Here is a 70204-nt window from a genome sequence, read left to right on the forward strand (position 1 = left end):
GTCTACCGCAGCAACAAGAGCCTCCTCTTGTAGGCTTTGGAATCTCTTCAAGGGTGAGACTCGATACCCCCTCGTTGCTACCGTCTTCTAGATTGCATCTTGGCTTGGATTGCGTGTTCGCGGTAGGAAATTTTTTGTTTTCTATGCAACGTTATCCTACAGCTTTGGGGGACGCGGCTTGGAGATGCTCTTAGCCCCATATCATGAAAGTTGTCTTAATTGGTAAGAGCATCTCTAGCAGAGCCCGTAAAAGTGGCAGAAACTGAAAAACTCCAACGGTAATACGTGTTCGGGCCGAAACTGGGCCAGAACGGAGCTCGAACTCACGGTTTGGCCCATATAACGAGTTCGGGCCCACGAGAAACTAGGCGATCGCCCCATATTAAAAGGGGCCGCGGAGGGGAGTTCGGTTTTCAAACCCTACTCCCCTCCGCCGCTTCCACTCCCTCCGCTGCCATCTCACATGTATTGCGGCGAGCAATCGAGCAGGCCGCAACCACCCCTACCCTCCTAAGCGGCGCGATGGACTCTCGTGGCGGCTCAGCAGGCCGCGACGCTGGATTGGGCAGCGGGGACTCGCCGTCGCGTCCCCCCGTGTTCCGCACCGACGCGGAACGGTGGAAGTGGAACTGGTCGTAGGGCGGGCGCAAGCGCAGCGCCCGCTGGTGGACGAAGGCGAGGTACGCCAACCGCGCCCCCCCCATTGCCGATAGGTCCGACGACGACGAGCTTGTCCCTGCACGGTCGCCCACCTTCTCGGTGGGCGACTACGTCCACGGCTCCGACGAGGAGGACGCCGTGCTCGCGCAGACGAAGGCCATCTCCGCGTCGGAGGCCCGCGCTCGCTTCCGCCGGGAGGAGGCGACGCCGTCCGCCAAGTGTGCGAGTACGAGGCGGCCCGCCGGGAGGAGTGACAAGGGATTAACTTATCAATGCCTACAGATTGTAGACTAGGGTTTTAGTCGGAAGTAGAGGGCAAGTAGATCTCGAAAGTTTTAGCCGAAAAGTGCTCGACGATGTGAAAACTAGGGTTGCGTGAAACAATGAATCGATCTTCTCTTTGTCCCTCGACTCCCCCTTATATAGGAGGCGGAGCCGAGGGATTCGTAATACACAAGTTTACAGCTTCGATTTGTGGGCCTTCAGTAAACCCCGGGTACCATCTTCGGTAGGCCCATTGGGGATGCCTATGTCAAGGAGCGCGTCCGCCGCGTCAAGCTCGAAATAGTCGAGCTTGACACCGAGGAGGAGTGAAGCTCCTAGACGCCAGCGTCGACGCCGTCTGCCGCCGAGACGCTCCGCCACCACCGGCACCGCCGCGCGCATAGGCCATTATTTAGGCCGCATTTTGGTTCAATTAGTAGCGCCCGCCGGTGTACTAAGTAATTTAGGTTTAATTTAACGAATTATGTAACTTTTGATGGTCAATCGGAGCATCAAATCCATCTATATATATATGATCATCGACCAATTTTCCCGCGATATTTCAAATTCAGTTTTTCAGTTTTTGTTTTGTGGATTCTACTCTGTGATAAGGTTTTTCCGATCCGTAAACACAACTCCGAGTTTTCAGTTCACGTATTTACGGACTCTAATAGAGATGCTCTAAGCTGTACATTTATTGAGGTTGACCCACGGTCCAGAAAGTTTTGTCGAAAAAGCTCCAGCAGCTCAAAAACATTTGACACTTCACTCTTCGTAGGGTTTAGAAACAAAGCTGCATCATCAGCGTAGAAACTCACTCGCATTCTTTCCGCACGCCATGAGATGGCGGACAGAAGACCATTTGCAGTGGCACACATAAGGATTCTATGCAGGGGTTCAAGGGCAAGGATGAAGAGCATGGGTGCTCGGGGATCTCCATGTCGGATGGCTCGGCGATGAGAGAAAGCCTGGCGTGAACCACCATTGAGAAGGATGCGAAAAGTGGCAAAAGACAACATAAGGAGGATGATATTTCTCCGTTTTTTCTCCAAAACCAAAGGCACGAAGGGCTTCCATCAGATACTCCCAATGAATAGAATAAAAAGCTTTAGTGAAACCATGTTTGAGCAAGAGCAAAGGGAGATTTATTACAAGAAGCTTCCTTTATAAATCTTTTGACAAAGAAAAGCCGAAATTGTCATGGATCGATCTCTTCTTTATGAAAGCTGATCAGGTTGCTAAGCAACAGAGCAAGTTGGACAGTTGATGATATTGTATTTTCATGCTAGCCCTTTATACCCTCATGATTTGGAAGGTCTATTATAATACCTTTGTTTTGCTCACCGCCCAAAGAGTCACCAATTTGTACCGTCCAACATCAAATAGCTAGAGGCAAAATATAACTTTCTAAAAAAGAGAGGCTAGCTTGGTGAGCATCGCAAAGGTCGTCCGACCTCACACCACTTGTGTCACCAGTCACCACCCAACTCAAGAAAGAAGGGGCCGTCCAATGTACGCGTCCAATGAAAACCTCACGATTCAGGAAGGAACCAAGCTTTTTTTTTTTGATTAAAAAAAAAAAAAAAAAAAGCTGGCCCTTTGCCAAGTCGCCAAGTCTTGTTTTGCCAGCCGCATCGGCAAAGCTGGCTTTTCGCGTCGGCGGCGTGCTGGTCTAGAATCAGAATTTTCTTCGGCATGTGAAAAGTAGCGGATCGCCATCCTGGAATCGTGCCAGCCCAGCCAACCACATGCGCGTCTCCGCCTGATTAGAAAACTCTCCCCCCACTTTCAAACCCTACCCACCGTCAACCAGAACGCGCCGCCTACCCCCTCTTTCCAGCTCCTCGGTATAAAACCCCGCCGGCTTCGCCCAACAAGCAATCTTTGCGTTCTTTGCTAGTTCTCCCATCGCAGATCGCCGGACCCTGCCGTGTAGGAAGACACACACCGATCAAGCAATGGCGGCGGCTGCGTCCAGCGCCTGGAAGACAAGGTGGCTCCGGCCCGAGGTAATTAACCATACATCCTGCTTCTCTCTCTCGGATTGTTTCTCATCGACCTAGATCTAGTCATCCTTAATTTGTACATATACAGCACTCAGGAGATCGATGCAAAAAAATATGATGTGCTTTCCGTTGTTTTTAATTAATCATCTCCCCTCGGTTCGTATGTAGGCCTACCCGATCTTCGCCGCCACCGGCGTCGCCGTCGGGATCTGCGTCATGCAGCTCGTGCGTAACATCACCACCAACCCTGAAGTCAGGGTCACCAAGGAGAACAGGGCGGCCGGGATCCTCGACAACCACGACGAGGGCCGCCGCTACTCCCGCCACCCCTTCAGGAGGTTCATCGACGGCAAGTCTTCCGAGATCATGCCCGCCATCAACAACTTCTTCACCGACCCGTCAAAGTCGTAGATCGACGACTACATCTTCGATCTCAAGGAATGGAATTCTTTCACACCAAGTTTCCTTTCTTGAACCAAATTAATGCCCATTATTTTTCCCAGAATTCAAGTATCATTATTAGCCATGATTGTCTTGGCTGTACACTATTAATCTTTTTGATCATATACAAAAAGCATTGATCGGAATAATCTGCAAGGATTCTGCGCCTTTCTCGTTTACTCGGTGTTGAGTCGGCTCTAAATCTACTTATAATCATGGATTGAATTGTGTGCTTTCGCCTGGGACTTGAACTGTGTGCTGTTATTTTCGCACTTGGTTCCATTCTGCACTTTCCGGTACCTCTTTGAGGAAGAGGTGGCGATTCATTTGGCTGTCTTGTCATACAATACTTTGTATTGATCGATTTGAAATGGATCTGCTACATTAATTAAAAGTTGGCCACGACTTCTATTCTTTTATCATTTTGAGACGAGACAGTTTCTTACATGAGGCAGTTTCAAACGTGAAGCAAGAAACACAAGGCAACAGCTGTAAACAATTCACAATGCAACTTTTGTACTCCAGTAGAGAAAGAAAAACACTAGCCTCGAGGGAGAAAAAAAACGGTGGAAAGTGTGAGCTATAAATGCCAGTAGAGAAGGTGTGTCTACAATATAGCTTCTTCAGAACTACTAACTTAAAAAAAAAGATTTGAAACTGGGTTAGCCCCCCTTTCCATTCTATATAGACCTTTCGTGTGTTACAGAGGTAGGTGGAGAACCATTTGGACGCGCATTTTTTTTTCTTATAAAAAAGGGTTAATGTCATATATTATCTGAAATCAGCTCTTACAAGAAAAAGAAATAAGACACAATTATGTTCTCTAAAGTATCCAAGAATTTCTGCTTCGAAATGTAATTCTGTTCTAAGCAACTCAGTCTAAACTACAACTTTTAAACAACTGTAGTCCGGAATACGGGCCACTCCATTTGGCTACAAAAACTTAAAAGAATCGTAAGATGTGTGCGTCCCGACGTGCCTCGTCGGGTAGGGTTCTTCTCATTATATATGGGTACAATTACAAGAGTCCTATACGTATACGGTACGTATACAGTTTGTCTATTCTAACAAAATTGTCATACTCTGCCAAATTGGCACAATGTTCTTGATAAAAAAAAACAATGGCATCACTCGCAATAAATCAGCTAGGATGACACCGCATGCACCAGCGGTTAGCTAGGTCTCTTGGCCGTGTAAACAGTTTAGTTGAGAACTACTAAGGTTTTTCCCTCCGATTTCTCACTCGCCGTTACTACAAAGAAACGAGGTGGAGGCACACTGACCTAGGAGAAATCCAAAGGAAGGTGGTAGGGCGTCTAAGTAAGCACCCAATCGAACATGGATGCGGTGCGTCGCATGCGCGAGAAGCAACTGGTCGGTGTCTAAGCACCCGATCGACCATCGAGGCGGTGTGTGGCAGTCGCGAGAAGCAACGGGTCTTGCTACTGGCGCCTCACTAACTCGTACGGTTCATTTTAGGCTTTCCAGTCCGCAGTACATCTGGGCCTGTAAAACAAGCTATTGTTTACTCTCTCTCTTTTTTCCCCGAAGAGTAAGGCTGGCAATCGGGTCGGGTTTGACCGGGTCGACCTCTCCCAGACCCATGCCCATTTAACATACGGGCGAGGTCCGTGCCCACGACCCTGCCCATGGGTCTAAGCGCATACCCATGCCCACACCCATCGGGTCACCCGACCCAATCGGGTACCCATCGGGTCTGTAGACAACCCATCAAATAGCACCATCACTTCAGGAGCTAGTGAGGCACCGTGCTAGTGAAAGGCGTGGAAGCCATGTCGTATTTTACATGGGAGGGGACGGTAGGAACTAAGAACTAGCTTTGGCACAAAATAAACTTAATAGACGTTTAAGTCTAGTGTCTTGCTACCTAGCAACCAAGTGTTTGCTTTTGTGTGTGGTATCAAGTGTATTTACATCAAATAAAGACTAATCGGGCGACCCATCGGGTTACCCACGGGCACAAACTTATGCCCATGCTCTACCCATAGCTAATCGGGTTACCCATGGGCATGACCAATGGGCGAAATAGTCGATCCATACCCTACCCATTCGGGTCGGGTGCCCATGGGCGCCCGGACCCATGGGCAAGATTGCCGGCTTGACCGAAGAGCAATTATTGCTTACAAAAAAATAGTTTGAAAGAGAAAGGAAAATAAATAATGCGATTCTATGAATTTTCAATCACAAGTGTGAAATACTTTTTTTCTTAAAACTTGTATAGAACAATAATGGGCTAGAACATGCGAAACAGTTATTGCTAACGAAATGTCAGATTGAGAAAAAAAATACATGAAGCTATTATTATAAAAGAAATCATCACATGTTTGAAATAATATAGGAAAAAATGGGCTAGAACATGCAAAACAATTATTGCTAACGAAATGTCAGATTGAGAAAAAAAATACATGAAGCTATTATTATAAAAAAAAATTCATCACATGTTTGAAATAATATAGGAAAAAAACGCTAGAAGGAGGGCTCGAAGAAACGAGGTGGAGGCACACTGACCTAGGAGAAATCCAAAGGAAGGTGGTAGGGCATCTAAGTAAGCACCCAATCGAACATGGATGCGGTGCGGCGCAGGCGCGAGAAGCAACTGGTCGGTGTCTAAGCACCCGATCGACCATCGAGGCGGTGTGTGGCAGTCGCGAGAAGCAACGGGTCTTGCTACTGGCGCCTCACTAACTCGTACGGTTCATTTTAGGCTTTCCAGTCCGCAGTACATCTGGGCCTGTAAAACAAGCTATTGTTTACTCTCTCTTTTTTGTCCCGAAGAGTAATTATTGCTTACAAAAAAATAGTTTGAAAGAGAAAGGAAAATAAATAATGCGATTCTATGAATTTTCAATCACAAGTGTGAAATACTTTTTTTCTTAAAACTTGTATAGAACAACTAGTACAAATGCCCGTGCGTTGCCACGGGTTCTCAAATTTTATTTCCCAATGCACATATATAATTTGTAAAATTCAAAACAAATTCCGATATCATAATGTACTATAACATAATACTATAGAGCATCTACGTGGTTCCAAATTCTAGATCTTCTTGTTACTCTTCCGCGGCGAGTCCCACGCCTGCGTTCTGGGCCGTCATAACCGTCAACAACCTCTTTTCTTTTAGATGTATTATTGTCTCACAAATATAGATGTTGCAAACACAAGTACAAGGAATACTACTTTTCTAATTAATCCAAAAAAATACTTTGATATTCATAAATATCTAGAGACAACCCTAGATCGTAGCCTTCTGTCAAACATACAAAAGGGGCTCATCACTCTCCTAACACTTTGTTTCCAGAAACCCAAGGAACATGAACGATGTAAGCCAACCGCCTCCTTGCTCTCTCGATATCACCGACTTTACCGAGCTCCACCCCTCTCTCGAGAAGCCCCGAGCGGAGACCGGTCGCTCCCCTGCCTCTCCATCACCGATGCAAGGACCACTGCAATTCCGCGTTCGACGGCCTTCAGATACATCTAATAGGCCTGTGGCCATCCTCCATCCGAGACAATGGATCTGTTACTCGCTCCCGCCTCTATCCAGTATTTCACCAGGACCTAAAGAAGAATATGCAAAAATTAGTAGACACAACAAAGTGAATTGTATCTAGACTACTGTAAAGTTTAGAGTAGAGCTTGATGATTAAATAATGGTAACAAAAGATTTTGCATCGTGAACTGAACATCTGAACTTGTTTAAGAGTGGAGAGACCAGGTATTAACTTATAAATGACATAAAAATTGCAAGAATAGTGGGCTCTAGTAGGGTTACAATTCCACTGTATGAGCAATTCTTAACATAAGAATATATTTTACACATGGTTAGCCACTACAAGATCGACTATCCGTTTCATGGTGAAATAACATGTGTACTGCGGGTGCCTTTCAATACAAAATGGTTGAAAATTTCTAACAAACTATACATATTTGGCATTGAGAATGATAGGCGAAGCCTAATCTAGAAGAAAGCGGCACAGTAGAAAGGCATCCTTGTCATGATAATTTAACATGCTCAACCATATGAAGGAATCAACGCAAGCAAGGAAAATATCAGAGCTGATTTAAATAAAAAAAGTATGGCTCATATATATATATCTCTGCTTTAAACTATAAAAAGGTGGCAGGAAAACATTATCAAATGTATATTTTCCCCTAAGGCAAAAAAAACCCCATAAATAGTGAAGGGAAAAAGATTTATCTTCATGCACAAGAAAAGGCATGTGTAATTTAAGGATATCAAAAGGTAAATAATTTCAGAGGTTTCATCAAACTGCCAAGCAATTTTCACATTTTTAGAAAGGCAAACATCCGGAAGAAGATAAATGTTTTCTCCTGGAAGGTGGCCACACAATCTCTGGGAGTTCAGACTAACCTCTATAAGCGTAATATCACTGAAGATCCAATATGCACTTTATGTGGTAGTTCTCCGCAATGATTTTATTCAAAAGGATGTGAATCAATTTGGGAAACCTACCTTGCATATTAGCTCTTCCAGGGTGCTTCTGTAATAAGAGATCCATAAACAATTTAATGGTCCATGCAATCTGCAGTATTCTTGTTTAGAAGCAAGGTTCACATAAACAACCATGCCATGGGAACTATAGTAATACTCAAAAAGGTTGTGTAAAATACTGAGGTTAGCTGATTGGATTTGTTTGCAAATTCCAAATATGATTGAGACTTCGGATAAAGATACCATTCTGACATTCTAACTGTCTTGCTATATATTATTGCAGGCACTATTTGATTGAACTACACTAACCATATCACATATAAGTTATATCACGGTACGTAGAAAGTATTTATATCTGTAAGCTATGAAACAAGTTTTGTGCTAAATATTGTTCGGGTAATGCATTGGAAAGGAAATGGTAGCACCAAGTGAATTAAGTATCTAGCTTAGAAGCATATTCAGATATTTAGATAAAATAATGAAGCTATTCACAGGAGTAAGTTGTACATCATTGTCTATCTAAGGTCACTTTAAACAACCATATAACAGGCTCTATGATTCAGCTTAGAAGTCAGACACGAAATCCTGATATGAGTTCTTCAGATGTGAACACTAACATGCAAGACATACTTACATGTGCTGCATATCCTAGGAAGTTGTTGACCTCTAATGATCCTAGTGACTTCAGCTCTCATGCTTGTTTTATGTGAAAAGCTTTTTTTTTGAGAAAACGCAAAGGACCTTTGCGTTTCATTTCATTGAAAAGGTAGAATATGATTTACAACCTCCTAGGAGGCGAGATACAACGAGGTGTAGGCTAACTTAGTGCACATCCCAGGTGGATGGCAAGACTACTCTAAGCCCTTTTGCGCCTGCTCTAGCCCACAGGTTGGCCTCGTCCTTGATCATGGAGACAAGGGTTTGGACAGAGGGCTGGCTTCCTTGGAAGATGCAGTCATTGCGGTGTTTCCAAAGCATCCAGGGGGTGAGTAGCGCTGCAGAGGCGAGTCCCTTGCGCATCAGCTTGGGGGTTTGCTGTTTGGCTTGCACCCACCAATCCATGAGGGTGTCCTCGCCATTGGGTGCTCTTGCTGTCATCCTGAGCCAGGCGAGAACTTCATGCCAGGTGGTTTTGGCGAAAGGGCACTCTAGCATGAGGTGGTGCATGGTTTCTGGCGCCTGGTCACATAGAGGGCAGCGTGTGTGGTGTTGCAAGCCGTGTCTTGCAAGGCGGTCCGCTGTCCAGCACCTATCCAGGTTGGCGAGCCAATGGAAGAATTTCACGCGCGGCGGTGCCCAAGTCTTCCAAATCAGCTTCCAAGAGTGGCAAGCTACCGATCCATGGAAGGTTGCCAGATATGCGGAACGGGCAGAGTAGCTTCCATCGTTAGTCCACCTCCAAATAAGCTGGTCCGGCTCGTCAGAAAGAGCGGTGCTCTGAATGTTCAGCCATAGCTGTAGATATTGCCCAATCTCGGTGATGCCAAGGACACCCTGAATGTCTCTAGCCCAGCTGTTGCCGTTTAGGCCAGCAGCGACGGTGGTGGTCTTGCGTCGTCGCTTGGGGACGCAGCTGTATAACTGAGGCGCCAGCTCGCGGACCGCTTTACCTTGGATCCAGCGATCCTCCCAAAAGAGGGCTTTGCTGCCATTCCCGACCTCCATGTAGGTCGAGGCAAAGAAGAGGGCCTGTTCGTCGAGCGAGAACTGTAAGTCTAGACCACTCCAAGCCCTGCTACTGTCCGTCCTGGTGTACCAGAGCCACCTTAGGCGAAGTGCCAAGCCAGCCCGTTCAAGATCTTGGACTCCCAAGCCTCCGAGGGAGATAGGGCGGCATACGCGGTTCCAATTAACATGGCAATGCCCTCCGTTGACTTCTGCACGTCCAGCCCACATGAAGCCTCTCTGAATTTTGGCGATCTGTTTGAGGGACTTCTTTGGTGGTGCATAGACCAAGAGCTGGTGTAGGGGGATGGCACCAAGAACTGCCTTAACAAAGACGAGGCGGCCGGCTTTGTTCATGAGTTTGGCCTTCCAAGCCGGCAGCTGCCCCGCGATGCGATCGACGACAGGTTGGAGTTGTGCAGCAGTTGGCCTTCTGATTGTAAGGGGAATGCCAAGGTATTTGATAGGCAGGTCGACGATCGGGCAGCCGAGCTATGCAATGATGGGTGCAGCAGTCTCGCTGTCGCACCGGATCAAAGTGGCCGAGCTTTTTGTATAGTTGACCCGTAGACCTGATGCGATGCTGAACACCCGTAGGATCCCTTTGATGGCCTCTACATCACTGGGAGTTAGATGGCAGAAAATCATCACGTCGTCGGCGTAGAGGGAGATGGCCGGGATTACCCTTGAGTGGTGCAGCTGCTGTAGGACTCCCAGGTTGGTGGCGCGTGTAATCAAACGTCCAAGCACATCCACGGCGAGCACAAATAACTGCGGAGACAGGGGGTCGCCTTGGCGCAGCCCACGCCTATGCCAGATTGGAGGTCCAGGCTCGCCGTTGATGAGGACTCGGGTGCTAGCTGAGGAAAGCAGGATGGCGATCCATTCCAGGAACCTCTGGCCGAACCCATATTGGCGAAGGACCTCAAACAGAAATGGCCAAGATATGGAATTGAACGCCTTGGCCAGGTCAAGTTTCAGCAGAACCCTCGGTTTGCCCAACTGGTGGAGAAGTCTCGCGGTTTGCTTGACCAAGACAAAATTGTCGTGGAGGCTTCTCCCGGCGATGAAAGCATTCTGGCTTCGGCTCACCATGTCAGTTAGCTTTGGGGCGAGCCGCAGGGAGAGCACCTTAGCGAATAACTTGGCCACCAAGTGAATGAGGCTAATGGGGCGGTAGTCTCCCAGTTGGCTTGCGTCCGCGTGCTTCGGCAGCAGTGTGAGCAGCGCCTGGTTGAGGCAGGCGAAGCCACGACCACGCATCTCGTAGAGCTGCTGGAAAGCATCCACCAGGTCTTGTTTGACCGTGCTCCAGCATGCACGAACAAACTCAGCGGTGAACCCATCGGGTCCAGGCGCTTTCCGCGCCGGTAGCCTCTTGACGGCGCCCCAGATCTCGTCGGCGCTGAATGGCCCGTCCAGGTCCTGCAGGTCACATGGCTGTATGAGCTGCGAGAGGTCCAGGGTGTGCTCGCGCTCGACGGCAGTGCCAAGCAGCGCGTCAAAGTGGGAGAAGGCAGCCTCCGCCATATCAGCGTGGTCCGTCAGCACGCGGTCACCGTTGGTCAGGCTAAAGATCCGGTTTTTTTGCCGCCTATAAGTGCATTGCCTGTGGAAGAAGGAGGTATTCGCATCTCCATCTTTGAGATTGGCGATGCGGGCTCTTTGCCGAGCGATGGTGCGCTCAAGGGATGCCAAACCAAGGTAGGTTAGCTTTAGTTGCTTGCGGAACCATGCTTCCTGGGGTGTTAGGAGCCTATCCTCCTGGGCCTTGTCGAATCTCGAGATGAGCTCGCGGGAGATGGCCATCTTGTCCCTTACGCTGCCAACGGAACGGGCACTCCAGCTCGTAAGCTTCCGTGCCGTGGCCTGCATGCGCAACAGGATGCGGCGGAAAGGGTCGGCGTCGTGCACAGAGTTCCAGGCCTCCGTGACCGTTTCGTGGAATCCGTCCAACCGTAGCCAGTACTCTTCAAAGTTGAACCGCTGGTGTGCTGCAGGCATGGGAGAGCAATCGAGCAGAAGAGGGCTGTGATCCGAAACGACAGACGCCAAGCAACGCAGATGACACTCGCCATGGGCTTCTTCCCAGTCTGTCGTGCATAGGACGCGATCGAGGTGCACCAGCGTGGGAGGCGATTGCTCATTAGACCACATGTACCGTCGCCCGATGAGGTAAACCTCCTTCAAAGCCAGATCATTGAGAAGGCGCCGAAACTTTCCCATCATCCGGCGATTTAGGTTGCCATTATTCTTGTCTTCCTCGCGGTATATGAGGTTGAAGTCCCCGCAAATCATCCATGGACCGGCGCAGTCCGCACGGATGTCGCGTAGCTCCTGGAGAAAGGCAAGTTTGTCCAAGTCGTCCTGGGGCCCATAAACTACCGAGAGCCACCACGGTGTGCCAGCGGCGGTGGAGACCTTCGCAGTGATGGTGTTGGTGGTAAAGTTGGGGTCCGTGATAGTCACGGCCCTGCTCTTCCAAGCCAGAAGGATGCATCCACGAGTGCCGATCGCGGGCAAGTAGGTATAATCATCAAATTCTGATCCTAGAATATCAAGAATGTCAGGAGTACGGATCAAGTTCAGTTTGGTTTCCTGGAAGCAGATGATAGATGCGCCAGTGGTGTCTATCAACGACCGGATGGCTAAGCGGCGCGTGCGCGCATTGAGACCCCGCACGTTCCATACAACAATCTTAAGGCCGTGATCCATGTACAGAGAGATCGACGGAGGGGAGCTGAGGCGCTCGGCTAGACCCCACGGGTCGCGGCAACTCTTCAGACTATGTGAAAAGCTTGTACGTATTTGATAAACAGAGTAGGTATTACTAATACTTAAGTATATATGCACTGTTAAAATACAAGGTTTTAGAAACCTGTATGAAATCATGCAAGGCTCCAATAAACTATTACTTAAGTATATATGCACTGTTAAAATACACATACTACTAATCAAGTTGATGGCTGCAACTCTTCAGACTATAAACATAGGCAAGAAAGTATTCATGGTCATATAACCATAAATATGTAGAAAAATTAAAATGGTTTTACGAGTCTGCTGGCACACACTAAAAGCTCTTTATAGTTACTAAACAAAATGAAGATATCCATTGCCACATAACTCTATAAGATACCTGTAAGGCAAATGATCCGGCCTTCACTTGTCTATGGAAAGAAACACTGATTGTGGCATCTCCAGACTCCAGGCGTGTCACTCAAGTATAGCTCTGTCAATAACTGAAGAGTTTTCATCCTCTAAATATAGGACATAAATGTAATGTCCTAAATAGTAAGAATCTGCACTCCTAACCAAGAAATCTGGAACAAAAAAGATACATGATTATATGTTGATGCACATAATCTCAACTTCGGAATCTTCAGGTAGTGACTTAGTTCACAAAGATCAAAGAGGTGAGACTATTGCCATGAGATGCTGAATGAAGTGTGCAACACATATCAGAGACTTTCATACTTTCTAGCTGCTGAATAAACTGTGCAGCACAGATCCGACTTTCATATTTTGTGAATGAATCAAGTAATTGAAAATGCAATACATGCACTTCAGTTTACAGTGCAATAAAATGGAGATATTGTATGTGAGGGCTAAAATGCGCAGTTCAGGTACGCAAGAATATAAGTCACAGAGTGAGTTGGTACTCTGTAATCAAATCATTTTTCTACAAAAAGAAAACGTCATTTACAAGTGAAATAAGTATACTTGCAGAGTAGATGACTGAATGTTGTTCCAGAAAAAACAAGTATCTCATGGCCAAATACTTTTAAAGCCAACACTCGACATGTATTCTGTCACATCAAGAAAAAAGAAGCAGTTTCGACAATACTAAATCTGTGTCCTATCTAAACACTGAAGTTCATAATTATTAGTAATTGGCATCTCACATCTGATATGATTTAGTGGATCAACCATGACTGGGCGCAAGCTTGTTGGAACCAAAATATAAAAAGTAGCTTAACACATGACCTGAGAAGCAAAAAAGGAAGACTTAACACATGACCTCCAGAAGGATACAAAATTTATAATACATCAACAGTTGGGTGTGTGTTGCAAGCAGCTTCAATCTACAAAAGATAAATGAATAGATAAGTTTTTCACGCATGAAAGTTGTTCTAGCAATATGTTTGTGATCTAAATACAAAATTACCTTTCATATAACCAACATATAATGTAGCAGTGCTATTGACCGTAAACATATATCCCACTGAAACATTATCTAACACCAGTTGAGCATCCTTAGTAGTCCATATGGCCAACTGTGATCTTTGAAACTCCAAAAAAATCTAGATGGAACATTGGCAAATGAGAAAATGTATCCGCCATTCGCAAAGACGAATTTCAGTTTAACAAATAAATACAGACGTTTCTTGTTATAGTAAATCTAGTTATTTTAGGACAACGAAATTGGTTTAGATTTTTTTTTCTAGGAATAATAGATGCATTAGAAGTGAATAGAACTGCAATGCAATATTCATTGGCGTGAACTACTGCATCCACAATTCAGAAAAGGCATATTAATTCAGCTATTACACCCATGTACACATACATCTATGTGTAAATGATTGGTCCTAACTGGTACTCCTTCTATTGTCATTCAATCCAAGTCAAGACAAGGCTACACTGGCCTAGATAGTAAATAATGAGAATCTAATAATCAACAGATAGCGGCATATAATCAATACCTCATATTGTTTCCTTGAGGCGAGTGATTCCACCCACTTTGTTATGGGCAGCTCCATGTTCCCAAAGGAAATATCCACATCAATCTTGCCTGCACGAAACAACTTGCATGATGGTTCTTGGGACAATAAAAGATAACAGGGAACAACACCATAGCGCTGGAAGCAATTAGCCATTGAAGTATTAAAAGAATATATCTTATCACCACACGAGAAAAATTAGTGGCATAGCACAACAAGAAGCACACACCTTCGATTGCGAGGTCAGCTTCTTTATCGCAGCAGCTTGCTTCGTATAACACCTGCTAGCATTTTGAAGCCCCGTGAGACAAAGAAAAATACATGGTTGTGTCAAACATAAACTTCATCATGATGCTGATGACATAGTAGTCCATAGCTTCACATAGTAGTCCATAGCTTCACATGATTACTGTCCTTTGTCTCCCTTACGATGCTGATGACAATGACGAAGCTGCACTCTGCAGCATATTGTTCAAACATAAACTTCATCAATCAACTGCCGATCAATAAATAATACTCCAGGTTCAAGGAATAACGAAAGCCATAAAAAGGGAAATTAACGTCTTGAAAATAAGATCGGAAAAGAAGGTGGCACCTCCAAATTGGAGCCCAAGCAGTAAATTCATAGTATTGAGCCGGCTGCCAAGGCTCTCACCAGGGCCACCACCACAGAGCCATCTCCATCTCCACAACCGTCCCTCTGCCCATGTCGATAGCCTCAATCGCGGAGCGACGTTGCCGACTCGCCCCCTCCTCTACTCACCTTGAGGAGGTCGGCGCGGGATGGGTGATCCATGAAGGAGAGATGGTGGGCAGGGGGCACGGCGACGGAGGGCGACCGCGTGCGGTACGCCGGCGAAGGCCGGCAACACACTGGCCAAGCGCGGCGAGATCGTGGCAAGGTGGAGGCGGCGGCCTTCGTCATCACTCATCACAGATCGGCCGGATGAAGAAAGAGAGCGCGAGAAGAGAGTACGCCGACCTGCGGCAGCCCATGTTCCAGCGCGATGATGGCGGAGGAAACAATGATGGTGATTGATTTGGTGTTGGAGCCGAAGGCATAGAGGGTTGCGTGGGATATGGGCTTGGCCCATTTCCAAGCGTGCGGGGCGACGACGAGGACGACGAAAACGTTTGACGTATTGACATGCTGGCCAGAATAAGGAACACCTTCGTTCTTTTTAAGTAGTGTAGATAATGGGCTAGAACATGCGAAACAGTTATCTTTACTATTAAATGGGAGTTGGTCGTTTGACACTCAGCGCACTTTGGTGGTCGTCATTGGAGCCATCTTGTCCATCCAATCTTCTTCGACGAAAATCCACCGTACGATTGTGTGCCCACCCCCGCTCGCGGAAATCTCTCCCTCGACCCACCAAACCCCTCCATATCGTACTCCACCCATATCAATTGCTCCCCCTCACGATCCAATCTCGCCGGCGCCGCCTCTGACAGCCACTTCCCCGGCCATCGGCCATCCCCTCCCACCGCCAGCCAGGCCTGCGAATCCGAGGCGTCTCTCTCCGCTTCCCCTCCTCCTGATTACCTTCCCACCTCGCCCCTGATTTTGACCCTGACAACCTCCCCCTCGCAGGGTGCAGTAGCCACCTTCTTCGGCCACCGCCGGTGCCACGGGTAGAGCCCTCGCCTCCCACGCCCGACAGGTTCATGCATGCCTTCCTGAGTTCATGTTCTTCTGCGGTTCTGCCCTGTCGAGATTTTTGGCGCCGTGAACTCTGTCTGATTTGCAGGTGTAATTAAGGCTAGCCAGGCCCCGGAGGGTACTCATGGATCCGCCCAGCAGGTGTTTCTGAATTCTAATACATTTTAGACGTCCCAAACTTGCAGATTCCCCTGGGTCTTGGGGTTGGTTTAGAGCCACATATCTTGTTACGCTTCTTTGTTTGATTTCTTGGGTTTGCCAGCATCCATGAATTCACTTAGCTTTGAAAAACATTATTACTCTGAAGTTTGTCAATTGAGGCCACCATAGGATTTCCCCAATTCTCGTAGACCTACACCATTTGTCGGCTTAGTTTCATCCATAGTTTTGTGTCACAATCTAAGCCTGCTAGGACATCGACACCTTCGTTGTTATAGATTTTGAGAGGCGAGTATTTATTTGTATGGAGGGAGGAAATAGTTCCTGACGTTATGTATGATGTATTGTGATACTATACCCAGATTATCTTGCCCTGCTTATCTTGCAAACCATTTCCATGCAACTGATTTGATTATTTCTGCACGAACCTTGTTTTATCACCTTATAGTGTTCTGTGTGTGTGCTTACTAAAATTGGTGTCATACTATATTGTCTATCACCAAGTTGAGCCGTCCAATGATCTGCTCTTGTAAACTGTAAATGTGCCAATATCTTCCCTATGAAGCAATGGTATTGAATTTGCTTAGCAACAAATTAAATTGCTTATTTACTTTAGGATTATGCTTGTCGTATTGCAGGGTGGGGTTATCAAGAGGTGTGCAATTTAATCCTAGCGATAGTGATCTTCTATGGCAAAAATTGGGAATGGCCTGGCTAATTGCCATCCATTCATCAGCGAGTTTATTAAATCTGGTGATGAATATGGAGGATTCTTCTGCACCCACCCTCAAGATATGCCAGGTATTTTACTCTTTATGGAATGCAAGCTCTCTATTGTTTGATTGTACATGTCATTACTAACTAGCAATTGTACATCTGGCTGTAATTGTACATGTACGAAGACCCTCTAGATCAATAATCTTGGATTGGAGTCGAAGTATTTGTCCTGTTCACCTTCAAGAATAGTGATAGCAGCCCTTACAGAACTGACTGGGAATTACATCAATATCATATAAAAACACAATGGAGTCTATCAAAGTGGCAAAGGAAATCTCTCCACAAGCACGTCTTATTGATGCCCACACTACTTGAATCGTTGGATTCTTTTTGACCATGTAATCCACGCACGGCCTAGCCCTTTTTGTTCGACACCAACAGGCTGCAGCGCCTCTGCGACCTGCGCACTGGACCTCACACAGGATCAGCAGTGTGATCGATGCTTGCGCATGAACGTGGCTGGGCAGTCCAGGTTAGGGCGGGACGTATCACACAAGAGCACTATGTGCTTTCTTCTCTCTTCCCTCCAATCCGAGTACAGGTGTGTGCTTCCTCCAGCGACATGTTTGTTTCAGTTAGAACCTCTGTTAACCTCGGGTGCGTCCAACCTCTATAAATTCGTGTTCAATTTTGATTGTGAATTGTGTTAGGATTTTCACCTGGTTGGTATGCATCTCTAGAACTTCCGATGAAGAAGAGGAGGAGCATCCTATCTTGGGCATTCTATTTTAGTGTACGGACATTTGGCAGAAAAATTAATCACCAGGGTTATGATTACATTTCTGAATTTCTTATATTTATGTAGCTTTGGAATTTTCCTGCTGGTTGACAATATCTCAGCCACCATAGGATGTACACAATATCAAGTCTAATAGTCAGTGATGAAGAATTCAGGATTGTGTTATTATCTCTTGCTGTTCACGATAACATCCTCTACTGCAAGTAGTCCAGTCTATGTGCGTGTCCACCATGGTTGGTTACTACTAATTGCCTGATGATCAACCTTGATTTGGTAGTATATAACAGTAGATTTCTGGATTGTTTGGTATGGTGGGGAATGATGATCTAGACATTGTGTTCTGTCACTGGAGTTTTCTCCAGTGTACGTGCTGAAACTGTCCATGGAAAAGGGCATATCAAGTGTAAGATAATGTGGACACGACCCCTTTTTGTTGATCTCTCTTCAGATGACAACCGTTTTGTCTTCTCTGTCAGGTTACACAATGGTTACTTTTTACACCTTACCTTTGGATTAGGTAGAGCAATGGTAAGATAATGTGGCCATTTGGGTTATCCACTTGTTGGTGGTAAAACCAGGTGTGGTGTGACCTGCAGTGTTACTGGAATTAAGGTGCCCCTCCAAAGTGTTTTTCTTAACACTCACGACTTTTGACATGTATGTACGGAGGACTTTTGAACTGCAGTGTTTTGCTTAACACAGTTTGTCTGTGTAGGTTTCATCCATACTGTTAACCATAAAGATTACTCTTTAAATTTGTCTAGAGTCCTTTCTATCTTTACAAATATTTATTCTAATGATGCAATTCTTTTACTCTCACTAGGGTGTCGATCTACTTGCACGGAGGTGGTAAAATTCGTATCTTTGGTGGTGCAGCTGTGGGCAAAGCTATCCTTATCATGGAGTTGATCAACAACATTGCCAAGGATCATGGTTAGTATCATACAGAGCTTATTGGTCATGCAAAGTTATTTGTTGTGATTTATTTAGCCTATTTCTTTGTATTGTTTATGCCCTGTACTTTCTCTGTCTTTGCTGGTGTTGGAGAACATATTCGTGAGGGCAATGACTTATACAGTGAAATGATGATGGCAAGCAGGTAAATGATATATTTTATGGCAATTCTTATGTACTAGCACAAAGGCCCGTGCGTTGCCACGGGATAATGAAAAAAATTACCCACCGGCATAAATGTGTGCGGAACATAAGTAATATGGTTCCGTTTATATATGGATGAATATAAACTCTCTCCTTCTCAGATGTCAGGTCCCGCGGCCTCTTCTTCCACTCCACCCCCTTCATTTGCCCTTGGTTTAGCATTGTTATCTCCACCCCCTTCATTTTCCTTTGGTGTAGCATTGCCATCGCTTTAAAAGTTTGCCATCTCACGTAACCTGATAGAACATCGAATAGTGATGTCAAATTTTGTGATGTACTAACCAAATTTACGTAGGTTTAGTCCAGGGGCAAACCAATAGGAAGTATGCAGTCAAATTTGCACTGCTCCACCTTAGTACATCATTAATAAAAGTGGGGGAAAAAGAACGACATTAACTATGTTGCATTGGACAAATTTCTTGAAACATCAACAGATTTAAAATATCTGAGAGTTTCTGCAGAATCTTTCATAACAACGAACTAAACAATACTACCCCTCCGTCATGTTTTAGGTGTCCGAAGTGTAGTTGAAAACATTTTTTTATTTCCATCCTTCCTATTTCAAAAACGCGCCATCGGATCCCCGACTGATCGATCTTAGCCTCGCATTGATGGAGTCCTGCGCTTGCGCTAGCAGCCTCCCTCCGGTGGACTCCCACGGTGCAGCCTCGTGCCAGCGGGCGGCCTCCTGCCCTTGGAGCCGGCGACCGCTCGCGGGATATATCTAACCAAAATGAAAGTGCCATTTGTTTCCTCATAGGTTTTTTTAGGTATTGTTTCCTCATAGGTTTGTTGCAAGTTATATCCAACCAAAATGAAAGTGCCATTTTTACCACCTTAGGTTTGTCAGCTAGATATTGCATATCACCTGAGCGGTTGGACGCCGGCGACTGTACCATTTCACACTCCGTTTCTCCACGAGTTGCTGGCATGGGAAGGACAACGCGATCACAACCGATGTGCCACGGCCTCCACCATTCTCTACCCCTCTTGATTGGATGTCATTGTATTAAGCCCCTCGGTTTCTTGATTGATTCCTAGTGAGGGTAGGGTACATAATGCATTAGGATTAAGATTGAACTGAGAGGAGATATACTATATCTCTACATCTAATGTGTGAAAGGCAATGAAGAATTACATATACATACATCCGTACAATAGCCAAAATTATCAGTACAACTTGGTTTGGACAATCTTCATAACTGACCTGCAGGTCGAATCTGCCGACTGAATTTATTTTCAGATTAGCATTACACGATGAAGCACCAAACCAAATTAATGGGGGTGAATTCCTGAACTGATCTAGCGTCAGTACAATCAATCAATCTCAATAAACCAAGTGCATGGCTACCGAATGCTACTTTCACTATATAGGTCCAGACCAATTGGCACAAAGATGTAGACAAAGAAGTGCAGAAAAAATGGATCTGCGCATCACCTTCTTGCTTCCCAGGGCCTTTTAGAATTTGCTTTTGTTCCTAGACAAATTCTGAACCAATAAAGCATTACCGCGGTATTCCGTCCTCGCCGCTCGCTGTAGAACGCACGAGAGCGGCCACCAACACCACCCCTTGGCGTCCCCCGCCAACTCCCGTCCGGCCACACATAGGCATGCGCCGTCCCCTCGTGACCTAATCAGCAAAGGGAATCGACGCACAGACGCGTGAATAGACTGGGAATGGAGAGGCCCGCGTCGGGAACGACATGGCCTCGCCGCGGCGGTTCCTTGGCCGGCTCATGCCGAAGCTGCCATCGTCCCTGAAGCTGCCGCCAAAAACACACGACCCCCATGAAGCTGAAAAGAAGTAGAGAAGGAAGAGATATCATTCTGCAGTTACGTTCTTAACCTTCCCCGCAAATCTCCGCGCAATTAATGTCTGATATTCCTAACTTTTTGGAGAAATTGCATGGTGAGAGTTTACCTTTCCACGTAATATAATTTCCTTTCTTGTAATTCATGTTTCCCTGATGGCGTGTAATGGTGTGTAATTCCTGAAATTATGGTGATTGTATTCTTGTAGTTCTTATTTCCTGAAATTCATGGTAGACAACATTTATGATGCGGTAATTGCTTGATGCATTATTTGATGGTGCGGTGGGAGGGTAAAATGGTCAGATGAAAATTATGTAGGACGAAGGCTTCGACCGGAGGAAACAGAACCAGTTCCTCCTTTTTATATAGTAGAGATTAAGGGAATTTTCCTCGCATGGCAGTTTTTTTTGCAGAGTGAGAGCAAGTGTGCTCTTGTTACGGGCAAATGAATGTGCCCCCTGGTGCCCGTGCTCATGTTGGACTCGCTGGTTTGACTATCGCTGAGCATTTCCATGATGCCCAAGGACAGGAAAGGATGTGCTTCTCTTCATTCATAACATTTTCCATTTCGATCAGTTAAGCTCTCAAGCCCCTTATGCCATCTCATGCATGGAATTTACTAGCACTGATACATTTGGTAGTTGCCGCACAATTGACACATGCCAAAAATATGCTCAGCTTTCTGCTCTAAATGTTTTATAATTAGCAGAAAATATGGGCATTGCGTAATTTATGCCTAAAAAGCTGCATGTCTGATTCTTCTATTTCAGGCAAACTCTGAGTTGTCCGCTCTGCTTGGACATGTATCCATCTGTGTGGAACCTATGCAATCATGCATCTTTAAAGTGCAAAAGAGTAACAACCCCTAATGAAATAATCATTTATGTTAGTCAAAATTTAAAATCTTGGGTGAGATTGCAGCTAAGTGTTGCAAATAGGATGGTGCTTAGTAATTTGAGTTGTGACTCATTATATCCTTGCTACTGTCAACATATAAACAAATGCATGGTTGTTTCATAACAGTGAGGAGGTAATTGTTTCGATCCATTAATGCACAGATGCCACTTTTCTTCCATGTTTATTAGGAATATATCTTTCTCAAGAGAAGTTTTTTTTTCCACGGATAGAAAGGATACTAATTTCAGTAATATACTTTTAGCTAATCTCAGTGTTTTTTTTTGGGTCATAGGGAAGATGTCACATGTCAAAGGTAGTGCACAACAAGGATGAAGGAGTAAGGCTACATTTTATTTTACTCCATGGTGTAATAGAGAAGACACACCAAACAGAGTGAAGAAAATAAAGGGCATGTCTGATTGATAAAGAGAGTACTACATTGACAAAATAGAAAATTTCAAAGATGCACATTTTCCATAGCAAAGCAAGGGCGTTACCAAGATCCCAGTAGATCCAATTCTAATGGCATATTTAATCTGCTTCTACTACTGCTTTGTGATATGTTGGTCATTTCACTTTAGAAGATGATTTTGAAAGGAATGCATGTCTCTTGAGTTTTCATGTTTTATCTTCGCAAACGGGGGAAGGAAAAAAATTGTTGGGACCGTAGCAACGCACGGGCATTCAACTAGTTGCTAACGAAATGTCAGATTGAGAAAAAAAATACATGAAGCTATTATTATAAAAGAAATCATCACATGTTTGAAATAATATAGGAAAAAATGGGCTAGAACATGCAAAACAATTATTGCTAACGAAATGTCAGATTGAGAAAAAAAATACATGAAGCTATTATTATAAAAAAATTCATCACATGTTTGAAATAATATAGGAAAAAAACGCTAGAAGGAGGGCTCGAACCTCCGACCTTGTGGTTAACAGCCACACGCTCTAGCCAACTGAGCTATTCCAGCTGTGTTGACTGAATATCTCAAACAGCCTAATTGATGTAGAGCCGACAAGCTCCACGTCTTCCTATTTTCCCAGTGTTTGGATGGATGCATGCCCCCAATCCCAACCAACGATGTAACTTTGTGACGACTAATAAAGGTTCCGTTTCAGTGTTCCACTGTGACCAAGGCAGATTTTCGCAGTCCATGGTCATGAGTGAGTTTTAACGTGACGCTTTAGGCGGTCGATATCCATTATGCGGCATAGGTGTTACATCCCGTATACAACTTAATCGCACACCGCTTTTAGCAATGGCTCGTAACGCGGCATCTCTTCCACTACCAGCACCTTTTACCATAACTTCTACTCATTGCAAACCTACTGTAAGTTTCTGATCATTCTTTCAATTTTTCATTACCTAAACCCCACACTCAGCACTCCGTTGTTCTTTCGAATTTTTTTTGTGGGTAAAACCAGATATTTATTAGGCAACATGGATTACAGTAGGTTCAGACAACAGTTCCTGCATAACAACATCAGGTCCTGAGCTTAACCAGCACATAGTTCTCTTCTCTGTTCTTACCCAATTGGCAAGACAGCGGCTAAGCCTTACTTGCTTTCGATCTACTTTTATAATTTTGCACTCACAATTACCAAAAAACAGTAGTAACTTAATCTCAGAGATAATAATATGGATATATGAGGACCGATCCTGAGCTCTGTCACAAACCGCCGCAACCAGTTGACCACAGTCTGATTCAATAACGACAGGGAGCTGACTGTTGTTCTTTCGAATTTTGGCTAGCAAAATTTCATGCGTATTCAGAATATTCTTTCGAACCGATGGTATAGAATCAGGGTTGCAGCTACTCAACTGACGTTCGAGGCAACAGATTCCTGTAAAGCACAGCCTACAAATTCAAATTATGATCATACGAGTAGCAACAAGAATTTCTACATCAGCAACCTGGCTTTTATGTGTACTACTACAGTCTACAGACCACAAAGAACTCTCTCGGTCTCACATCTCCATGGCGTCCCGACCCATGTCCTGCAAGTCCTCCTCGGTCAGGAGGGTCTTCTGCCCGCCGCTCCCAGCCTTGTCGTATGGCTGGGCCATCCTGCGGAGGAACTGTTACAAAACAGTTGCAAGTTTGTTTTTTTAGAACCAAACAGATGTCGAAAAAAAAAAGTTAGAACATTCTATAGAAACTCCGGCACTGAAGAAAAGGAATGGCTAGATGCTGACAAAAGGCTACATTCATGACAAGTTGCATCGCAAGCACGCCAGAACCAAGATCGCTACCTCTTTTAAAAGAATTCGCATTGCAGTGTACCAAAACAGTTGCAAGTAGAGTAACACTATGGGGAAATACCTCACGGGCAGTATGCAGAGCCATATCGGTGCTCAGATTTAGGTGCGCATCGTGCAGGTGTGACAGTATCCACCCCGGCAGTTTGGACCGTTTGTCATGCCGACTGTATCTATGAGTCACAAATTTCATGAAACTAAGCAGCGGAGTAAGGTGACAAACAAGGCAAGGAAATAGGCAGAACAACTTCTATTGCGTGTTGCCAGAATTAAAATTGTAAACCAGATATACAGAACTTATTTAAGTTTCATGAGGATTATATGTTTGATATATGGTGCACCCAAGCCCAGAGCACCTACACAACCAGTTCTATTTGCCACACTACACTAGACTGAAACTACATTTCTCCCTCAAAAAAAAAAAAAAAACTACATTTCTTAGTTGGAAAGCCTAATTTTATGCAGCATGTATAACTCCAAGCGCATTTCATTAAATCAAAGTAATAAACTAAGCAGCTTATTGCTAGTTGATCACCAGTGCATCACATGTTCCATGCGACAAACATTGAACATGTTATTTCATCAATATGCAGATCAAAAATTTATTTGGCCCATCTAAAGGGAACAAGGTTTGAGTTTCCTTCTCAAGCATGCAACAGTTATCAACCACATCACATCCAACTATATATCAGGATTTCCTGATGATCCTCTAAGCCCTCTAACAATCTTACTTTCACGTCAAGGTAGTATCAAATACCTTTTGTCAGCAAATATCATCATTCCATAATCTGCTTTTGAGCGGATCACACGACCAACACATTGAGCAGCTTGCCTCTGACATTAACAGAATTTCAAAATGTCAAAAAACTTTGTTACGAGATCTTTAGGATACATAAAATCTATTGATCAATGGGCTCTTCTCCCTTGTGAGCGAAGTAGAATTAGTACCAATGCGTCAAATGTCAGGAAATCACCCTCCTGTATCTGAAAAGTTTCTCTTAGATACTCCAACCTAGCACGCAATATCCTGCCCAGACATACGACACGTATAAAACAAAACTATTAGAAAGTAGTCATCACAGGCCAGAACATATGATGAATCACTCATGGGCAAAAAAAAAAAAACTACAAAAATAATGCCATCTTTTAGGCCAAGGGCGAGGGTGCACAAAATTAAATATAAATGTATAAAAGTACAGTGGGTCCTTACTTGCTGAGTGTGTACTGGAACGGAACACCGAACATAATCACAAGTCTGCCGTAGTGTCGATCAAAATCAATACCTTCAGCAACTTTGCCCCTGAACATATCATTATTGTTAGCCAGAGTGAACCATTGTTACGATAATTTATTATTATGCATGTACATCGTATGTAGTCATGACCACTCATTAGGGCATGTACAATGGTGATATCTTAGCAGTGCCACGTAGGATAAACGATGATGTGGAGGAAAGAGAAAGATGAAAAAAGACTTTTCCTTCTCTTAGCTAAGAGATGATCTCTTAGCACAATTTCTCTCACCACAAATTTAGGATGTCTCGTTACTAAAGATAAGACTAAAAAATAACTCATTGTACATCATATTTTATTGTTATATCTAGATTACGTGGCAGGGTTAAGATAAGACAACCTTATCAACCATTGCACATGCCCTTATTTAGCACTCCCTCCATTCCGTATTAGTCATCGCTGATTGTACTAAATCAGTGACAACTAATATGAAACGGAGAGATATTAAATAAAAGTAGCCAATCTGCAATAACTACATTTCAGCATCTGTAACATGATATGGTAGATCATAGTGCCAAATGAATATTACTTACCATATCCTATTGATCACAAGAAAGCAAGCTAATAATGAAAGACTTTTTGATTCACAGATTCCAAGAACACAGGAATAGGAAAGATTACAGGATTGTAAAGGACTAAAGGCATGCACACTTGAATATTATGTGATTGATTTGCACCTAAGTTTGTTTGATTGCACTACAGAAAAAAAAAACGAAAGATTCTTTCTAAGATGTTTAGTTAATTGAAATTTTCCTAGAAATGTAGTGCAATGGAATCTCTAGGAAAAGTCCCCATGAGATACAATCCTACAAATCAAGCAACAGCTGAAGGAAAAAAATCCTTAAGAATTCCAACCCTCTAAAATTCCAATGAAAATCCTTTGAATCAAAGACTCGCAGTCGCAGCGAAAAGTGTTTCACATGCAAGAGACCATCCTTTTTACACATGAACACAGATGTTGGTGTATGTTTGGCTAAATGGTGACAGTTTGATTGATCTGGAATCTGGCAGATGGCAGCTGACTTGGTAACAAACTGAAAGTGAGCTACCATCCCTACTAAATTCTCTAGGCAGTTTTTGCTATAGTTGGTACAGAAACTACCATTGATCAAACTATAATATTAAACCATCACTAATATAGTGATAATCACTTTGATCGATGTCAAAAAACAAAAGTGGATTATATGCTGTAACAGTTTCAAGAGATCATATCATCTGTTCAGCAGTATACTGATAGTGTATTTTGAAGTTTGGTCTTAGACAATTAAGAGAACAAACCTGGCAACTGAGAAGAAGACTGCACCTCTTCCACAATCACAGGCTTTTCTGTAATTATCCAGGGCCAATGTTGTCTCAACAACATCTGGTGTTTCAATGAATACCAGCTTGTGTTGCATAATGTCCTGCACAATAACACCATGAGATGTTCATTCTTATGGGACTAATGCATTATACTTGTCCTGACAACATGAGGCAACTACAGAATCATACAAGAGGAAGAAGAAATGGATGCTGAAGAAATGCATGCACACCTGAATACAAGAGGAAGGGGATAATATTTTACTAAAGTTTCATCTCTTCTACTAGAAGTTTAGAAGACACACAGCCAAATTGCATATATGACTGTCTGGTGGGTAGTTGGGTACTACCTATCCAACTTCATATACATGTTAGTGACCGTAAAAACACATATAGTATCTATATAAGTAGTCGATACTCTTTAATATATACAGGTGCATGGAGGACCCTGCATGGCATATCACGAAAATATGACACTAGAAGGATTAGACGGTAGACAATATTTAATTTAATATCTTATTATTATAACTGATACTGTTCCAGAAGATCCAGTCTAGTTGTCTAATTGAAATGGTTGATTTAAAAATTTGGTTAACTCATGAACGCTTATACGACTAGATTTATTGCAAGAATTTGGTAAGATATTTTTACATGTAATGAAACTCTAGACATATCTATACCAGAATATAATGTACTGGTGAGGGAAATAACCTGTAAAATTCCCATGTCGTTCCAACTGTTGACAATGCCATCCATATAGGAGTAACTGACAAAGAAACAGACTATGCCATCTGGAACAGCAGAAGCCATTTCCAGCAAGAGGCGGCCATAATTCCTCACGACACCAGGATCACTGCGCATGTCAAACTTCGTACTCACGGGTAGCTGATCACTGAAAATGATGGAATGGTTGAAGTTATACAACAAGATTCACAACAGCACCAGTAAAACAGGAATTTTCAGAACTAAACCTGTCACATAAACTTAGCACTAGCCTCCTGTTCTTTTACTAGGATAAAAAGCATCTAATATGTATGTTTCCAATTATTCAAATTTGAAATATGAAGATCGAATGGATCCAGATCATACCTTCCTCGTGTCAATACCATGGGGCATATGCAATCCCTTGTTAAGGACATTGTGAAGCTCCTGCTTATAACAGGATTAAAATTTAAAAGGCGAGGGTAGAGATCGATTGGGCTGAGAGTTCCTGAAGTGATGACGACAGTTTGGAAACGATCGAAAACGGGCTGTATTGCGAGTGAAGCGTCATGGCAACTGAGCTGCAACACATACAACCTCATTAGCACATCACCAATGCAGTTTCGTAGCAATCGCATTACAATCTTATAGGGTTGGCTGGATACCTGAATCACAGGATCGCGAACGTTAGGCATTCTATCATCATAGGGTTCAATTATTATAGAAAATCCCCGTGTATAAGTTCCGATCAATGTGGCGAAGTCACAGATGGTCTGGATGTGCATGAATTCATCTGTATCGGTTATCTCCAAGGTAAGCAAGAGAGACTGTAAGCGGTCATAACAAAACCTCAGCATTCTCTGGTCAATTCCAGCCTGGGAATGTATTGAAGCAACAAAGGAAACAGGCATCTCGTTCTCAACATTCTCCGTTTCCAGGCGGCCATCTAAGAACCTCACAAGTCTCCGCAGGACAGCGAGAAAATGCTCAGCCCTCCTGATGTTTCCAGGCACAGCCTCCTTCAGGATGTCATCAGGCAAGGATGGGTTTGCAAGCCAAGCATCCGATACTTCATCACAAGAAACAAAATTTTATAAGCTCTCCCGGTAAGGCCATAATTAACAACGCAATCAGAGGGGGAGGTGAGGGAAAGAAAACTCACTTGGCAGATTTCCCCTCTGTGCCAATCCATCCACAAGTCGATTGTATTCAGCACGGAGCCTATTGGCATCGGTGGCCTTGAACCTTCCTACCAAACAGAGCAATTAGTGGGCAACCTTTACCTATCCATCTAAACATTTGACGAATTTAATTCTTAAAGGAAAATAGCCTGAAAAGATCCAGTTTTTCACTTCTTCGATGCTCAGTACCTATCAATCTCTTGATTGATGCGCCGCAGGTTTCGCTCGGCGCCTTCGAGCGTCTGCTTGCGGATGCTGACGCTGAGCGCCTCGATGCAGACGTTGTCGATGTTGTGCGCCTCATCGAACACGACCACGCACTCCTTCTGCATCTCCCTGGACACGATGCTGGCCACCTTGGGGTCGAGCAGATATTGGTAGCTGTAGACCACCACATTGGCGTACTTGACCATCTGCCTGGCGAGGTAGTAGGGGCATATCCGGCGCTCGCGGCCGAGCGAGCGGAGGTCGGCGAGGGTGTAGACCCCGGGCGGCATGAAGGAGGCGAGGTCGCCGGCGGCAGCGGCGCGGTCGAATGTCTCGAAGTACTCGCAGAGCGGGGTGGACTCCGGGTCGGATGCGGCCTTCTCCCGGACCCAGGACGCGGTGAGGCGGCGGCAGGCGGTGTCGACGGAGTCGCGCGCGGCGGAGGCGGACGCCTGCGGGTGGACGCAGAGGTTCTTGCGGGAGGAGAGGCCGAGCGCGAGGAGGGAGCGCGCGGCGGCGGGCGGGAGGTGGGAGAAGAGGAGGCGGAGCTCGGAGAGGGTCTTCTCCATCTCGTGGACGGTGCGGGTGCAGTAGAGGAGGCGGAGCGGGCGGGAGGGGTTGGCGAGGGAGTAGGAGGTGATGAGGGAGATGAGCGCCGCCGTCTTGCCCGTGCCCGTCGGCATCTCCAGCAGCGCGTGGCCGCGCGCGTCCAGGGCGCGCTTCAGCTCCCCCATGTACGCGTGCTGCTCCGGGTAGATCGCCGCGTACGGGAAGTGCACCGTCAGGCCATCCAGATCGAACCGCATCGCGGCGGCAACGATCGGGCGGCGAGGGATTGGGAGTCGCCGGTGCCGGTGACGGTGCTGCCGCCGCCGCTTCCGCCGGGAGTAGTGAGCTCGGGAGGTGTTCGGTGGAATTCCTCAGGGCTGCTTGGAGCTAAGTAGGCCGAGAAACTCCACGGGCCAGCCTGGACTGGGCTGACAATGGGCCCATATCCGAGTGGCAATCTCTATACACCTGATACGCTGTCACAGTCTGCTAATAAAAAATGTTAGGCTGTCACACAGACCAGGCCTAAAACCCTCCAATTCTCCTAAAATAAAATCTAAAACCATCAATGAAACAGAAAAAAGTATATGTTACTCCCTCCGATCCGTGTCGCTGATTTAGTATGGATATAAGGAAGTAGGTATATCTTTTGGGGTAAGCATACCTAAATGGAGTAGTTGCTTTTTATGATCTTTTTCTTTTAGGGAACAACAAAGCTCTGCTGGTTTTTTTGAAATGGATTTTTAGGTTTTATGATATTACAAAGGTAAGCTGCTACTTATAGAGAAAATTATAAGATGGAATCAACCCATGTCTTGCAAATGCACATATCTCTTAGCCTTATGGAACCACCCCATGTTATGATCATCTCACTGTCGTTTATTGAAAACATTCTAGAGTGTCGTTATTTTCGAGTGTTTATTGTTTAGGGAGCGTTCTAAGGTGAAAGGTTGATATGTTGAATTTTCAGCGGTATAGTGGTGAAAGGCCATGAGCGCATAGTGGTGCTTCCAGATATAGTGTGTCTCATCAGCATTTGGTACAATTCATCTACGTACCTAAATATATATACTTAGTGCTCACTAAGACAATGCATTTGCCTGAACATAGTGAGCTCACTAAGGCAATGCATTCTACCTAAACTGGCTAAACATACTAAGTTGTCTAAGATAACGACCTGAAGTCCTGAACATACTGAGCTATATATGAGACAGAGCATTTACCTGAAAATACTAGCTCGCTGTTACAATATATCTCCGAGAAAAACTTGCGCGACATGGCACAATATATGTGGAAGTATACTATATACTAGCTTCAACATGTGTACCGTGTTGCATTGTTTGGGCCATCCCGTCCAAGACACAAATAAAAGTTCCTTGTCATTGTCACTTGCATGTCTATAAAAAGAAAAATTACACTGGTGCGCTACAAGAAAATCAGACAAGTCTTCATAAGGCAATATCTTGCACAGGTGAAGCCGGGAAGATTTAGTCCAATTCTGCTGGATATCTCACAATACCCTTCTATAACCTTCAGTTGCTTATTTTGAAATGAACAGAGGTCGACCAAACTTTCATGACTGCGACGTCTAGTGTTCTGTGTTTAAGTCTGTGACACAAAGCCACGCATTTGCAAAAACTCATAAGACTCTATTAATCATTTTAGTATCAAGTACATAAGACCCTATTATGTTGTGTATTGGCCATATAGGAAACGTAATGAATTGCACAAATTGTTTTGAGAGTCATGACAAATATACTATGTATGCAAACAAGGTTAAAACTAAGGAGAGAAATTAAACACAATGAAATATCATATATTAGTCGCAGGAGATGCAATCAGACCCACCCGGCTGATTTTGAATTTTCATTAATTTCCATTTACCATGTGACTCATCAGCAAACATTCATTTCTATTAGAGAAATCTTAATTACCTAGTGAAGATATTACAAAGATCAAACGTAGTGGATCATTCCTCTTGATCATGTCCGACAATCCATGCCGGGAAGATAGGTGGCCATGGCATCATGATGGGGTCTACTCGTACCCGGCTAGCACGGACACCTCTAGTTCTTTGATGGACTTTCTCAACTACCCTTTTCTTGAGATGAACATAGAAGACAATGCCCCCCGCTACATGATCCAAGAATACAAACTCGGCATTATCCCCAACTGCAACAAGCCAAATAAAATCATCATCTCCTAACACCCAGCTTTCACCCGCAACGCGTGCACATGCCTCTCGTATGCAAAATGTGTCCAACAGCAGCCAGCCACTGTTGTCGCCCGTCATCTGATGGAGCCACACACTAAGTTGAAATCCATCTGCGTAGATAAGATGGAGCCCAGAATTCTTTACACATGATAGAATGTAGTTGTACCGCACCCCGGTCGGGAGCTCGAGGGTGAAGAAGCTCGGAGCAGCCAAATCTAGACCCAGTGTGTACCCAAGGGTGGTCACCATGAAGACCTTGCCATGGACGGGCGGTAGCATATCTATGACAAAGGTTGTGGCATATTGTGGCGCTAAAACAGTCTCGGTGATGGCAGAGACGCTCCATCCGCCCGTACCGAGGACATACACCTCCGCGTAGACTTTTCGGCCGACCTTACAAAGGTGCACCAAGGTGATATCATCGCGGCTACCATCCTCAGGTAGGAAAATCTCAGTGAACATCGTGTCACCGTAAAGGCTTGGCAGCGGAGCCGGTGGGAGGGCAACAATAGACTCCTCTGCATGCAGAGGCGCTACGAGGGAGTACTTGTATGCGCCGCCTTCGTGGATCCCGGAGATGAGGCGGCCGTTCCAACAATGGTAGATCTGCGTGCATCCGGGAAAGAAGGCGTTGTCGCTATCGAATGAGACCGCACGCTGCAAGAGGGCAGCGAGCTCTGGAGGCTGCAGCAGCGGCACGAACTCGTACCAACCATACTGGCTGATATAAAAGCCGAGGAGGCGGGGCGTGTGGCGGCTGTGGAAACGACGGAGGAAGGCCGAGTTGGAGGCCTGGAGGAGCCACCGCTTGGAGACGAGGGCGGCGCGGAGGAGGCTGACCCGAGACGAAGGAGGATCTCGCAGAGGAGGTCGTCGTTGCCCAGCACCGATGCCGCTGTTGCGGCCGCGGCCGCCGGAGCCGGTCGATCTGCTTCCATGGTTTTGGCCAATCGAAACTGGACTAGGACACGAGATGGTATATGGCGGCGGTGAGTGGGCGGTCCAAGTCAGAGTCAGAGAGATGGTTTAGGTTTGGTATTTCTAAAAATTCCCAGTATATTTCAAAATTGTTACTCCTCCACGCCGCAGGCCGCGCACGGTTACCGACCTAACCCGCACGCCGCCCGACGCCGTCGCCGGCCACCGACCTTGCGCGGGCGTGTGGAGGAAGGATGACGTACACAGCGATCGACACGTTCTACCCGCCGGCGGAGCAGCTCCGGGATTCGCCGTCCCGCCGCGACGGCGTCGACGAGCCCGCCGAGGCCTCCCTCCGCGCCTACGGCTGCCAGCTCGTCCAGGAGGCCGGGATCCTGCTCCGAGTGTATCCTCCCCTGAATCCCTAAACCCGTACTGTAGCATCCCTTCTCCCCCTCGTCCTCTTCCTCTCTTGGATTCTGTTAAATTGCTGGTGGGAGAACCTTCGATTTTCATTGCGCCCTTTAACACGGCGCAGGTCCTCCTCCACCGCTTCTCCTGCAAGCAGTCGCTCGCCCGGATCAGCGTCAAGGTGAGATTAAGCACCCCCCCCCCCCCCAAACTCATTCCGATTTCACTGAACCTGCATAATAATAATGTTCCAATGGCGACAACCAACTGAAATTTCATCCGACCATTGCTTCCCATCATGCCTGCTTGCAGAGAGTCGCGGCGACGTGCGTCTGGCTATCGTCGAAGCTGGAGGAGAGCCCCAGGGGATTGGAGAGCGTCATCCGCGTGTTCCATAGGATCGAATGCAGGAGGCACGGCGTAGGATTTTAGTTACCGGCAAAGTGAAATAACAAATCCTTGTTTGTTGTCCTGCAGGAAGAACTGGTCACGGATCTCTCGAGGCTGGAGAGACGCGTGCTCAAGGAATTGGGGTACGTCTGCCATGTTGAGCACCCTCACAAGTATCCAGTTACTTAGTGAGATTCTTTGGTGAAATTGGTTGATGATGTTTTTTTTTTTTTATCTCAAGCTATTCTTGTGCTGCTGTTATGCTTGTGAAACGTCAAACTCAGACATCTCGAGTTATTGGCATTGCCAGTAGTTGCATCCCAGATCCCTTCTTGTCAATTTGTCATCACGAATTATTTCCTCATCTTGAGACAGCGGATAAGATCAACATCATATACCTCCAAATTGCATGAATTGCTCTTGTCCTATTACAGTTGTCTTCATTAGACCACTTTTTATCTGTACTAGTACTAGGTAGAAACTAACCTTTCTTTGTTCATTTTGCTTACCAGCTTGCGCACAACTCTCTGTGTGAGATTCAAGAGCGAGGTAGTAGCATGCGGGGTTATGTACGCTGCGGCCAGGAGATCCGGAGTTCCCCTTCCAGAAGACCCACCGTGGTGGACGCTATTTGATGCTGACGAGGCAGGGATTCAGGAGGTCTGCAGAGTCATCGCTCACCTCTACAGCCTTCCTAGCCCACAGTACTTACCAGTTTGATAGAAGTTCAGCCATAGCTAGAATTTTCTGAATTTTGTAGTTGCTAGATTGAACACTTGATATACCAATGTCTGAAGCTATCTTCACGATAACGAAATCAGGATGTGTCACTGCATCACTCTTCATGTTGTGTGCCCCAAACAAGTGAATTTTCAGGAGCAATGTGTGGGAGAATGTCAAACCCGTTTTACAGTGGCAGATATATGTTCGTTGAACTGTCTTCAGGGTGATGAAACCAGGATGTGTCAGTTCATCGCTCTTCATGTGGTATATGGCCGCAGACGACTAGTTTTTTTTTTTCCCTGTGGTTTATCTTCTGCAGCATGTGCTGGAGAATGTAAGACCCCTTGTACTCCAGATGTATGTCAATTGACTCGTGTCGTGGTGTAACGTTAGTTTCTACAAAATGCATGCCCCGTTCCAGGTATGTCTTGCTTTTTGGGCATTGAGCCATGTACCATTTATACCGTCCTCTGAATCATGTCATTTTGCTTCTTTATATTGTCTAATTTTACGCTTGTGCTGGTGAGCAGGCGATCTACCATGTTCAGTTCACAGTCAAGTCACTCTAATTGTATGGAGAGGCTCACGCCTAGTGGCCAGCACTCGGCCAAGTTGGCATACGAGGTGCAATTTTTGAGGTCCACATCTTCTAGCATGAATAAGACGATTTGGAAGGCTTGTGCGCCTTCTAAGATGAAGTTTTTGTATGGCTTGTCTCAATCAAAATAGAATAACGGTGGACTGGTTGGAGAAAAAAAGGTGGCTAAATTGTGGGCTTTGTCCTCTTTGTAAGCAATGTAGAGTCCGTCAACCATTCATTTGTCCATTGCCATTTCATCCTAAAATAGAATTTGAACGGTGAATTGCTTGGAGAAGCGAGAGTGGCCAAATTATGGGCTTTGTCCTCTTTGTAAGCAACGTGTGGAGTTCGTCAACCCTTTATTTGTCCATTGCTGTTTCACCCTACGCCTTTGAGGGCTCGCAAAGGAAAGGATGGGCATCCCGGAGATCAATACTAGTCAATGGGCGGGCCTCGATATTTCAGAATGGTGTAAGACGATGTCGGGGAGCTCTATCCCGGTCGCAAGGCTATGTCATCACTCACTTTGCTCATTGATTGGAAAGTCTGAAATGAAGGCAATGCTAGGGTCTTCCACAACAAGCATGCACCCTCTCACGTAGTCTTTGATAAGCAAGAAAGAATCATGTTTGTGGGTCTTAGCGGGTGCTAAGCGCTTGAGCCAAATGATGACGGGAGAGTGATCGTTGTAATAAATATTTTTCTATAGTCTTGTAAAACTTCTACTTAATCAATACATGGGGGCAAAGTTTTTACCTCCGTTTAAAAAAAAACTTTAATTGTAAACCAAGCAACAACTTACCGCAACCAATGTGGAATAAATCAAGAAAGCTATGGCCATCTACTAGCTAGTATAGAAGGCTAGTCCAGTCTCACATCATTGACTAGCAGCCATCCATGACTTCATGTCCCTTTTACTTTCTCCTGAACATACTTTTGTATCACAGTAATAGAATATGTTTACAGCAAGAAAAAATCCTGCTGTTTTCGTCCAATAGCAATTTTTATCTTTGTTGTCATTTTTTTATTGTTGTTCTTGAGAAAAACAGTAGAAAATATGGAGCATTTCTAAAATTGTTTTGTGACTTTTTTTTATTCTTTGTTCTTGAGAAAAGGGGGTTCCCTCCGCACTCACCGGTTTCATCAGTGGAAGCCGACGAAGTCATAAACAAGTGCTCCAACGGAAGGTTCCTCGTAGCTGCATTTCCACTCGCGCACTCGCTCCCGGTCAGTCTTCGTCGCGGTCCCGCATCGCTCTCTCCTCCCACGCTGCCCGTCCTCCGCATCTTCCTCCTCCGGGCCGTTGCCGCCGCCGTCCGCCACGCAGCTGAGGTAGGAGCGACCCGCGCCCCACTTCGTCTTCTCTTCCGTCTTCCCCTCAAAATCATCATGCATTCAAGGTGTTCGACGGTTTGGGCTGCGCTAGCATGGTTCTGTTGATTACGATGTACATTTCCTTGCCACAAATCGATGCTTGCCTTTCCTTCTTACACGAAATGATAAGCGCGCTTTCGAGAGAAAAAAAATCGTGGTGGATACTTGGTTGGACTCCCTGTCGGCATCGATTTCGCCTGGAAGATAAACTAATAGATTAGTGAAGTCGCACGCTCTCTTCAAGTTCTTGCTTATTTCTTTTTGCTGTACGGATAAGCATGGATGGTTCAGTTTGCTGTCTTACTCTTACCTGCTCTGCTACAGCAGTTTCTTGGTTAGTATAGTTGTTTAATCTATCTGAAGCCATTGTTTTGTTTGCCGAAATAAAAGACCTTATTAGCAGCCGATGGCTGAAGAATAGTCTCAAACAAGGACAAGTGCTCGTCCAGCTTGTTTTCACAGAGCTAACCAATATATGATTGAACAATACTTTATAAGAAGGAGAAATACTTGTCCTGCTTGTTTCAGACAAGTGTACAGGATGCAGAACCATCAAACGTTTTCAGCAGTCTCTGCAGGTCCGTCGTTCTCGGCTGCGCCGCGACGAAGAATGGACAGGCTCGACGGTTCTGCCCGTCTTATGATCGTTTCGGATCTTGACCAGACGATGGTGCGTACCTCGATTGGATCCTTTCGTTTATCCCGAAAGAACCTGCCCAACCATTTCTGTGTCTGGCCACTGTTTTGACTTTTGGGTTGTGCACCTGACATGCAGGTCGATCACCATGATCCGGAGAACTTGGCCTTGCTTCGCTTCCAGGCGCTCTGGGAGTCGGAGTACTCCCAGGATTCTCTGCTGGTGTTCTCCACCGGAAGAACACCGGTCAGTTACAGGGGTCTGAGGAAGATAAAGCCTTTGCTCACTCCGGACATCACCATCATGTCGGTGGGCACCGTGATAGCGTATGGTGAGGAGATGACTCCTGATGTTGGCTGGGAGGAATTGCTGAATAACAGGTGGGATAAGGATATTGTTGTTCAGGAGACAGCTAAGTTCCCTCAGCTAAAACCTCAGGCATGTCCAATGGGTTGCACGGCTACTTTTCGATAGGTTGTTTCAAATTTTACTAGCTGAACTAAGATATCTGTTTTTCACTTTGTCTTTTGTGGATGCAGCCAGAGAGGAATCAAGGTCCTCACAAGGTCAGCTTTTTTGTTGACAAGCAGGGTGCTCAGGAAGTGATTAATTCTCTTCCCCAGAAACTGCAGGAATGTGGGGTAAGGCAAGACAGGCCTTGGTGATCTTCTTTTTCTCTCTTGCTTTGAATTTTTGACTGAGTTTTGTTAGGACCAGAGCATTATTTAGCGGTATTTTATTTGGACTTTACTGCTTTCTTTCTGTGATTAGCTAGATGTGAAGATAATCTATAGTAGCGGGGAGGCCCTAGATGTATTGCCACGAGGTGCGGGGAAAGGGCAGGCTCTTGTATATTTACTTGAGAAGTTCAATTTGTGTGGGAAACCACCAAGCAATGTTCTTGTGTGTGGTGACTCTGGAAATGATGCGGATTTATTCAGCGTTCCATCTGCCTATGGTGTCATGGTCAGTGTAAAAGCAGTTGTTTGAAGGTGTTTCAGTGAAGTTCATTGGTGACAATGATTACCCATATAAGCTTAATACAGAGTTTCTAAACCATATTCAGGTCAGCAATGCCCAAGAGGAGCTTCTTCAGTGGTATGAAGATAAAGGAAGGGATAACTTTAAGATGATTCATTCAACTGAGAGATGCGCTTCTGGTATCATGCAAGCTATTGCACACTTCAAACTAGGACCTAGTGTGTCTGTAAGAGATCTTGAATTCCCATACCTGAAGGTAGACACCATCAAGCCTGCGGATATAGTGGTGAAGTTTTATGTTCTCTATGAGAAGTGGCGGAGGGGCGAGGTTCAGAATTCTCCATCAGTTATGCAGTACTTGAAAAGCATTACTGTAAGTACATTCCCTTGTTTCTTAGACTAACCCGGTTTATGTTTCTTCATATGTTTTCTGCATTACCATGTCGTTTCTTTTGTACATGTCAGAAGAGAAACTGGATGTAATTTTTGCGAAGCAATTTTTGATCTTTTTTGTAGCTTACTTTAGACTGATAGCTTATTTTGTATAGCATCAAAATGGCACACTGATACAACCTTGTGGAACTGAGCGGTCACTTCATGCATGCATTGATGCACTGAGTTCATGCTATGGTGACCAACAAGGAAAAAAGTTCCGAGCATGGGTGGACCGCCTTGTTTCATCACCGATTGGTACAAGTAACTGGTTGGTGAGGTTTGACAATTGGGAGATGGAAGGTATAGATCCTAAGAACTCTTCACATAATTAAGTTATTGCACGCCGTCAGTTATCCATAATCCTTGGATTCACCGTAATTACTTGTCTTGTGTTTCCTCATTGTATCGCGTGTCCATACTAATGCTTGTGCCACACTCAGGTGATGCGCAATATTGCTGTCGGACAACTCTTCTGGTGAATATGAAGGTAAATTATCAGATTTCCGCAGAAATCCTTGCATATGCCCTGCAGTAGTTATGTGCGCACACTGCATGCTGAACTACCGATCTGCTTGAACTTGCAGCCCAAGACTCCAGAGGGCTTGGAACTGACACACATCCACAAGACTTGGCTTGAAGGATATTCTGCAGGGAGTGACCATGCGTTCATCTTATAGATCATCTAACCACTTGCAGTATATGCACCACTTGCAGTATATGCACGGGATCTCTGAAAGTCAAGATAGAATGACAAATGTACTGGTACTTGTGTAAGTGGACCTCACGGCTGATTCGAACTACTGTACCGTTGTGGTGCTCCCAGAGAGGGCCTATCCTCATATCGATTTCGTGTGCAACAAAGAATTGTTCAACGATTCTATCTCATGAAGTTGTGAAGAGATACCTAAATTAGGGGAATCATCTCATTGCACTAGAATGTTGTAGTTACACAGAATCATTTGGCGATGTACTTGATGCTCGCGAGCTGGTGCAAGTGGGCACCAATCCTTGCCCGGGACAGTTAAAGTTGGTAATCCGTTCCTCCGAACTTTCGTATTGCTGTTATCTTTGTTTCCTGGCCCTGGTTGGCAAGGTCCAATGAGATTTAGCGTTGTTGTTTCAGGTTTCTGCCAGTCACTGATCTCTTAGTCGTAGCCAATGAGGTTGTGTCAAACATATTATCAGCCAATGAGATTGCGACTATGGTCGCATGTGACAAATGGAAGAAGATGTATCTCGAGAATGTCAGTTCAAGATCGTAAGCTCTTGCAATCTATGGCTAGTTCTAACACATGAGAAGATGCACCGTTTAACTGGCAAGCTGGTTAACATGGCCTGATCCATTCGGCCACACGCCCACACCAGTTATGTTCAACTGTACTGCAACTGTTACAACCTTTAATCCCACTGAAAAGATACACCAAGATCTTGGTAGTATTTTGCCTGGACAAATATAACTTTTTTTAGGGGAAAATAAAAATAAAAATAACTCTGTTAAGGAAAATATTTTCTATCATTCTACTCACCAAAGAAGTGTCTAATCTACTCCCTATTAAAACACATAAGATAAGATGGTTTGGATTTAAAGTAAAACAAAAAATGAAGAATGTAGATAACCCAAAACTGCAAATGGAGGTGAGCTACATGTAGCCCTTTATTTTCAAAAATTTAGAAATCATACTTTTAAGTTTAAAAAGAAGTCTGAAACAAAATTCTGGACGTAACCAATGATGAAATCAACAAACCTGCAAAATCTCAATGTGAAATTCTTAGTTTTCTTTTTTCTTTTAAAACTCAAACTTGAAATGCAAATAACTTGAGATTGAAAAATCCAAACGATGAAACCAATTTTGTTGGAAAGAGGACGACAAGAGCTACCACCATAAAAATTAAAATTGTGAAAACAAGTGGGGGAGTATATGATTTTTAGACTGAAACCTCTAAACGGGGAGAACCGAGAAAACTCCAATATAAAAAACGCAACAAGTGATCTACGCGAAATCCGTTTTTCGATGAACTAGAGCTTGTCATGGAAATAACCACAAGCTCTAAAACACCACATGAATAGGATTGAAATAACAACCAAGAAAGATGATGCAAGGATGCAAAGGTTTGACCGCACTCCGAACGATACGATTGAGTTACTCACTCGAGAGCCCCTTGATAGTACGACGTCTAGCCTACAAACCGGTCTCCCAACTAAACCACGAAATCGGTAAGAAAGAAACTCTATCAAGAGAAAACCTTAACCTTGCGTATTCCATTTGAGCTAGATGATGCCGATCTTGACCGCGACAAGATGGAATACCATTTTTGATTGTCCTTGCACTATGAAGTCTTACGGATTGCTCCCCCTCACTCCACGATGGGAGAGAACCTTCTTCGATACATCTTCACATATACATGAACACCATATGAATGGTAAGTTTTAAGCATATGATCTCTTCGAGCTGACTTATCTTGAACTTGCACCTCATTTCTTCTTATTGCAACCTTGAAGCCAACATATGGTTCAAGCGGGGCCTATAGACAACTCCTACACATATGATTCAATGTAAACATTAGTCCATAAAGATTGTCATTAATTACCAAAATCACACATGGAGGCTCCATGCACTTTCAAAGATGCCTTAAGGCAACCGCTGGATGGAGGACATATCGGGCAGGATGGACACTGAAGTTGTAAGCCATTGTGTTAAACTATGGCTTTCCATCACCGGTGTGAGTCGGGACCCGGCCCATGAGGACATCTTCTCATGGCCAAAATCGCCGCCTGGACTGTATACTACCAAGCCAACCTACACTGTGCTATGCCAAGGTTTGATGTTGCTATTTGCATATATAGAATTCAAGGGCCACACTCAAATGCAAAATATTTGTGTGGTTGACGGTCCAATAAAGGTTTTGGACTTCGAACATGAGGATGCAACATAGGCTGCAAGAATAGATCATTGCTTTACTTGCCTGCAAGAGGAGGACATGGCCAACCACATCAAGATCCAATGCTTGTATGCTCACGAGGTATGGTTTAGAGTCTTCTACTTTGCCCATCTAGTGATACCACCACCAGGACTGAATCCATCCTTGTTCCGTGGTTGCTGGATATCTGACAAACACAAAGAAAGAAAGAAGGCTTTCTAGAGATCCTGGTGATTCTTACATGTTGGTCACTATGGAAGCAGTGTAGCGTCAGAACTTTCAGCAATATACGGCTGCAATGCTCTGTGGAGGCCTTGGCCTGCATGGGTTAGGGATGAACTCAGTACTTGGGTCATGGTATGTGTGGGTGGGTGCAAACTGATAGTGAGAGGCGTGGATGTGCGTGCTTGTGCTGCTCGCATCGTTTAGCATGTTCTTGTAAATTGTTGCGCTCTTCTATAAATCTATGGTACATCTTTGACATATCCTCGAAAAAAACAGAATCAACAATTATTCAAGTGATATGGTGGGTTAGCAATGAATTGAGTATTTGCCACGTTTGTGTAGTCATATAAGTTAGAAAGTTACCAGTTGCAACACTTCTTTTTACGCTTTACATATTTGTCAAGTTATGTGTCAGCAACATGTGGCGATTATAAGGCAAATATGCAATAAAAATATATAGTGTGGCAAAATATGCAAATACTCATATCTTAGCAACTTAACCAAATTGTGCACTACAAATATACTACCCTCGTTCCTAATATAAAACCTTTTAAATTAGCTTTTAAAAAGGATTATAGTCCCTCCGCTTTTGTTTTATAAGATGTTTGGTTTTTGAAAGATTCACTCACTTTTATATCTAGTCTATTTTTAGTATGTAGAGGGAGTATTTTAGAAGGGGGATGGATAAATACGGAGGCAAAGGATCAAAGGTGGAAGTAATCATCTACGACGAAATAAAGGAGGGCGTTTCTGGAAAGTCCATGTAACTTGGGCAAAGATCAAATTCCCCAAGGAGTCCTTGGCAAGGACCCGTGGGTTTGATCAGGTAAACTGGTAAAGGGTTTGCTCACCCAAATTTCAGTTCCCCAACCTTTCCGACGCAGCGGCGCGCGAGCGTCCCGGCGATCGTGAGCGGTCGACGGCTTGCTTCCGGCCCCGACCCGCTCCTCCCTAGGTCAACAATGCCGCTCGCCGCCACTCAAGAGGGAGAGGCGTCGGGGTCCAGAGCCCCTAAGCCCCGACGCGGCCGCAGCTCCACCGGCGCCGCCGCTCAAGAGGGAGTGGCGTCGGGGTCCAGAGCCTCTGCGCCCCGCCGTGGCCGCAGCTCCACCGGCGCCGCCATGCCCACGACGACGGCTCGGTCCATGGCGCTTGTGCGTACGCGGCCCCAATCCTCGGGCTCCCAATCGCCACAAAGAAGGAATAGGAAGGGGAGGGCGGCTGGGAACCAGAGATCGAACAAACGCAAGAGGACCAGGGAGGAGAAGGAGGAGGATGAGGAAAGGGAGGAGGAGGAGGAGGAGAATGATGAGGAAAGGGAGGAGGAGGAGGTCTCGTCAGCAGGAAGCTCCCCCCTTCGCGAGCTCCACGTACCGGATGAGATGTATGATCTTGACGAAAGTGTATGGGAAACAATTAAGAAAGCGCGAGGCGATATCAAGGCAAAGCTAGGTTTGTTCTTCAAGCCCTCTCGCTTCCTTTATTATCGTGCACACCATTTAGTACCAAGGATACAAGAACCAGAACTTCTGTCCTAGGAACAATAGCATCTCCAATTATAGCGGTGTAAAATATATCTGTTGTAATCATCCTCATTGTGTATGAGACAAATTTATGCATTCCTATTTGGGTCATATTCTATGGTTGTGATCCCACCAGATGTCTTTTTGATTCCATCCAAAATCGAATTTTACGGTATATGCGCTTATGATCTCCCCTTCTATGCCATGCGGAAATGACTTCTCTGGAATTATGGCCTTTACCACCATGGTGTTGTCCATGGATCAAATTATTTTGTTGATAGGAAGGGACACTAGTACTCTCTACGGCCCAAATTAATCGGCGCAGCCATATACTATGTCCAGTACAAGTGTACCGCTGAGTTATTTTAGCATATGTTCTTGCAATATTTAGTATATGCAACTCCACTATGTCTGAGTTTTAGGATGTGTACATGTCTTGCTGGTAGCACATGTTGGTGAGATGTGCCACATAACTTGAGATTCGAGTTAGTGTAGCGGTGTATCCTTGAAGTATCAATTCCCCTCCTTAGATGACGACATATCATCTTCCTAATACCGCAAAAGTCATATAATATGTTTGGGTAGTGGAGTTTACTTTATATTTTTATTTTCTTGTAGCTCGCCGCAGGGCATGGCCCACGCTTAATACACTCATGATTAGAGGTTTCAAGTGCGTGCTTGATGATCCAAATTTGGTTCCTGACCGTGAACCTGCAAGAAAGGCGGTGCTTTATGCTGCTCAATCTGTGGTTGGACTTACATCCACTGTTGGTAATAACAATGATACCTTGGCCCTTTATTTGCTAGCATCATAGAGACATAGTTTTTTGCTGACATTTTCAGAATTTGTAGATGGTAAGCCGCTAGCACGATGCTGTGGTTTCTGGGTTCATTGGGATGAGAAGAATAAGATTGGCACGGTTTTGACAACATCACGTCTAATTTGCACCAAGTCATCGTCCATGAACGCCTGGTTAGGACAAGAAAAGTATGATATTGATGCTGAGGTGAGTTCTTAAGAATATTTTAACTTTGGTTCAGCGCAAAAGTTATTTATATTCTGCTATTATTTCTCAACAATACATCCCGTGCAAACTGTTAAACTTGGGGGGTTTGTGGTTCATATTTGCTTAAGGAAGGAAACACGGAAGATGTTTGGTAGCTGCTCCCTCAGGACATCAACAATGCAAACGTAACAGTTCCCTTCTAAGACTACTAGAAATAACATGTGACTTTCATGATTTGATAACAAATACCCAGTTTTATTTTGCTCTTTCTTAGCTGGCTAAATAGTTTGACATTTGAATGTCCCTTCTGAATTGTCAAATTAACCACCAGGAACTGGCTGCTTTTGAATGTTATATCCTTCAGAATAATGCTAGTTGATTGGTGCTCTCAGTGGTTAAGGTTTAATTAGCGGTTGCTGAATTGTGCGGCAGTGAACTTATTTATAACCTTTTGTGGAAGAATAACCACAAAGGAAGAAATGTTCTGGTTAGCCAAACACTAGGGAAAAGTTGGCTGGACAGGAAGGGGTTATCATAATCAAGCAGGATGTGAACATCTCAGTATTTTCTATTTGATAGACTTTGCTCACATATTTGTTCTGATATGTATAGATATGAACATCTCAATATTTCCTAATTGATAGAGTTCAATCACATATTTTAAATGTATCATGGTCTATTAGGAGGAAATGCATTCCCAACCAACTGAAGTTAATTAGTTACTTAAATGCAACAACAACATCAAAGCCTATTTCCCAAGCAAGTTGGGGTAGGCCTAGGAGTTGGGATGCAAGTAATCATCTGCTATGTGTGTGCATTGTGTGTGTTCTTAGAAGCATAAATAAAAGGATAAGTTCTACCTCTGTCATTGCTGTATGATAAACTAGCAAATTTGGTAGTTTATGTTGTAATTTTTAGAAACACATAAATCTTGCATTTTGCACTGTTTATAGGTTCTTGTTCACCTGCGGGGTAACACCACCGAAAAGGCCCACCTGCAGTATCTTCAGAAGCACTATGATTTGGCCTTTTTCAGTGTTAAAGTAGATCAGCCTGTCCATATACTGCTTTACAATGATGGTGTGAAACACGCTGACAAAGTTTTTGAGCTTGGAAGAGATGAGAGTTCGTTTCTACGGATAAGCCATGGTGTGGTGAAAAACTCGAAACCAAACTTGCTTCAAAGATATCACTATATGCATGTAGATGGTGCAGACCTACATGCTAAGGTACAAACTGTATTTTATCTTGAGACTGAATTGTTCATTATCCTGCTATTTTTGGCAATGTTATTTTGAGGTTATATTTTTGTCAATTGCCGTTATTGTGTCTGAATGTTTCCAATACAATTTTCTAGTATGGCAAGGGAGGGCCACTCATTGACTTTGATGGAAAAATTGTGGGAATGGTCAATGGCAACACGAGAGGGTCATTTATGCCATCTTCCATTTTAGTCAAGTGCTTGCAGCTATGGAGGAAATTTCAGTACGTTCTTTTTTCCTTTAGTTCTGTTGTACCGCCACTAAAATATTCTTATTTACTATTTTTGCTTGTTGTTGGAAGTTGAACTCCTCAGATTTTTATTCGCCAAGTCAAGTCGAGTCGCCCACCAGTTGGCTAAAAGACTAGGTAGATTAGTTGGTGACTGACTAGTTGGGACTAATCGCCCAAAGTTGCCCCAACTAGTCAGTTATTTTTACTTTTTACAGTAGAGGATGAGAGGAGAGGGAGATGTCGTGGCAGCAGGGATGGTCGAAGATGGAGTTGTAGTGGTAGATCAGCTTGAAGGAGACGAGGTAACCAGAAGCTAAGCTCCTGGCGGCCGTTGCTTCGGTGCAGTCCAGATGAGCTCCAGGAAGAAGACAGACTCCTTGTTGATAAGTATGGGCATAACTGGCCCATGAAGGCCCAATAAAAAACTCTAGCTTTCTTTAAGCAATCCAGTGCGTCCATACTTCTCCAAGCAATCTATGCCGTCCATTCCAACTAGAAGGAGGCAAGTGGCCAGTGGGACAATGCTCTGTTTCACAATAGCTGCCACTGCGACATCCTTCTCTCCCTTCCCCATGCTTTCTTCTTTCCCTCACGTGACACCTTCAGCAAAGTAGATCGATGGCCGGTGGTGTCCTAAACCAAAATTCTGGCCGCGAGTATGGTGGGCTCATAGTCACTGATTAGTCGGAGATTAGTTGCTGGCTAGCCTTTGAGTTGCGTGACTTTCTCGTCTAGTCAAGTTGCTGCAGCTAGCCAGTAGCCACCCTCCCTACAGCGACTAGGTGATTAATCGGTAACTAACCAGCGATTAGCCGGCGAATCGAAAACCTTGGTGGTGATTCATAGCTTCATCAAAGGCTATCTAATTCCAGTCTATTCTTGATGTTGTGGAGTGTGAACTACCAGCAGAGAGTCCAACATTGAGAGGCCGGGAGTCCTTACTGCACTAGGATATTTAGGATTGAAGGAGTCTAATTGCTTAAGTATACATATCATGTTAGAAAAGATAAATCCGTAAAGGGCCTAAGCATCTAGCATGTAAGGATGTCCTCTATCCATGTTAGAGAAGCAAGAAGAATCAATCTAATCTCCCCGAAGTTAATCTCTCATCTAGACCTATGTTTACCAATCCCTCGTTGATATTCTGTGTTTCTTCGGTATGGCAGTTCTCTTGTGAATCAATGTTCACAACACTCGATCAAAGCCAATTCGCACAAACTTAGTTCTTTAGTTTATTACTCTCCAATTGAGTTTTCCACTTTGATTTCTTTGAAGTTGTTAGGGAATACCCTTTATCTGGTGTAGCTTAGATCAACATGAACTTATGGTCAGAGAAACACTATTTGCTAATAAAAATATTTTGTCTAGCAGGGCAAAAAAGATAATTTTGGTATAGTATTGTTATTTTTTTGATACAGTAGATATAAATTTTGTTGAGCTCATGTTTACTCATTTGTAGTGTATACTGGATGATTTTTTTGGTGTAGGTGCATCCCTCGGCCTCACCTTGGAATGAAGTTTTGGTCAATCAAGTTTGTAGACATTGCCCTTGCTGAGAATATATTGTACATGTGCAATATTGATGATGGCCTAATTGTTAAAGAGGTATATGCATGTGTACGCTGTTTATTACTAGACTCCGGTTAGCTTTCTTGTGAGTGTTCATCTATCATGCATATTGAGTGGTTATTACAAGTTTTAGGTGTCAGAAGGCTCTCTCGCTGAAAAACTTGGAATACGAGACGGTGATGTCATCAGATGTGTTAATGGAAAACACATCTCTACTACAGTTGAGGTAGATGTAGTATGGATTTATTAGGTTTGAAGTAATATGAAAATAATACACAATACATTCTAGTCTGTATGTTATTGGCTTACATAATTTGTTGTCGCTGTTGTCAGTTAGAGAATTTGTTGCTGGGCATATGCGAGGATGAGAGTGGCAACCTTAATTCTAAAGTGAATGTTGAGGTAGTTAATTTTATGCTTTATTCCTACAGTTCATGCCTTTATAAGAAAATTATGATTAGGAAAATGTTGGCACTAACAAATATATGATTTTACCTTTCTAGCTTTGGGTATTTCACATACGCAAGTCTCTCTGGAGAAACAGAACATTAACTGTAAATGTGTCTGATGAAGGTGAAGTTGTTGCCAAAGGAGGTATGCATCATTTATCGAACTATTATCTTCAAGGACTTGCATTACTTTTTGTAAATGAACTTTCACACATTTGCCATTACCTTTTGCTACACATTTTCCATTTCTCTATCTATGAAGTTCAAAGTTCAGTGCCTAGAAAAGAGAAAAAAAAGACCAAAACAAGCATCCTTTGTTTTTGCCACCCATGGTTGGTCAGCGCTAGTTAGACCCTGCCCCAGGCACTATGTGATACCAGGGCAGACGGAAACATTGAGCATTTTGGGCTATTGACGATCTGAGAATTTGCCAAGTACAGTATTATTTTGCAACACTTTTGCATGTCAGGTTGTATTACTCTCGCGTAAATATCTCTAAAATGCAATTTTATTGTAAATAGTAAGATTTTAGACCTCACAAAAATAGCAAAAATTTATCTCTTATATTTCTCTAAAAAAAAGTAGGTCCCTTGGCCATGACACAAAATTATCTAAGAAATAGCAGCTATCAAACAGTGAAAGCATTACAGATTCTAGAAAATAAATAAGCATTAGGTCTTTCCAAAAAGTGTCAGGACTGAATAATTGCCAATTTCGAAAGCAGTAGGACTGCACACTTGTCATTACCCCTGTGCATATACGGTTTAAGTAGGATTACACAAAAAACCCTGTACTCCCTCCGGTATAAACTAATTGGCGATGTGAGTAGCTCTTTCTAAAATAATGTAGTTGAGGAATCTTCGTTCAAAAGAATCAGGTAGCTAGCTATCAGAACTTGGCAAGTACTCAGAATAATTTGGTTGTTGAAACTGTAAGAACCTAATAGCTAGGTAGTCGCAGCCTGAAAAGTGTTTAGAACAATATTGTAGCTGAATCGGAGATCCTAGTAGTTTCCTTCAAAAGAATCTGGTAGCTATTCGATCAGAACCTGGTAAGCCTTCAAATTAATTTGGTTATTGAAATGCTCAGAATCTAATAGCTAGGTAGTCACAACCTGAAAAGTGTTCGAAACAATATGGTAGCTGAATCAGAAAGCCTAGTAGTTGCCTTCGAAAGAATCCGGTAGCTATTTGATCAGAACCTGGCAAGTGTCCAGATTAATATGGCAGGTGAATCACGGAGCCTAATAGCTACCCTCAAGAGAATCGGGTAGCTAGATAGTCAGAATCGGGTAAGCGATGAGAAAAATCTGGCAGTTAAATTGGCCAAATCGGAAGTGTAGTACCTGCCTTTAAAATGATTTAGTAGCTACTAGTAAGTGCCTCAAAACAATAATCCTAGTGGGTTCCAAAAAATCTAGTGCCTCAAATCTAGTCACGACTAGCCGTATGTAAAACTTATGTTTATTTTCAAAAAATTGGTAGGATTATCAGTAAGTCTGGCTAGATTTAAAAAACACAGAGTGTAGCTAGATAGTCTAGATAGTTGCTTTTTGTTACTGCATTTAGCTGTCAGCTGCTGTTGGGATATGTGAATGCAACTTACGCGCAAGCTGACATCCTTTGTATTAGGCGCGCTGCCCAGGCCATGCTTAGCCTACTAATGGGCCATCGCACAGGACTCCGCATGAGCGGGGCCTCTAGGTAGCAACGCCCAACCATCTAATGGGCAAACCGCGAAACTGGTTTGATTTGGGTTGGGTCGGCGGGTTGGCCGGTTTGGAACCAAACCATGCACAGGCTTAGCCATTACAAGTCTGAAACCACAATAGTATCTGCTGCAGATGCTGTCGCAATCTGACCATAGGGCGACGTTTGTGGCTAGCTTGATGTAAGAGGTCTTGTTACTTGGCAAACTACGGATCTTTTCCTTTGACTTTCTGCCACTACTTTCTTACACGGCTCTTTCTGGAGCCGCATCAGTTCTAGAAATCAAAATAAATGCACCAGCCTAAGTTCATTAGGTTTACATAAGAACAACGAATTTACAAAATCTGAACAAATAACTTTTAAGTATATGAAGAGTACCTACAGTGCTCTCACCAATAAAGGGAGCAGTTTGTTCATCTTCTGAAAATTCTTGGTTAGCTGACTCTTTGCACTTTCTCTGTATATGGCCACAGACAGAAATTTTTATGTCCTTTAGATTTCTTGGCTGCAATCATTTACCTTTGGTCAATTTTCTTGTAGCTTCTCACTGATTCGAGCACTAGAGCAAATATGATGGTTGGGGTGTTTCCCTTAACCTGCAAATGATTATGAATGCGCAAACTGAAAATAAAACAATGGCATAAACTGTTGCAAGTTAGAGGGAGAGACTAATGGCAAATATGTAATGCTCCTTTTTTTTGACGTAATGCTCCCTTTAGAAGTTCACTGTGTTATAAAGTATATTCCTTAACTGAGACGTCTTTCTTTGTGCAGCTCGTTATCCTTTTGGATCACCAAGTGGGCCCACTGAAACACCAGGATCGATGCAGACTTGAGGGCTTGAGGGAGACACCATGGTCGATACCGAATCGCTTCGTCACATGCTAATGATGAATTTAGGGAGTTCAGGGCAGACATGGTTTTGGTGAAGGACGAGTGTGAAACCTCCAAGTTTCTGCTAAATGTCGTATTCCTTTTGCATGAATATGGCAACTTGTCATGTGAGCTCCCCGTGACTCTGCACATTTCCAGATGTTGGTTGAGATCTGACACTTGATGATAGACGAATCCGCGAAGCATGAGAGACAAGGCAGCGATTGTTTATACACTTTATTGTCGCATTTTTCTTGGGGCATCAAAGGAAAACTCAGAAAAGAGCTTTAGGCTACGGAAAATGCATGAGTAAACTCCGGTGCTTTTCCACCCTATATCTGACCAATCAAACAAGTTTGAGATCCGCTCTGCTAGAACCGGTGCTCTGTTGGCAAATTAAAAGTATTTTTAGACAAACCCGTCAGTATATGTAGCCATATAGTACCATTTTCTCTAATTTTCTCCTGCGTTTAGCCCAGCCCACACGGTCCAACGTCCAACGGAGCAGCCCACCCGAGCTTGTATTCTTGTCGAGCGCAGCCGCACACAACCTTGCCGCTGCTTTACCGCCGCCTCCGTGGTCCGTCCGGCAGGTTATACTCGCCTCCTTGTCCATCTCATCGTTGGTGGAGGGGGGGAGGGGGGTATAGTGATGGATCTCGTTGGTGGCGTTGAGGGGGGGGGGGGGCGGGGGGGGGGATTTTCTGGTCGCTCCTCTCATAGAGTGATGGATCTCGTTCAGTCTACGCCTATTATATGTTTAGTGTCAAAATATCCACATCAATTCAAGGGTTCAAAAGCGACAACTTCGGCTCTCGTCCTTGGGGCACGTGCAGGAAGACTTCTCGACTGTCATCAACAACATCAAACCGGCTTCGATAGGAGTGCAGCAATAGCAGCACGTCGACGGTTCGCTCTAGCGGCGGCAATGGTCCTTAGGTGGTCTAGAAACCTTGACGTGATTTTTATTATGGTTGGGGTGATTTGTGCTTCTTGTGAACTTCTATAGTAGATCTGGATTTTTTTTTTAAAAAAAATGGATGGCCGAAGGAAATTTGTTAGCATGCAAAATATTAGGAGCATCACCACTCGAAACCCCATTTTTGAAGAATAAAAAGGACGGGGGAAATTTGTTAGTATGCAAAATATTAGGAGCATCCCCACTGAAAACCCCATTTTTCGAAGAATAAAAAGGATGGCTCAAGGAAATTTGTTAGTATGCAAAATATTAAGAGCATCTTTACTCAAAACTCTAATACAAGATCCGGCGTTTGGTCATATAGGGGTGCCAGCCCCCATTTTGCCATCTTTTTAAAGCTTTGTAGGACGTGCGGCCTATTTCGTTGGGCTCGTGTGGCCTGTTTTCATTGGGCTCGTTGGGCGTGCCGGCGCCTCCAATTGCCTCCCTATAGGCTGGGTTGGCATGGTAGCGCTTCATGGATAGTGAGCGGCGTGCATTCGATGCAAAAGAAATTTGGGGAGCATGGTTGGACACGATCAGGTGCTCCCATATTCCGTTTGGGGGTCTTTAGAACATCTCTAGCATACACCGCAAACCCCAAAAACGTTGATGGAGAGCACTCCAAACGTGTCTGGGCTGAAAAAACGGCTCGCATTCCAGACACCGCAAAACCAGCATATTCCCTATCCTGGCCCATAATTAGCTTTTTTCCCTCCTTGCTGAAGCTTCTTCTTCCCCGCGCCCACGCCGGCTGACTGCGCCCGCCGCCCCCGCCGGCCGACCGCACCCGCCGCCTGACGGCTACCCGCCTGCGCCCAGCAGTCGCTCCGCCCACCGGCTCTGCCCGCTCCGAATTCCGGCGAATTTTGGTAGACTCCGGAGGTTGTATGGGCTGAAATTTCTTTCTCACCAACGCGAAAGTCAGGATGAGTTTCTCTCGGAAGGCCCCGCGGGGTAGTTGGGGTTTGCGCGACGTGAAAACTGGATAGACTGGAAAAATATTTTGGATCGGAGGGTCACCTTTTTTCTTCTCCAAAACTGTAAAAGGCGGATGTAGGCGGATGGGATGTCTCCTAAAGAGGTCTGAGTGAAGATGCTCTTAGAGGGGGGAGTGGAGATGCTCCAACAAACACCGGTTTGGTCATCTGGCACGAGGCTTCCCGCATTCCATACAGTATATGCGGTCGGAAATCCGCTCTCAACCATATCGTTGATTTGAGTTAGGTTCAAAATCAACACTGACTTTGGCTTCGAAAAGGCACCCAGCTAACGCCAGATTTACTAGTACAAAGTAAGTAGCATAGTCTATATTCAGACACGGCGACAACAACGCATAGACGGCAGCGACATTAAAAGGAAGGTCACACCATATGCTCCGAAAGGAAATAGCGCACAACACAAATGATTCAGCAATCTCCAGTGATCCATTCCTCCCTACCATAGTTCGTGATGGCCGATAAGTTCGACCACGTTCAGACCACATCAACCAACACACTTTGCATTGAACATTAGTTCCCCAACTGATAAGCACAACAATCTTCTAACTAAAACTCAGCACAAACCAAGAGTAATAACGCACTCCAGGGGCTAACCAGTTCCAGCATATAGATATCCAGATCAAACGCAGCAAAAACCACTGGACTGTCCAACGAATCATACGCAAAGCGAAGCATGTGCTTCGTCAAAATAACATCTAAGCCTAAGTTTGGTCCCGTTGACACATAATAGCTGGTAAACAGAGAGTTAAGTGCGAGGCCTGTGACCTCTCAAAAGTTGACAACAGTTGGAGTGTTCAGAATCGATACTTTGGATCAAACTTCAGGAACAAGTTCGTGTTGGCTAATATGTGACTCCAAAATCATTCAGCGATCATGCAGCAGATGAAGCAAGCTTGGTTGTCGATAAAAACTACAATAGAACACAGTTAGATGACAGAGTTTAAGGCAACAGGAGATTAGTTTTAATACACAAAGAAAGTTGGCAATAAAACTTAGGAAAGTAATATATGATGGGTAGAATTGAACTTCAGCTTACAGTGCTTCCCCATTCTTATCGAATTTATAGAAAAAGCAAATTAATGAAAGGGCAGTCCATCTGCACCAGTCTGTGCAGTTCTCCTAAACCACAAGGTGGTATTCACACCCATAAGATGTACAGTACTACACAAAATTACACCATTCTTACTGGTTTTTCTTTGCTAATCCACCAGTGAACAATTTAAAGAAAGAGTCAACTAGAATAGGAATACCCAGCCACACATAACCACAAACGATGGACTGCAGATTTATAAGATATGGAAGAATTAGACCATCCTTTAACTGAGAACTGAGCTCTAGCTCAGTGGCAAGGCAAGCGAGTGCGCAGCCAGCCCACCCGGGTTTGAATCCCCATGCACGGTAATTTCGCAGCAGGGGCGAATAAACCGGGAAAGTCTCATCATACCTAACAACGTATAGCCAAGGGAGGGATCATTCCCCCGTTGGTCAACGTTTTTTTTTTAGACCATCCTTTAACTAGTACTGACCATCACCAGTGAAGATCACAAAACGGAAAGCAAAGCTCTAAATCAAGGAAAACAAAGTAAATTATGGTATTCTAACTTCTAAGATGACATTCTGAAGCAACAGAAAATTGATCTAAAGCAGCCTCACAGTTGATCTATTCTTGCAGTTCAACACCATATATAACAACTAAGATTAAAAATTAATGCAGCAACCAAGGTAAGGTTTGTTTCTTACCAGTAAGAGAAGTTGTCCTGGCATTTTGTGCACAAAAAGAAATAGCATGGTGAAGCTACTAGTCCTCGGCTCCTGGCCTGCAGATCCACCAATTGACAATATCAAAAAAAAAAGTCACCTAGAATAGGAATATCCAGTCACACGTAAACACAAAGGATGGACTGCAGAGTCAATAAGATATGGAAAGCATCAGACTATTATCTAACTTGTACACACAATTACCAGCGCAGATCACAAAACAGAAACCAAATCTCTAAACTGAGGAAAATAGAGAGTAAATTATGGTACTATAAGTCTAAGATCACATTCTGAGGCAACAGAACATTGATTTAAAGCAACCTCAAGACTGATCTATTCTTGCAGTTCCACAAAGATATAAACACTAAGAGCAAAACTAATTGTTGCAGCAATCAAGATATGTTTGCTTACTTACATGTAACAGACGTGGATCTGGCATGTTGCGTACAAGAAAAACATCAGAGTCAAATCACTAGTCATGCCCTGCATATTATTTGTGAACAAACTATTATTGAGCATATTTACAAGATGATAAAAACCTAAATATTTCAAAAAGATCGAGAGAACTTACGAAGGATGACGCCTCGTTGCACCAGAAAGGGTATGATATCAGCAATGCGCACAAAGTACGAGAAAGGGCCTCCAAAACCCCCGTGCAACATCCCAATAACCTTCCCATTGCCATTCAGTAAAGGTGCTCCAGAGCTGCCCTCTTCACTTGCTATCTTGACTTCTAGCAGATTTATCCTGTATCCAACGGGGTTATCCTCGCCTAAATCATTGAATGATCTTGAAGTGTGAGAAACACAACCCTTTACTGCTGTCCTATGTCGCAACGGAGGCCAGGACACCATGACGCAATTGTCAAATGCAACTGGGCAGGTTTGACTGAAAGGAAGATGAGGATGATTTCTCAGGCAGATCTCGTCCAAATTCATCACATCTGCTCGAGGCACTTGTATAAGCATCAAGTCATCTCGACAACTAAGGCCAATGATATGACCTTGCGCATAAACCCGATTAGGATGTATATCTTGCCCAGGCCTGCGGAAGCTCATCTCGTAGTGATCACATATGACCTGTGTAATAAACATCCTATTGGCATCATCCCTGGACAGAGGATGATCAGCTGAGAAAACATGTCCAATAACGTGAGCGCATGTTAAGATCTTGAAGTAATGTGGCCCTTCTTGAACAACAAATCCTGTGGCAGTATGCCCTTCCCCATTGAACAATGCATCTCTTTCATCCTCCGGAACATGGTCTACCGTCTCCACAAGCTCTTTCAGTTCTTCAGTGCACTCTGGGTCATGCATGATATTGATAAAGAATATAGACTGTTTGCTCTTCTCCAGGATCCATTTCTCTAAATGACCGGAGAACGCATTTGGCGCAGGCGCAGCCATCTGGCAACACGAAAAGGAAAAGAAGATGGGATTTCAAAACAAGAATATAAGATTATGTGTGGTGCAAACAAAATCCATTTCTCTGATGAGGAAGACAGAGCTGCTAGAATTTGTACCAACCAATAATATTTGCTATTTAGCATTTTTTTTTTGTTTCTGCACTTCCTGTCCTACTTCTACAGTACAGTTTGTTGCATTTTCATTATAGTTTATCTGACAAACGAAAGCCTATAAGTACAAGCAATGCAAACTTTCTCAGGTCGTGACCAAAGCAAAGCTAATCTGACGGGCTTCTGAAATAAAATGGTTTCTGAACCTAATTAACTGGCAGTACATGTACCATAAACAAAAAAAAATCTATCACAAGCAATGCCCACCTAGGGGCTTACACTAGGATATAAGATTACATGCGGTGCAAACAGAATCCATCTCGCTGATACGTAAGTCACAGCTGCCAGAATTTTTTAGCGACCCATAATATTTGTTACTTATCGATGTAATTTATTTTGCTTTTGCACTTCCTGTTCTACAGTATAGTTTGTTGCATTTCCATTATAATTTATCCGATGAACCAAAGGCTATAACCTATAAGTACAAGTATCAAGTATCAGGTCGTGACCAAAGCGAAGCTAATCTGATGGGCATCTGCAATAAAATGGCCTCTGAACCTAAATGGCAGTACTGCTTGATTCAACAGTGTCAGATCATCAGAGGAAGCTTTTGCTGCTCAATAGGGGCTTAATATTTGTACTGTGTCAAATCATCAGAGGAAGCTTTGCTGCTGGCATAAGTTAGTAATATATACCTTGGCCTCCCACAACCTCGGGCAGCTTCACGAACCGTTGCAGGTCCTCCTTATACGGCAGCACGCTGCAGCCTCTTCTCGAACAGCGGTTTCGTCACCTTCGTCTGCAAACAAACAAAGCCCAATTGAATCAGACTAGCGTCTTCTTCCTCCCCGGCACCTGCACCTTGCCGCCAGGCCTCGCGTCGGGAGACGGCGCATGGAGGAAGAGGAGAGGGGGTACCTTGAGTCGCCGCTGCCGAACTCCTTCTGCCTCTTGTCGAAGAGCGGTTTCGTCGCCTTCGTCTGCAACCAAAACCAGCCCAACCGAATCAGATTACCGAGTTCTTCTTCGCGGGCACCGGCGGCTTGCCGGCTCGCTTCGGGCCGGAGACGGCACAGAGAGGAAGAGAAGAAGGGTACCTTGGTCGCCGCTCCGGAGTGCGCGGGTCCACCGCGCGTCGCCGCTGCTGCCGCTTCTTAGGTGGCAGCGCTTCCGCCGACGCCGAACTGCTTCGGCCTCTTCTCGAAGAGCGGTTTCGTCGGCTTCTTCTGCAACCAAAACCAGCCCAACCGAATCAGATTGCCGACTTCTTCTTCGCGGGCACCGGCGGCTTGCCGGCTCGCTTCGGGCCGGAGACGGCACATGGAGGAAGAGGAGAAGGAGTACCTGAGTCGCCGCGCCGGAGTGCGCGGGTCCACCGCGCGTCGCCGCTGCTACCGAGTAGGCGGGGCCGCCGCGCGAGCGCCGCGCCGCTCCGCCCAGCCGCCGCAGCCCTAGCTCGACTGCTCGAAGTGGAAGATCGGTGTCTCGCCACAAAGCATCAAATGGAAACTGTACGAAACTGTGGAAACATGGAACCTCGCGGTCAGATGAGAAAAGTGCGGTCCAGATCCCTTTTCTCCCTGTGCACCTAGGCTGACGGGTGGGTCCAGCGGGTGTGATGTTGCCAGCTCACGTGGAGAAAGTGTGCGTGACAGCCGGCGTGTTTAGGGCATGGCCAATGCATTGCCCGAGGGTGCTGCCTCGCAGCTTTATTTTGGTTCGGGTGGTTCAAATTAGGTTCGGATAAAGAGGCAGCTTCTTCATCAGGAGGCAGCCTCTTCAGCCATAAAGTGAAAATTGAGTGAAAATGTGAGAGAGAAAAAGAAAAATCAAATCAGCTTTTGAGAGAAAGACATATTAATTGAACCACAACATGGCATGCATATGTCAAAAGTTTTATCCAAACCTAGTTGGACAGCTGCCTCCATTGCTCATGCCCTTATGTGCCTTGTGTACAATGGAAACACTGGACACTCGATTAGTCCCACAATAACTTTCTGTCATGTTTCGCAACAAATAATGGACAGCGCTGACCGTCCCCCCCCTCCCCCCCCCCCCCCGATCAACGTGGCGGCGCTGGTAGCAACAGCTGTCGGCGGTGGCCGAAGATGGCGCATTTTCTCCGATCTGTACTCTACCCCAATGGAGAATACCCTCATCAGCAGCATCGTCCCGCGCACGTTGCTTCTGTTGGAGATATGCCCAAGAGGCAATAATAAAGTGGTTATTATATATCTTTGTGTTTATGATAAATGTTTATATACCATACTATAATTGTATTAACCGAAACATTGATACATGTGTGTTATGTAAACAATAATGAGTCCCTAGTAAGCCTCTTGTATAACTAGCTTGTTGATTAATAGATGATCATAGTTTCATGATCATGAACATTGGATGTTATTAATAACAAGGTTATGTCATTATATGAATGATGTAATGGACACACCCAATTAAGCGTAGCATAAGATCACGTCATTAAGTTATTTGCTATAAGCTTTCGATACATAGTTACCTAGTCCTTTCGACCATGAGATCATGTAAATCACTTATACCGGAAAGGTACTTTGATTACATCAAACGCCACTGCGTAAATGGGTGGTTATAAAGGTGGGATTAAGTATCCGGAAAGTATGAGTTGAGGCATATGGATCAACAGTGAGATTTGTCCATCCCGATGACGGATAGATATACTCTGGGCCCTCTCGGTGGAATGTCGTCTAAATAGCTTGCAAGCATATGAATGGTTCATAAGAGACCACATACCACGGTATGAGTAAAGAGTACTTGTCAGGAGACGAGGTTGAACAAGGTATAGAAATACCGATGATCAAACCACGGACAAGTAAAATATCGCGTGACAAAGGGAATCAGTATCGTATGTGAATGGTTCATTCGATCACTAAGTCATCGTTGAATATGTGGGAGCCATTATGGATCTCCATATACGCTATTGGTTATTGGTCGGAGAGAGGTCTCAACCATGTCTACATAGTTCGCGAACCGTAGGGTGACACACTTAAGGTTTGATGTCGTATTAGTAGATATTGAATATGGAATGGAGTTCGAAGTTTTGTTCGGAGTCTCGGATGGGATCCAGGACATCACGAGGAGTTCTGGAATGGTCCGGAGAATAAGATTCATATATAGGAAGTCATTTTATAAGTTTGAAAATGATCCGGTGCATTTATGGAAGGTTCTAGAAGGTTCTAGAAAAGTCCGAAAGAAATCATTATGGAAGGCGGAGTCCCGGAGGGACTCCACCAAGCTTGGCCGGCCAACCCTAAGGGGGTGGAGTCCTAGGTAGACTCCACCAAGGTGGCCGGCCACCCCCTCCCAAGGAAAGGTGGGAATCCCACCTAGAGTGGGAATCCCACCTTGGGTAGGTTTCATGTCATATGGAAGGTTTTGGTTTGGGGTCTTATTCGAAGACTTGTAGACCAACTCTTGGGGGTTCCACCTATAAAAAGAGGGACAAGGGGAGGGGGCCGGCCACCACAAGCCCTAGCTTGGCCGCACCCCTCAAGTGGTCGGCGACCCCCTCTCCCCAAACCCTAGCCGCCCTCCTCCTCCACCTCTCCCGCATACGCTTAGTGAAGCTCCGCCGGAGATCTGCATCAACACCGCCACCACGCCGTCGTGCTGCCGGGATTCAAGGAGGATCTACTACTTCCGCTGCCCGGTGGAACGGGGAGAAGGACGTCGTCTTCATCAACACCGAACGTGTGACCGGGTATGGAGGTGCTGCCCGATTGTGGCACCGTCAAGATCTTCTACGCGCTTTTGAAAGCGGCAAGTGATCATCTTCTGCAACAACGAGATCTAATCTCGTAGGCTTTGGAAATCTTCAAGGGTTAGTCTCGTTCATCCCCTTGTTGCTACCGTCTTCTATATTGCATCTTGGCTTGGATTGCGTTCTCGCGGTAGGAATTTTTTTTGTTTTCTATGCTACGAATCCCTACAGTGGTATCAGAGCCGTGTCTATGCATAGATGGTTGCACGAGTAGAACACAATTGTTTTGTGGGCGTTGATGCTTTGTTGTCTTTAGTTTGAGTACTTTGCATCTTTGTGGCATAGTGGGATGAAGCGGCTCGGGCTAACTTTACATGACCACGTTCATGAGATTTGCTCCACGCTCGACATGCAACTTGTATTGCATAAGTGGCTTTGCGGGTGTCTGTCTCTCCTACTATAGTGAAGATTCAATTTACTCTTCTATTGAAAACACTAGTATCACCGTTGTGGTTCATGTTCGTAGGTAGATTAGGGGTGTGTTTGGTAGCCCGGGCCAAGGGAGAATAGCTATCTGTTCTCATACAAGCTGATCCTAACTAAGCTAAGCTCAGATTTTTTCACGTGTTTGGTAGGTTGTGTTGGTTGAGACATGCTGAGTACATCAGTTGTTTGGAGGGCTGTATGGGGTGAGATATGCTGAGGAGGTCTAAGATTTGCACAAAAACCCCTGAACACAAAAATAAAAAGCAATCAGATCCCTGCATACAAAATAAAAAGCAATCGGGTCCCTGTCAGAAACGCAATCGGGTCCCTGGCGACGAAACTCCGGCGAGGATGCTCCGTCGAGCGAGCTCCGGTGGCGGCGCGAGGCCGTGGCTGGTCGTCGCGGAGCTGGCCGTCCGGGCGCTGGCCGTGGCTGGTCGTCGCGGAGCTGGCCGTCCGGGCGCGAGGCCGTGGCCGGTCGCGTGTGCTCTGGCGAGGATGCTCCGTCGAGCGAGCTCCGGTGGCGGCGGCGAGGCCGTGGCTGGTCGTCGCGGAGCTGGCCGTCCGGGCGCTGGCCGTGGCTGGTCGTCACAGAGCTGGCCGTCCGGGCGCGAGGCCGTGGCCGGTCGCGTGTGCTCTGGCGAAGGAGCTCCGGTGGCGAAGGATCTCCGCTGACCGTGGCTGTCCCAGGCGAGGGAGCTCCGGCGTGAAGGTGCGGGGCGGCCATCGGCGTCATCCGGCGTCGAGGAGGCGGCGCAGAGGGCGGCGTCAAGAGCGGGCGATTTTGGAGCGAGAGCGGTTACGGGGGGGAATGAGCGAGACTGGTCTGACCCCTGTTGGATTTTGGCCCAGCCGCGAGGCGCGGGGGGTTTTTTCCGGGCGAGGTCAGCCCTGCCCAGGTGCGAAGCTCGATTTGAGCTTCTCTGTCGGGCAGGGCTGAGAGGCCTTTTCCGGGTGAGTTGGGCAGTGCCCACTTGGGAGAGCCGACCTACCAAACAGCTAAAATCTCAGAAATCTCTGTTGAGATGGGATTTTCTGGGTTGGCCCGACCTACCAAACACACCCTAGATCTCACTCGAAAACCCTAAACCACGTAAAATATACAAACCAAATTAGAGACGTCTAACTTGTTTTTGCAGGGTTTGGTGATGTGATATGGCCATAATGTGATGATGAATATGTATGAGATGATCATTATTGTATTGTGGCAACCGGCAGGAGCCTTATGGTTGTCTTTAAATTTCATGTTGAGTAGTATTTCAAAGAAGTTGTAATAGTTGCTACATGGGAGAACAATCATGAAGACGGCGTCATTGACCTTGACGCTACGCCGACGATGATGGAGATCATGCCCGTTGATGATGGAGATCATGTCCGTGCTTTGGAGATGAAGATCAAAGGCGCAAAGACAAAGGGGCCATATCATATCACATATAAATTGCATGTGATGTTAATCCTTTTTATGCATCTTATTTTGCCTAGATCGCGATGGTAGCATTATAAGATGATCCCTCTCACTAAAATATCAAGATAATAAAGTGTTCATCCTTAGTAGCACCGTTACCAAGACTTGTCGTTTCGAAGCATCTCGTGATGATCGGGTATGATAGATTCAACAAGTGCATACAACGGGTGCAAGCCAGTTTTGCACATGCGGATACTAAGGTTGCCTTGATGATCTAGCATGTACAGACATGGTCTCGGAACACGTGATACCGAAAGGTAGAGCATGAATCATATGATTGATATGATGAACACTTTGAGTGTTCGCCATTGAAGTTACATCTTGTCTCGTGATGATCGGACTTGGTGTGGTGGATTTGGTTCGTGTGATCACTAAGACAATTCGAGGGATATTGTTTTGAGTGGGAGTTCACCTAGATTTTTAATTTTGTTGAATTAAAATTTGAACTCAATTTGTCATAAACATTAGTCTAAACTATTGCAAATATATGTTGTAGATCATGGCGTCCCCAATCAATTTTAACCAGTTCCTAGAGAAAGAAAAGCTTAAAAGCAACGGTAGCAACTTCACCGACTGGTTCCATCATGTGAGGATTTTCCTCGCTGGTGGAAACCTGCAATATGTGCTTGATGCACCGCTAGGTGACCCTCCTGCAGAAACAGAAACCGATGAAGTAAAGAATGTTTACGCGACTCGGAAAACTCGGTACTCTCAAGTTCAGTGTGCCATCCTATGCAGTCTGGAAGCCGATCTTCAAAAACGTTTTGAGCACCACGATCCTCATGAGTTGGCCAATGAGCTGAAAGCTATCTTTGAAACTCATGCGGCCGTGGAATGCTATGAAGCATCGAAACACTTCTTCAGTTGCATGATGGAAGAGGGCAGCTCCGTTAGTGAGCACATGCTCGCCATGACCGGGCATGCGAAGAAACTCAATGACTTGGGAATTGTGATTCCTAACAGACTGGGGATTAATCGTGTCCTTCAATCTGGGGCCAGAGTTGAGGAGGAGGGGAAGTGAGCTCGTCCTTGGGATCGAGCAGGACATGAGGGTAAGGAGGATGGTGGAGCTCAAGAGTTGTGTGATGGCCCATATCAAGCCCCGGGCGACAGCGGTGAGCTCCACTGGTAGCAATGTTCCTTTTGTACAATGAAGTAGTTAGTTGGCATCACATGAGTAGCATTTTGGAGACTCTCTATGTAATGCATGTTTGGTACATATGAATGAAAGAGAGGGGATTTGGTGACTAGGTGTATACGTGATCACCCTCCAGATGTTGTTGTCTACTGCTGGCTTCTATTCCTGTAGACAGTGTTGGGCCTCCAAGAGCAGAGGTTTGTAGAACAGCAGCAAGTTTCCCTTAAGTGAATCACCCAAGGTTTATTGAACTCAGGGAGGAAGAGGTCAAAGATATCCCTCTCAAGCAACCCTGCAATTACGATACAAGAAGTCTCTTGTGTCCCCAACACACCTAATACACTTGTCAGATGTATAGGTGCACTAGTTCGGCGAAGAGATGGTGAAATACAAGTAATATGGATGAATATGAGTGGTAATAACAATCTGAAATAAATATGGCAGCAAGTAAACATGCAGTAGAACAGTAAATAAACGGAGATTCGATGTTTGGAAATAAGGCCTAGGGATCCTACTTTCACTAGTGGACACTCTCGACATTGATCACATAACTGAAACTACTCTACACTCTCTTGTTGGATAACAAACACCATTCATTGTGTAGGGCTACAAGAGCTCCCTCAAGCCGGAGTTAACAAGCTCCACAACATCCGGAGTTCATATTTAAGTAACCTTTAGAGTGCATGATAGACCATTGCAATTTAGACCGACTACTAACATAGCATGCACACCGTCACCGTCAGGCTATGAAAGGGGGAATAGATCGCATCAATACTATCATAGTAATAGTTAACTTCATAATCTACAAGAGATCACAATCATAGCTTATACCAAGTACTACATGATGCACACACTGTCAACATTACATCATGGAGGAGGAATAGACTACTTTAATAACATCACTAGAGTAGCACATAGATGATATTCAACTAGATCACAAAGCTCATGATCACATAAAGATCACATGAGAGAGAGAGATGAACCACATAGCTACAGTAGAGCCCTCAGCCCCGGGGGAGAACTACTACCTCCTCATCATGGGAGACAGCGATGGCGGTGAAGATGGCGGTGGAGATGCCTTCCGGGGGCACTTCCCCGTCCCGGCGGCGTGCCGAAACAGAGACTTCTGTCCCCCGAATCTTGGCTTCGTGATACGTCTCTAACGTATCTATAATTTCTGATGTTCCATGCTTGTTTTATGACAATACCTACATGTTTTGCTCACACTTTATAATGTTTTTATGCGTTTTCCGGAACTAACCTATTAACAAGATGCCGAAGTGCCAGTTCCTGTTTTCTGCTGTTTTTGGTTCCAGAAAGGCTGTTCGGGCAATATTCTCGAAATTCGACGAAATGAAGACCAAACATCATAATTCACCGAGACGGACCAGAACACCGAAGGGGAGACGGAGAGGAGGCCCAGGCCCCACACACCACAGGGCCGCGCGGGCAGGCCCCTGGCCGCGCCGGCCTATGGGGAGGGCGCCCTGGTGCCCCTCCTGCGCCGCCTCTTCGCCTATAAGTCCCCTTTCGACCTAAAAACGCGAGAAAAATTGACGAAACTCCAGAAAGACTCCAGGGGCGCCGCCACCATCGCGAAACTCCAATTCGGGGGACAGAATCTCTGTTTCGGCACCCTGCTGGGACGGGGAAGTGCCCCCGGAAGCCATCTCCATCGACGCCACCGCCTCCATCATGCTCCGTGAGTAGTTCCCCCATGGACTACGGGTTCTAGCAGTAGCTAGTTGGTACTCTCTATCCCATGTACTTCAATACAATGATCTCATGAGCTGCCTTACATGATTGAGATTCATCTGATGTAATCGGTGTTGTGTTTGTTGGGATCCGATGGATGATACATTATGATTAGTCTATCTATAAAGTTTGTGAAGTTATTATTGCTGCAATCTTGTTATGCTTAATGCTTGTCACTAGGGCCCGAGTGGCATGATCTTAGATTTAAGCTCTATAATTATTGCTTAGATTGTATCTACAAGTTGTTTGCACATATTGCTGTCCGGAGCCCGAGGCCCCAAAGTGACAGAAATTGGGACAACCGGAGGGGAAGGCTGTGATATGAGGATCACATGTTTTCACCAAGTGTTAATGCTTTGCTCCGGTGCTCTATTAAAAGGAGTACCTTAATAGCCAGTAGATTCCCTTGAGGCCCGGCTGCCACCGGCTGGTAGGACAAAAGATGTCATGCAAGTTTCTCATTGCGAGCACGTATGACTATATATGGAAAACATGCCTACATGATTAATAATCTTGATGTTCTGTCTTAATGCTTTCAATCCTATCAATTGCCCAACTGTAATTTGTTCACCCAACACTTGTCACTTGTTATTGGAGAGTTACCACTAGTGTAGATAGCTGGGAACCCCGGTCCATCTTTCATCATCATATACTCGTTCTATATGTCATTGGAAGTAGTATCAACTATTTTCTGGTGCCATTGCTCCTGTGTTACTGATATTGCTGCTGTGTTACTGTTACTATTGCTCTCATATTGCTGCTGCTTTCACATCACCCCTGTTACTAGTGCTTTTCCAGGTGCAGCTGAATTGACAACTCAGTTGTTAAGGCTTATAAGTATTCTTTACCTCCCCTTGTGTCGAATCAATAAATTTGGGTTTTACTTCCCTCGAAGATTGTTGCGATCCCCTATACTTATGGGTTATCAAGACTATTTTCTGGCGCCGTTGCCGGGGAGGCATAGCTCTACTCATAAGTTCACTTGGGGAGTACACCTCTACCTCTCTCTCTCTCTGTTTTTATTTTCTTTTATTTTGTTTTGCTTAGTATACTTTTGTTTATTTTATTTGTGCTTAGTTTATTTCTGCCTAGTATTACTTTGCTTAGTTTACTTTTTTCTAGTTTCTTTTTGTTTTGTTTTATTTTTCTCATATACCCAAAAATCCATAAAAATTTGAAAAACCAAAAAATTAAAAAACTGTTGTTATGGGAGAACCCACAACTTATTTGGAGCTTATTGAAATTTATAATAATTATAGAGAATCAAGAACGGGTAAAGTCATGAGTGCTGTGATAGAAAAATTGAATACAATTGCTAAAATCTTGCTTAAACGCCATGATATAAACTGTTGCTCTCAACAGGATACTAAACATCTGAAATTCCAATGTGGCTTTAGTGAAGAAGTTTTAATTATGAACTACAATTGGAATAACTATATTCATCTTGGGTTCGAAGAGGTAGAACAATTTGTCATATTTATGGGAGCTTCTGAGATCGAATCCTTCATGGTTAAAAATTATGAAACTTGTGCTGTTTGTAAGGACCTTAAATATTATGTCTCTTCTATCCTTAATTTTTGCATAGAAAGTTACAGTGATAATCCGTATATCATTGATTATAAAGAGAGACTCATTAATGCACAAGAATACACTCACAATTTGCAGGAACCTGTGGAAGAAGAAATTGATGAACCTGAAAGCTCATTGGGTGAAAAAGAGGAGGAGATTGATGAACCTGAAAGCTCATTGGATGAAAAAGAAGAGGAAAGTGATGAACAAAAGGAGGAAGAATGGATTAGCTACCCATGCCAACCTTCTAATGAGAGTAACTCTTTATCTCTTACACTATTTGATGTTCCTGTGGATTCTCTTGAAATATTACCTATAAGTAAAACTTGTGAGAATAATTATGCTACTGTTATCTATGATAATCCATGCTATTTTGATAAATCTTATGATAATGTTTTGTTTGTGCCTGATGCCGAAATGCATGGTACTAAAGAGTTTTGCGTAGCAAATGTTTATGATAAATCTCTAGATGATGGTCCTATGTTACTTGATAATATTAATTGTACTACTAATAAAAATGGGATTGGAGAATTCTTGAATTTATCTAGGAGTCCCATATCTCTTGAGAATGATCAATCATCTTGTTATATTATTGATAAAAGTGGATTTGGAAGTTTTAATCCCATTATTTTTGAGCTTGATAAAAATTATGTGTTTATGGATCATGAGAAAAATGCTTTATGTGATAGTTATATTTTTGAGTTTATTCATGAAGCTACTGAAAATTATTATGAGAGAGGAAAATATGGTTGTAGAAATTTGCATGGTACTAAAACACCTCTCTATATGCTGAAAATTTGGAAGTTACTCTTGTTTTATCTTCTTATGCTTGTCACTTTGTTCTTCATGAATTTATTTGTGTACAAGATTCCTATGCATAGGAAGTGGGTTAGACTTAAATGTGTTTTGAATTTGCTTTTTGATGCTCTCTTTTGCTTCAACTCTTATTTCTTGCGAGTGCATCATTAAAATTGCTGAGCCCATCTTAATGGCTATAAAGAAAGCACTTCTTGGGAGATAACCCATGTCTTTATTTTGCTACTGTTTTGTTGTGTCTTGGAAGTTGTTACTACTGTAGCAACCTCTCCTTATCTTTATTTTATTGCAATGTTGTGCCAAGTGAAGTCTCTAATAGAAGGTTGATGCTAGATTTGGATTTCTGCGCAGAAACAGATTTCTATCTGTCACGAATTTGGGCAGGGTTCTCTGTAGGTAACTCAGAAAAATCTGCCAATTTACGTGCGTGTTCCTCAGATATGTACACAACTTTCATTAGTTTTGAGTTTTCTAATTTGAGCAACGGAAGTACCTCTTAAAAATTCGTCTTTACTGGCTATTCTGTTTTGGCAGATTCTGTCTCTGTTTTTTGCATTGTCTCTTGTGGACTTTAAGCAAGACTTTCTAGACGTGGAGAGCTGTAGCTAATGTTTTATTGAGTTCTTGCAATGTGTCACTATAGGACTAAGGTGAATTAAAAAAAATTGAGTACTAACCCCTCTAATGAAGTTTATGAGAAGTTTGGTGTGAAGGAAGTTTTCAAGGGTCAAGAGAGGAGGATGATATATGATCAAGAAGAGTGAAAAGTCTAAGCTTGGGGATGCCCCCGTGGTTCATCCCTGCATATTTCAAGAAGACTCAAGCGTCTAAGCTTGGGGATGCCCAAGGCATCCCCTTCTTCATCAACAATTTATCAGGTTTCTTCTATTGAAACTATATTTTTATTCGGTCACATCTTATGTGCTTTACTTGGAGCGTCTGTATGTTTTTATTTTTGTTTGTTTTTGAATAAATTCAGATCCTAGCAATCCTTGTTTGGGAGAGAGACACGCTCCGCTTTTTCATATGAACACTAGTGTTCTTCGCTTTTATTTTTAATGTTCAATGACAAAAGTTGGAAGCTGTTGCATTTATTGCTATTTGGTTGGAAATAGAAAATGCCTCATATTGTCTTGGATAATTTGATACTTGGCAATTGTTTTGAGCTCTCAAGTAGATCATGTTTACTCATGCATCATGTAGTTTGAACCTATTAGTGGAGAACTACCGTAGAGCTTGTTGAAATTGGTTTGCATGATTGGTCTCTCTAAGGTCTAGATATTTTCTGGTAAAAGTGTTTGAGCAACAAGGAAGACAGTGTAGAGTCTTATAATGCTTGCAATATGTTTTTATGTAAGTTTTTCTGTACCGGTTCATACTTGTGTTTGCTTCAAATAACCTTGCTAGCCAAAGCCTTGTACTGAGAGGGAATGCTTCTCGTGCATCCAGAACCTTGAGCCAAAACCTATGCCATGTGTGTCCGCCATACCTACCTACTATGTGGTATTTCCTGCCATTCCAAGTAAATACTTCATGTGCTACCTTTAAACAATTCAAAATTTATCATCTCTTATTTGTGTCAATGTTTTATAGCTCATGAGGAAGTATGTGGTGTTTTATCTTTCAATCTTGTTGGGCAGCTTTCACCAATGGACTAGTGGCTTCATCCGCTTATCCAATAATTTTGCAAAAAGAGCTGGCAACGGGGTTCCCAGCCCCAATTAATCACAAATAGACACTCCTCCATGGTATGTGAAATGTTGGAAGGCACCCGAGGATTCGGTTAGCCATGGCTTGAGAAAGCAAAGGTGGGGAGGAGTGTCATCTAAATAAAACTAAAATAAATAGACACTCCTTCATGGTATGTGATTGTTGGAAGGCACCCGAGGATTCGGTTAGCCATGGCTTGTGAAAGCAAAGGTTGGAAGGAGTGTCACCCAAAAATAAAAATAAACTACATCATGGGAGCCGCTCTTTGAATGTCTGTCTGGCAAGGGGGTTAGAGTGCCCACTACCATTCGTTGACAACAACAAACACCTCTCAAAACTTTACTTTTATGCTCTCTTTATGATTTCAAAACTTGAAAAGCTCTAGCACATGATTTAATCCCTGCTTCCCTCTGCGAAGGGCCTTTCTTTTACTTTATGTTGAGTCAGTTTACCTACTTCCTTCCATCTTAGAAGCAAACACTTGTGTCAACTGTGCATTGATTATTACATACTTGCTTATTTGAATTCATCATATTACTTTGTGTTGACCATTATCCATGAGATATACATGTTGAAAGATGAAAGCAATTGCTGAAACTTAAATCTTCCTTTGTGTTGCTTCGATGCCTTTACTTTGAATTTATTGCTTTATGAGTTAACTCTTATGCAAGAATTTTGATGCTTGTCTTGAAAGTACTATTCATGAAAAGTTTTGCTATATGTCATCTATTTGTTAGCAACTATAGATCATTGCCTTGAGTCATTGCATTCATCTCATATGCTTTACAATAGTATGATCAAGGTTATGTAAGTAGCATGTCACTACAGATTTTTTTTTTTTATCGTTTACCTACTCGAGGACGAGTAGGAACTAAGCTTGGGGATGCTGATACGTCTCCAATGTATCTATAATTTCTGATGTTCCATGCTTGTTTTATGACAATACCTACATGTTTTGCTCACACTTTATAATGTTTTTATGCGTTTTTCGGAACTAACCTATTAACAAGATGCCGAAGTGCCAGTTCCTGTTTTCTGCTGTTTTTGGTTCCGGAAAGGCTGTTCGAGTAATATTCTCGGAATTCGACGAAACGAAGACCAAACATCATAATTCACCGAGACGGACCAGAACACCGAAGGGGAGACGGAGAGGAGGCCCAGGGCCCCCACACCACAGGGCCGCGCGGGCAGGCCCCTGGCCGCGCCGGCCTATGGGGAGGGCGCCCTGGTGCCCCTCCTGCGCCGCCTCTTCGCCTATAAGACCCCTTTCGACCTAAAAACGCGAGAAAAATTGAAGAAACTCCAGAAAGACTCCAGGGGCGCCGCCACCATCGCGAAACTCCAATTCGGGGGACAGAATCTCTGTTCCGGCACCCTGCTGGGACGGGGAAGTGCCCCCGGAAGCCATCTCCATCGACGCCACCGCCTCCATCATGCTCCGTGAGTAGTTCCCCCATGGACTATGGGTTCTAGCAGTAGCTAGTTGGTACTCTCTATCCCATGTACTTCAATACAATGATCTCATGAGCTGCCTTACATGATTGAGATTCATCTGATGTAATCGGTGTTGTGTTTGTTGGGATCCGATGGATGATACATTATGATTAGTCTATCTATAAAGTTTGTGAAGTTATTGTTGCTGCAATCTTGTTATGCTTAATGCTTGTCACTAGGGCCCGAGTGGCATGATCTTAGATTTAAGCTCTATAATTATTGCTTAGATTGTATCTACAAGTTGTTTGCACATATTGCTGTCCGGAACCCGAAGCCCCAAAGTGACAGAAATTGGGACAACCGGAGGGGAAGGCTGTGATATGAGGATCACATGTTTTCACCAAGTGTTAATGCTTTGCTCCGGTGCTCTATTAAAAGGAGTACCTTAATAGCCAGTAGATTCCCTTGAGGCCCGGCTGCCACCGGCTGGTAGGACAAAAGATGTCATGCAAGTTTCTCATTGCGAGCACGTATGACTATATATGGAAAACATGCCTACATGATTAATAATCTTGATGTTCTGTCTTAATGCTTTCAATCCTATCAATTTCCCAACTGTAATTTGTTCACCCAACACTTGTCACTTGTTATTGGAGAGTTACCACTAGTGTAGATAGCTGGGAACCCCGGTCCATCTTTCATCATCATATACTCGTTCTATATGTCATTGGAAGTAGTATCAACTATTTTCTGGTGCCATTGCTCATGTGTTACTGATATTGCTGTTGTGTTACTGTTACTATTGCTCTCATATTACTGCTGCTTTCACATCACCCCTGTTACTACTGCTTTTCCAGGTGCAGCTGAATTGACAACTCAGTTGTTAAGGCTTATAAGTATTCTTTACCTCCCCTTGTGTCGAATCAATAAATTTGGGTTTTACTTCCCTCGAAGACTGTTGCGATCCCCTATACTTGTGGGTTATCAGTTCGCGATGGCTGCGGCTCTGGAACTTTTCTCGTATCGTGGCTTATTGGTATCGAAGTTTTAGGTCAGGAAGGCTTAAATAGGCGAAGAGGCGGAGTCGGAAGGGCCCTGGGGGGCCCACACAGTAGGGGGGCGCGCCCCCCCTCTGGCCGCGCCGCCATGTTGTGTCGCCTCCTCGTGGCCCCACTTCGTAATCCCTTCGGTCTTCTGGAAGCTTCGTGGAAAAATAAGACTCTGGGCGTTGATTTCGTCCAATTCCGAGAATATTTCCTTTGTAGGATTTCTGAAACCAAAAACAGCAGAAAACAGGAACTGGCACTTCGGCATCTTGTTAATAGGTTAGTTCCGGAAAACGCATAAAAACATTATAAAGTGCGAGCAAAACATGTAGGTATTGTCATAAAATAAGCATGGAACATCAGAAATTATAGATACGTTGGAGACATATCAGCATCCCCAAGCTTAGTTCGTACTCGCCCTCGAGTAGGTAAACGATAACAAAGATAATTTCTGAAGTGA

At 44.3% G+C, this 70204-nt stretch overlaps 4 protein-coding genes, 3 long non-coding RNA genes, 1 other non-coding gene and 2 pseudogenes across 14 annotated transcripts; 5 read left to right on the forward strand and 5 right to left on the reverse strand.

The window, feature by feature from the left end:
* Window positions 1-2718: 2718 nt before the first annotated feature.
* Window positions 2719-3550, forward strand: LOC127347501 (uncharacterized). Its single transcript, XM_051373683.2, has 2 exons — window positions 2719-2933; window positions 3099-3550. Exons 1-2 carry the CDS (start codon window positions 2883-2885, stop codon window positions 3339-3341), a joined length of 294 nt encoding a protein of 97 aa, XP_051229643.1. The 5' UTR covers window positions 2719-2882; the 3' UTR covers window positions 3342-3550.
* A 12079-nt stretch (window positions 3551-15629) lies between these two features.
* LOC127347506 (uncharacterized) lies at window positions 15630-22030 on the forward strand. Of its 6 annotated transcripts, none has more exons than XR_011753577.1 (7): window positions 15630-15743; window positions 15823-16032; window positions 16689-16851; window positions 16953-17368; window positions 18390-18499; window positions 20939-21112; window positions 21727-22030. It is a non-coding gene; the product is annotated as an uncharacterized lncRNA (long non-coding RNA). The 6 variants fall into 6 exon arrangements; XR_011753580.1 differs by having other exon boundaries at window positions 15635-15892; window positions 15980-16032; XR_007879634.2 differs by having other exon boundaries at window positions 15635-16032; window positions 16953-18223.
* Window positions 22031-22334: 304 nt separating this feature from the next.
* Window positions 22335-22408, reverse strand: TRNAN-GUU (transfer RNA asparagine (anticodon GUU)). The gene has a single exon. It is a non-coding gene; the product is annotated as a tRNA-Asn (tRNA).
* A 796-nt stretch (window positions 22409-23204) lies between these two features.
* On the reverse strand, window positions 23205-29291 carry LOC127347519 (general transcription and DNA repair factor IIH helicase subunit XPD). The gene is made up of 11 exons (XM_051373700.2): window positions 28361-29291; window positions 28153-28235; window positions 27656-28059; window positions 27378-27571; window positions 27000-27180; window positions 26268-26392; window positions 24908-24997; window positions 24646-24724; window positions 24455-24531; window positions 23762-23870; window positions 23205-23517 (listed from the first exon to the last, which is right to left on the reverse strand). The coding sequence occupies exons 1-11, from the start codon at window positions 29182-29184 to the stop codon at window positions 23407-23409; spliced, it is 2277 nt and encodes a 758-aa protein (XP_051229660.1). The 5' UTR covers window positions 29185-29291; the 3' UTR covers window positions 23205-23406.
* A 1605-nt stretch (window positions 29292-30896) lies between these two features.
* LOC127334730 (uncharacterized) lies at window positions 30897-32080 on the reverse strand (annotated as a pseudogene).
* Window positions 32081-32155: 75 nt separating this feature from the next.
* LOC127334809 (uncharacterized) lies at window positions 32156-33816 on the forward strand. Of its 2 annotated transcripts, none has more exons than XR_007872509.1 (4): window positions 32156-32492; window positions 32599-32652; window positions 32784-33004; window positions 33374-33816. XR_007872509.1 is itself a non-coding variant. In XM_051361366.1 (4 exons), the coding sequence occupies exons 1-3, from the start codon at window positions 32315-32317 to the stop codon at window positions 32893-32895; spliced, it is 318 nt and encodes a 105-aa protein (XP_051217326.1). In that variant the 5' UTR covers window positions 32156-32314; the 3' UTR covers window positions 32896-33004; window positions 33374-33816. The 2 variants fall into 2 exon arrangements, 1 of the variants encoding a protein (XP_051217326.1); XM_051361366.1 differs by having other exon boundaries at window positions 32156-32466.
* A 1490-nt stretch (window positions 33817-35306) lies between these two features.
* On the forward strand, window positions 35307-38611 carry LOC127347526 (probable sucrose-phosphatase 3; annotated as a pseudogene).
* Window positions 38612-41559: 2948 nt separating this feature from the next.
* LOC127347535 (uncharacterized) lies at window positions 41560-49694 on the forward strand. The gene is made up of 10 exons (XM_051373713.2): window positions 41560-42187; window positions 42877-43029; window positions 43111-43265; window positions 44219-44494; window positions 44623-44750; window positions 46247-46364; window positions 46462-46554; window positions 46662-46730; window positions 46832-46922; window positions 49261-49694. The coding sequence occupies exons 1-10, from the start codon at window positions 41698-41700 to the stop codon at window positions 49320-49322; spliced, it is 1635 nt and encodes a 544-aa protein (XP_051229673.1). The 5' UTR covers window positions 41560-41697; the 3' UTR covers window positions 49323-49694.
* A 2214-nt stretch (window positions 49695-51908) lies between these two features.
* On the reverse strand, window positions 51909-53559 carry LOC127347550 (uncharacterized). The gene is made up of 3 exons (XR_007879641.1): window positions 53492-53559; window positions 53059-53135; window positions 51909-52228 (listed from the first exon to the last, which is right to left on the reverse strand). It is a non-coding gene; the product is annotated as an uncharacterized lncRNA (long non-coding RNA).
* Window positions 53560-55287: 1728 nt separating this feature from the next.
* On the reverse strand, window positions 55288-55815 carry LOC127347556 (uncharacterized). Its single transcript, XR_007879642.2, has 3 exons — window positions 55690-55815; window positions 55511-55572; window positions 55288-55391 (listed from the first exon to the last, which is right to left on the reverse strand). It is a non-coding gene; the product is annotated as an uncharacterized lncRNA (long non-coding RNA).
* Between the last annotated feature and the right edge of the window lie 14389 nt (window positions 55816-70204).

The sequence above is a fragment of the Lolium perenne genome, chromosome 1, assembly GCF_019359855.2.
Source record: "Lolium perenne isolate Kyuss_39 chromosome 1, Kyuss_2.0, whole genome shotgun sequence".
Classification (NCBI taxonomy): Eukaryota; Viridiplantae; Streptophyta; class Magnoliopsida; order Poales; family Poaceae; genus Lolium; species Lolium perenne.

Coding starts and splice junctions, on each gene's coding strand:
- LOC127347501 (XM_051373683.2), top strand. CDS start 2,883: ATGGCGGCGGCTGCGTCCAGCGCCTGGAAGACAAGGTGGCTCCGGCCC. Junction 2,934..3,098: donor CAAGGTGGCTCCGGCCCGAG/GTAATTAACCAT, acceptor GTTCGTATGTAG/GCCTACCCGATCTTCGCCGC.
- LOC127347535 (XM_051373713.2), top strand. CDS start 41,698: ATGCCGCTCGCCGCCACTCAAGAGGGAGAGGCGTCGGGGTCCAGAGCC. Junction 43,030..43,110: donor TGGACTTACATCCACTGTTG/GTAATAACAATG, acceptor CAGAATTTGTAG/ATGGTAAGCCGCTAGCACGA. Junction 46,731..46,831: donor ATTCTAAAGTGAATGTTGAG/GTAGTTAATTTT, acceptor TTACCTTTCTAG/CTTTGGGTATTTCACATACG.
- LOC127347519 (XM_051373700.2), bottom strand. CDS start 29,184: ATGCGGTTCGATCTGGATGGCCTGACGGTGCACTTCCCGTACGCGGCG. Junction 27,181..27,377: donor ATGGTATTGACACGAGGAAG/GTATGATCTGGA, acceptor CATCATTTTCAG/TGATCAGCTACCCGTGAGTA. Junction 26,393..26,999: donor ACGACATGGGAATTTTACAG/GTTATTTCCCTC, acceptor GTTATTGTGCAG/GACATTATGCAACACAAGCT.
- LOC127334809 (XM_051361366.1), top strand. CDS start 32,315: ATGACGTACACAGCGATCGACACGTTCTACCCGCCGGCGGAGCAGCTC. Junction 32,467..32,598: donor GCCGGGATCCTGCTCCGAGT/GTATCCTCCCCT, acceptor AACACGGCGCAG/GTCCTCCTCCACCGCTTCTC. Junction 32,653..32,783: donor TCGCCCGGATCAGCGTCAAG/GTGAGATTAAGC, acceptor GCCTGCTTGCAG/AGAGTCGCGGCGACGTGCGT.